The 70,727-nt window shown below is 35.9% G+C and overlaps 8 protein-coding genes across 8 annotated transcripts; 4 read left to right on the top strand and 4 right to left on the bottom strand.

Moving 5' to 3' along the window:
• The first annotated feature begins 5,602 nt into the window (after positions 1-5,602).
• On the top strand, positions 5,603-10,102 carry LOC143559238 (UDP-glucose 4-epimerase GEPI48-like). Its single transcript, XM_077047882.1, has 9 exons — positions 5,603-6,041; positions 6,631-6,680; positions 6,763-6,898; positions 6,969-7,070; positions 7,765-7,992; positions 8,063-8,141; positions 8,230-8,312; positions 8,396-8,487; positions 9,661-10,102. The coding sequence occupies exons 1-9, from the start codon at positions 5,862-5,864 to the stop codon at positions 9,740-9,742; spliced, it is 1,032 nt and encodes a 343-aa protein (XP_076903997.1). The 5' UTR covers positions 5,603-5,861; the 3' UTR covers positions 9,743-10,102.
• Positions 10,103-10,318: 216 nt separating this feature from the next.
• LOC143559239 (uncharacterized) lies at positions 10,319-10,946 on the bottom strand. Its single transcript, XM_077047883.1, has one exon. It carries the CDS (start codon positions 10,921-10,923, stop codon positions 10,372-10,374), a length of 552 nt encoding a protein of 183 aa, XP_076903998.1. The 5' UTR covers positions 10,924-10,946; the 3' UTR covers positions 10,319-10,371.
• An 11,653-nt stretch (positions 10,947-22,599) lies between these two features.
• Positions 22,600-23,169, bottom strand: LOC143559248 (uncharacterized). The gene has a single exon (XM_077047889.1). It carries the CDS (start codon positions 23,167-23,169, stop codon positions 22,600-22,602), a length of 570 nt encoding a protein of 189 aa, XP_076904004.1.
• A 5,876-nt stretch (positions 23,170-29,045) lies between these two features.
• Positions 29,046-32,102, top strand: LOC143559240 (GDSL esterase/lipase At1g29660-like). The gene is made up of 5 exons (XM_077047884.1): positions 29,046-29,394; positions 30,155-30,282; positions 30,369-30,608; positions 30,695-30,950; positions 31,674-32,102. Exons 1-5 carry the CDS (start codon positions 29,067-29,069, stop codon positions 31,937-31,939), a joined length of 1,218 nt encoding a protein of 405 aa, XP_076903999.1. The 5' UTR covers positions 29,046-29,066; the 3' UTR covers positions 31,940-32,102.
• Positions 32,103-33,789: 1,687 nt separating this feature from the next.
• On the bottom strand, positions 33,790-36,817 carry LOC143559241 (uncharacterized). Its single transcript, XM_077047885.1, has 6 exons — positions 36,613-36,817; positions 36,414-36,496; positions 36,233-36,319; positions 35,002-35,150; positions 34,241-34,372; positions 33,790-34,157 (listed from the first exon to the last, which is right to left on the bottom strand). Exons 1-6 carry the CDS (start codon positions 36,776-36,778, stop codon positions 33,968-33,970), a joined length of 807 nt encoding a protein of 268 aa, XP_076904000.1. The 5' UTR covers positions 36,779-36,817; the 3' UTR covers positions 33,790-33,967.
• Positions 36,818-37,994: 1,177 nt separating this feature from the next.
• LOC143559249 (putative inactive ATP-dependent zinc metalloprotease FTSHI 1, chloroplastic) lies at positions 37,995-44,859 on the top strand. Its single transcript, XM_077047890.1, has 10 exons — positions 37,995-38,017; positions 39,681-40,094; positions 40,182-40,266; positions 41,857-42,252; positions 42,329-42,382; positions 42,464-42,529; positions 42,981-43,076; positions 43,161-43,289; positions 43,422-43,474; positions 44,562-44,859. Exons 1-10 carry the CDS (start codon positions 37,995-37,997, stop codon positions 44,761-44,763), a joined length of 1,518 nt encoding a protein of 505 aa, XP_076904005.1. The 3' UTR covers positions 44,764-44,859.
• A 2,956-nt stretch (positions 44,860-47,815) lies between these two features.
• LOC143559246 (DCD domain-containing protein NRP-B-like) lies at positions 47,816-50,316 on the bottom strand. The gene is made up of 4 exons (XM_077047888.1): positions 49,645-50,316; positions 49,033-49,133; positions 48,687-48,881; positions 47,816-48,170 (listed from the first exon to the last, which is right to left on the bottom strand). The coding sequence occupies exons 1-4, from the start codon at positions 50,279-50,281 to the stop codon at positions 48,129-48,131; spliced, it is 975 nt and encodes a 324-aa protein (XP_076904003.1). The 5' UTR covers positions 50,282-50,316; the 3' UTR covers positions 47,816-48,128.
• Positions 50,317-63,326: 13,010 nt separating this feature from the next.
• On the top strand, positions 63,327-67,785 carry LOC143559242 (3-oxoacyl-[acyl-carrier-protein] synthase I, chloroplastic-like). The gene is made up of 8 exons (XM_077047886.1): positions 63,327-63,807; positions 64,323-64,681; positions 65,393-65,824; positions 66,701-66,874; positions 66,968-67,081; positions 67,163-67,264; positions 67,352-67,418; positions 67,574-67,785. The coding sequence occupies exons 1-8, from the start codon at positions 63,474-63,476 to the stop codon at positions 67,639-67,641; spliced, it is 1,650 nt and encodes a 549-aa protein (XP_076904001.1). The 5' UTR covers positions 63,327-63,473; the 3' UTR covers positions 67,642-67,785.
• Positions 67,786-70,727: the final 2,942 nt, after the last annotated feature.

The following is a 70,727-nucleotide window of genomic DNA, read 5'->3' on the forward strand; positions in this document are numbered from 1 at the left end:
AATCCAGGCTCAAAATTTCGGCCGAAAATGAGTAAATTTACACTATGTATAAAAAGTTTAGGCCGAAAAAAGATAAATTTACACTATCGAGCAAAAAACCCAGAGGGTCTAGCTCAAATTTCAGTCGAAAACGGGTAACTTTACACTATGTATAAAGATTTTCGACCGAAAAAAGATAGATTTACACCACCGAGCGAAAAAATAAAGGGGCCAGGGCCACCCCTGGCCCCAACTAAACTACGCCGTTGCAAGCCACCAAAGACAAATCTATTTTTTTATCCAATGTTAGTAGAGTTTCACAAATCATTAGTTATTACGGTATTTGGTTTTAATAATATATTATTCTATGTTTATTGTTATAACATTAAGCGTCATTTAAAAAAATTAGCTTATATAGTTCGTTGTTAAGGTATGGGCCCTTTTATTTCGGCTCGGCCGATGTATATAAATTCTTGGAGACGGCCCTGATCTCCATGACTTGTAACCCACCCCACGCCGTCCTAGAAAATAATAAATATTATGCATACATGTTGTGGAACAACCCCATGAAACCACGTATGTGTTATTATGAAATTATGTAGTTAGATAGTCAATAACTTGAACAAGGAAAAAAGTAGGTTTGACTTTTTTTAATGTATAGAGTTGACTTATATTTAGTCAAATGCCAGGTTACATGAAACTTTAGTCTCAAGTCTTACTTATCACGATTTCAATTCACACGTAAAGAACTTGTCTGAATTTTCTATTTTCACAATTAACCATGCATGTGTATGTGTGTTTTTTTAATCATCTATGACTCTATCTATCTTTTAAAAATAATAATAATAATAATAATAATAATAATAATAATAATAATAATAATAATAGCGATAATAATTAAGAATAAGAATAAAATTTGGTCCTTTAGTTTCATGCATTAACTTTATAACAAAATTTTCCAACGTGAATTATTTTTAAACATAGTATATTGGTTTTAGATATATATGATCATACTTTTAATCTAAACATACTACTACTTATGCTTGGTGCACCATCATCTATTAGTTGGCTTGTACACTTGTACGTTGAGATGGTTTGGTTTTACATAATCAATTACTTCATATATCATCGGCACACTAACAAGTGAGACCGAATAGGGCGACATTACAAAAGGGCGAGGCGCTAGGCCACATAAGCCATGTTGTCCCAACCCTTATACCTAAGGGTGCGAATGAGCCGAGCTGCTCGCGAGCTACTCGAGATTGGCTCATTAAAAAGCTCGTTCGAGCCGAGCTTTATCGAGCCCGAGCCCGAGCCCGAGCTCAAGCCTAAAAATAAGCTCGTTTAATAAACGAGCCCGAGCTCGAGCCGGCTCGTGAGCCTAAACGAGCCTGCCATTTATATAATTTTTTTTAAAAAAAATATTTAATAATTATTAATTATTAATATAATGCAATGAAAAAATAAATAAAAATAATTAAATAATATATATTATTTTATACATAAAATTATAATAGAAAAAATATATAAAATAATTATAATTATATAAAAAAATAATTGATAAATAGTAAACGAGCCGAGCTCGAGCTTCTAAATCCATTCACGAGCTGAGCTCGAGCTTTGAAAATAACGCTCGAAACGAGCCGAGCTCGAGCTCTGTGTAAGTTAAACGAGCCGAGCTCGAGCCTAGTCGAGCTCGGGCTCGGCTCGGCTCGTTTGCACCCCTACTTATACCACTATCTTTAAAGCATGATATGGAAATGAGGGGGGGGGGGTGGATGTGATGAAATTTCTCACCACACACCCCACCCAATCAAATGGTGCCACATCACCAACCCCAAATCCATCACATGTGATGGATTTTTACTAGGGGTGGTGGTGTGGTGTGATGGTGTGTGATGGAATCGATTTTCACCCAATCAAATGGTCATCTTCATCCCCAACGGTTCTCTTCATTGATTTTCACCCTATCACTTGCGTGATGGCCATCACTCAACACACCCATCACTTGCGTGATAAACCACCGGCGGTGGTGTGGGGTGAAGCCATCACGCGTGATAGGCCTTCCTCACGCGGTGCCCGGGTGGCCGAACAATATTATTATAATTATATAACACATAAAAATGTAAAATATAATATTCCATGAGCAAATAGTGTTAGGAAATTAAATTTTTTATATTTAAGAAATGATTAAAATCCTTTAATTCCACCTATTTCCTTGTGACAAAACTGATTGAGAAAAATGATTGGGTGACACATGAGTCTTTTAGAAAATGATTGTTTAATGATTATTTAATGATATGATTGCCACTTAAATAACACATATGCTTTTTGTAATCTAATACTCCGTAATACATATAGTTTCAATAATTGATTGTGTGAGCAAAAGTTAATATGTATGATATAAATTATCCGAGTAAATTATCAAAATTGTTTTTTGACTGCCCTTTCATTCGATATTGAAGGACTACAAATCTTTTGAACAAGAATGACCGTGGGACGAGTTTTGGTAACTGAGAGTAAGCGTAGGTCATTCCGCTTCGAGGTCTCATATCTAACCTTGAATGGGTTCACACTTTCATTATCACCCTTGAACACTTTATACGTAAAGTTGTAAACTACTTAATGAACTATATTTTAAAAATTAGTACCGACAACCTCATTCGACTATTTAGACTCTCAACAATCAACAATCCTACGTAAGTCAAATCGTAAGTTGGGTTTGGGATATGGGATTTACTATTGTCTGTTGCACCATCCCTTAGTGTATTAAGTAATTATCTTTTTATATAATGTATATTTGTAAAAACTTCCATTAAATAAACCATTGATATTATGTTTTCACACCCATTAATATGTAAATAATCAGCTGGATGTCACATGGAAGGGTGCAAACTTGGCCCACAAATAATGTATCGAACTTTTGATTAAAAAAATGTCATTTATATCAATAAACTCAAGGAGTTAAAGACTAAAGAAATGTGTATAATACTTGAAGCAAATAAAGCCTAAACCCATTAACACACTATTCAATTGTCTTTAATTATTTAAGAGAAAAAAAAAGGATAATAAAAAGTTATAAGTTCACGTGGTTATTCGGTTTATTAAATAAAAAAAATGTTGAAGTTCATAAACACACTAATTCATAAAAAAAATAAATTAATGTTTGATCTCGAAACTGTATAAATATTCAACTTGTGTATTGTGACGAGGGAACCATGGGATAAAATGACGTCGAATATGTATAATGTATACAACAAAATGTTCACATTGAAATATTGCTAAAAATAAGCTCATCATAAGTGCAAAAATGGTTTTCTTCCAATCGTCATATTTAAAAGGTTGTAAAAGTAAATAAGTAAGAAAATGTAAAAAATAAAACGTTGAAGCAACCTTGACGACTTGTACGTTTGTGCTTCGATAAAATGAACATTATTATTATGCATTACTTTGTTTTGAACGCAGTCTATACCAATATATAGATAATATAGATAAAATTGATCATGTCGTGTTAGTATATTCAGAATTTTATAAAAATCATTGTTTAAAAGGTTCTAAGAGAAAAACAAGACGAGAGGGAGTAAAAATTCTGGTCGGCCGTCAAAGTTTCGGCCTAGGAAGATAATGCGAGAGGGAGGGAAGGTTTTGTTATTTATTTTCTAAATTCAAGAGCATATCGATTATTTTAGAAAATTTAACTCTAAAACTAGTTAACATACACTACAAGGACCATATATGGCACAATGGTACATTTATAAAAAAAGTCAAAAACAAACATGTAATTTCTCACACATATTTAGGGTTGTGCACAAAAACGAAAAAACCGAACTAAAACTGAAAAAATCAAAAAACTTGAACCGAAAAAACCAAACCGAATTAGAAACCGGCGGTTTGGTTTTAAACTTTAGAAAAAAACCGAAATATTGGTTTTGGTTCAGTTTTGTATTTTGTTAAGAACCGAAAAACCGATCTGAACCGAAAAAATCGAAATAACCATAATATCTTAACCATAACCATTTAAACAAAATATATCAATTAGTATTTGTTTAGTTTTAACATATGGTTAATAACAATTATGTTTGGTTTCTATATACAATTAATAACTAACAATATTAGTACTTTTAGTTTTGATTTTAAATGTATCATTTGTTAACTTTTAATATTTGGAATCCGAAGGTTCATTATTCTATTAGTTTTTGTAATCATTAGTTTATAGCAAAAAATTATTTTGTCCAATTTCAATATATGGGTCAAGTTTTTTTTTCCCCAAAAAAGTTTTTACTTGATTAGCAAAACCGAAAAAACCGCATCAAAAACCAAACTGAACCCAAAAATCAAAAAAACGAAACCGAATAATTAAAAAAAATCATAAAACCGAAAGTTTGGTTTTCGGTTTGGTTTTAGTCAAAAATCGCATCGCGCACACCCATACACATATGGGTGGATTTGCTTCTGATGGAGGTCTTCGAGTAGGAATTTATATACTAGCTTTCTTTTGAGAATGTGTCAGCCTAGCATCCCACGATTTCTTACTTAGGAAATGGAGAAAATCGTTGAGCCAATGACTTGTGAATGATCCAAAATTACCATTAAGGGGGTGTTTGGCCTAGCTATATTTTTAAGCTTATGCTTATATATAAATTTATATATAAGATTAGCTTATAGCTTTTTTTCTATTATTTGATAAGCTTTTTTTAAGTGTTTGGATTAGCTTATATTCTACAAGTTAATTATGTGTCTTAATAAGTTGTTAAATCTAACATTATTTAATTTGTTAGAGTAATAATTACTAATCCACCACTATTTAAGGACAAATGAGTAATTTACACCCTTAAATAAATAAGCTTCTATCAAATAAGCTAAAAATCCATCTTCAAATAAGCTTATATAAGCTAAAAAGCATAAGCTTAAAAAGCTAAGCCAAACACCAAGTTAAGCTTATTTTGTAAAAAAAAAGGCTAAAAAAGCTATAAGCTTAGTTTAAAAAGCTAGGCCAAACACCCCCTAAAATAATAAAATAAAACAGAAGTAAATATCCTTGTAATTCTTTTATTATAAAATTTACCCTTTTTTCACATAAACAATTAAATAAAAAAGTAGTACTTTTAATTTGAACGGTATAATATTCTAAAATTTTTTCCAATCCTCACTTACAAAATTTTAGATGGGACATGGGTAGCTTAATGAGGAAAACTGAGATCTGTGTGATCTTGAGTGCGTTCGAGTTTTATCACCAGTAGGTCTTTGGTCGGGTGAGTTTTCCTTGAAACTGGAGATAACTTGAAGACACTTACGGGCTCCGTACGATTGGGTTGGACAAACTGACGATGATCTTTTGCCATTGGATCACTTCATGTAAAATAATAGGCATTTGATGTTTGTTTGCGGTTAAAAAAGATTCTAAAATTTGATTACTATTTTAAGTATTTATAATCTTTTTTCATCCCATTGTCAGTGGCACAAGAAACTGAAAAGATTTGAACTTGACCAAACCAACATTTTCGGCAAAGCTAGATTTGCTTCGAGTCTTTCAGAGTCCACCACTATCATATTGGGATTGCCAAATTCACACTTTTTTAGTTTTTACCTTCTATTCTTCTTCCGATCTGTCTTGTCTGTCTGTCACCACATCACATGTATGTATATATATATATATAATAACAATATGCTGTAACATTGTCTCATTCAATTCTCCCATCTGTCAATTATTATTCTCTCTTCTCCTTCTTCTTCATTTCACAGATCCCCCTGTTTTATATGCAGCACCAGGCGATTCCTATACATTCATTCAATTCAATCGCCTGCTGCTGCTGCTGCTGCTGCTTCTGCTTCTGGTTGATTGATTTATTCATTGATTATTATTACTACATTACAAATTTACAATGCATTGCGTCTTGGTCACCGGTGGTGCCGGTTACATCGGAAGTCACACCGTGTTGCAGCTGCTGTTAGGCGGTTACAAGACGGTTGTGATTGACAATCTCGATAATTCCTCACAAGTTGCAATCAATCGGGTTAAGGAACTCGCCGGTGATCATGCCGTTAACCTAATTTTCCATAAGGTTAGTTTGTTTTGGATAATTGTTGTGAGGGTTTTTGAGGAATTAGGGTTTAATTACATCATTGTGGGACCTTTATTTTGAATTTTATGCCTAATTTGAGTAATCTAGAATTGAATTGTAAAGTAATCATTATTATTATTATTATTATTGCTTCATTAGTTTTTAAATTAAGCTAATTATTATGTATTTATGTGAATTGTCTAGTGATGTGGACCTTCATGTTTCAATTTAGAAAATTGATCGATGTTACATTTTTTGGTTGGTAGGATTTTCAACTTTGTTTGAAGCATGTCCACATAATAAAATTAGAAATAAAGGAAGACACTTTTAATCTTTTTATTAAAAAAAAGTTAATATTTGATCTCCTTAAGGTTATAAGCTGTTTCAATTATTCTTTTTTCCGGAAAATGTAAAAGTGACACCTTTAATAAATATTGATTTTTGATAAATTGTGGAAATGCAAATGCATTTTGCTTAAGGAATGTATGTTGAATGAGTAGTAAAAATATTTCAGCGTAATCGAATTGGAATAATTTATCTGTTTATAAATAAATAGTAAGGTTTCGTTTATTCAATTATTTTTATGCAGATGGATATCAGGGACAAGCCTGAATTAGAGAAGCTTTTTACCTCCACAAAGTAACCTTATTTACTGTTTTTTGTTGATCTAAAGATGCTTTTTAAGAAGTGAGAATATGGATTAATTAAAGTTGTTATTTAGGTTCGATGCAGTTATACATTTTGCTGGATTAAAGGCCGTTGGTGAAAGTGTGCAGAAGCCGTTAACGTATTACGACAACAATGTAGTTGGTACCTTAACTCTGTTGGAAGTTATGGCAGCTCATGGATGCAAAAAGGTATTAAATTGGTTTTTTATAAATTATGTGAATGAATAATATATAATGTATGATGTTTTAAATATTTCAGATTGTGTTTTCATCGTCGGCTACTGTTTACGGTTGGCCAAAGGAGGTACCATGCACGGAAGATTTCCCGTTATCTGCGGCCAACCCGTATGGACGAACCAAGGTATTTAACACTAGCGGTTGTAAACGAGCCGAACGAACACAAACAGAGAATGTTCGTGTTCGTTCGATTAACTTTAAGTAAACAAACAGTCGAAAATGTATAGTTAAGCAGACTGGGTTTTCTTGTTCGTGTTCATTTGTTACGAAAATGAACGTGTTCATTTGTTAGCAGCATAAACGAACGACTCACGAACGTAAGCGAACAAACATAACTGAGTTAAAATCAATTTAAAGTAAATGCGTACAACAATGAGTTAGGCTTAAAATGTTACTAAAGCTAAGACTAAGCTGTGATGGCTGTGGGCCTTTAAATGTACATAAAAATCAATTATAAGCGTAAATTAACGAACATAAATGAATGTAAATAGACGAACTTCTGGCTGAACGATTAACTGGAATGTTTGGTCTGGTTACATGCCTACCTTTTATCATCGGCCCACAAGAACCGAAACTTTGTTTTTAGTAGGATTGGGTTTGCTATCCAAAAGGGGGTTGCGGCGCAGCTTGTTGCCCGCTTACCTGCCACTTCATTGTAAATCGTTTGGATGTTTTTTTTACCAGAAATGAAAATATAAGATTAAAAAATGAATGAATTCACTGAGGAGTCCCCACTAGCCCTTTTTATTATCTTATTCTAATTTGCAATATATTGTTTTTTCTTTAAATGTTTCTAAAAACGTTACTATCTTATTCAGCTCATGATTGAGGATATTTTTCGTGACATATATGCTTCGGATTCCGAATGGAAAATGATAATGTTACGGTATTTCAACCCAGTGGGGGCCCACCCAAGTGGGTATATTGGTGAAGATCCTCTCGGGACCCCAAATAATCTTATGCCTTTTGTCCAGCAAGTAGCGGTTGGCAGGCTACCTGCGTTAAAAATATTTGGAACCGATTACTCAACCAAAGATGGAACTGGGGTATGTGTTTTGTGGAAATTAATGCAATTTGTATGTTTATAACAACATTGTTTTTATTTATTTATTTTAGGTACGTGATTATATTCATGTTGCGGATTTAGCTAACGGGCATATGGCTGCATTGAGAAAACTTTCAGATTCTGAAATAGGTGAACTTAATAGTTGATACTACTTGTTGAACTAATATTATTATTGGTTATTGAATGGTTTTTAATTAATGATAATGTGATGTTTTAGGTTGTGAGGTTTACAATTTGGGGACTGGTCAAGGAACGTCTGTTTTGGAGATGGTGGCGGCCTTTGAAAAGGCCTCGGGAAAGGTACCGTCATTTTCAAAAAAATTTTTTTATTAGAATCAATCTATTAATAAAACTCAGTTTTTTTTATACGTATATATTTTTAGAAAATTCCTCTAGTGATAGCTGGAAGAAGGCCTGGTGATGCTGAGGTCGTGTATGCTTCAACTGCAAAAGCACAGCGGGAACTAAACTGGAAGTAAGTGTTCTTTTTAGTGTTTCTCAAAATTTTCGGTTACACAAAAAACTATATTATTAATAAAATTATCAAATATATTATTACATACACAAACATAGAAAACTTGTCAACACAAATTAATACTGTCAAATATTTTGTTAGGATAGTTGATTGGGTGGACTGGGTAACTGGTAAGTCAATGTAGGTCAAAACAGGCTGGGTTGGGTAACTATATTATAAAGATATTTATCATATTTCTTTGAATAAGAGTTTAAGAGACTATAAGCATTTAAATTTACTTCAACCCGTTTGACCCGTTTCACTTAATGATTTCTTTAAAGCTTACCACTTTGACCTGTTCATATGGGGTGTAAACGAGCCTAGCTGAGTCGAGGCCGAGCTTGCCAAAGCTCGAATTCGGCTCCTTTCGAGCTTTGTTTACAGTTTTTCCAAGCTCGAGTTGGGCTTGGCTCATCACGTTTACTATTTAATTAGATTTTATATATTTTTTTAATTATAAATTTTATATATAATATATATTATTTAACTATTGTTATAATAATATTATATATAATAATTTTTATTGTATAAAATATAAAAAAGATATTAAATAAAAATTATATAAATAATAGGCTCGCAAACCAGCTCGAACTAAATAAATGAAGCTAAGGCTCGGTTATTCAACAAGCTTAACTTGAGGCTCTAGCTCGTTTAAGGATTTTAAGCTCAGTTCGATTCGAAGTTTAAGTGAGCCGATATCGAGCGGCTCGTTTACACCCTACATATTCGATAGTAAATGCGCAAATGGTTGTTTTGACCTGGAATATATATCTTTTTAGGAGTCTTTGATATAAGAAATTTAAGAGACTAAGCTTAAGCGAGCCGAGCTCACGAGCAGCTTGCCTCGTTCACATGCCCTACCCGCTCGATAGTAAATGCACAAATGGTTGATATAAGAAATTTAAGAGACTAAGCATTTAAATTTAGTTCGACCATTTCACTTTTGATTGTTCATTAAAACTTACCACTTTGACCCGTTTAGTAGTAAAAAATGCAAATGGTTGATTTTGATATGGGATATATTTTCAGAAAAAAAAAAGGAAGCTATTTTGTAGAAAAGAAAGATAAAAAGATGACAACTGGCATAAATGTTTTACAAGCTTTAACTTACATAAGATTTAATTATGTGTGCAGGGCAGAGAATGGGATTGAGGAGATGTGCAGGGACCAGTGGAACTGGGCCAGCAAGAACCCATACGGTTATCAGAGCAAATAAACCGGGGCGGCTGTCAAATGTTACAAAGTCAAAGTCAAAGATTGTTTTTAAGTAGTGAATAGGAGTATACAAGTGATGTTTACTACCTAGTTTCTATAGTTGACATTTTTGTCATCTTGATAGAAGTTTAGGTAGGCTAATGACCATAAATAAACAAGTCATAATAGATAGTCATATTCTTTTTTAACTGTCATTTATCTTTTACATATACTTCACTTTCTTGTACATCACATTTGAGATCTGTTGTTTGTGTAGCTATTGAGACGCATATTAATTATTATTACATATATAACATGATTCTTCATTTGGAACTTTGTTCTATTTATTTCTTTCGTTTTTTGCCCTTGCCTTATGTCTATACCTGGCCGCAAAATACAGGTTGGATCAGGTGAAATGATGGGTCATACCGGTTTCAACATATTACTAGAACATGTGTTACAAACATTGGAGTTAAAGTTCACAGGAAAGAAACCCTATGAAATATCTGTGGTAAATGTATGAATTTTTTTTAACGTGGCTCTTACATACTCACTAGTTACTTATGGTTGGAAAATAGTCAAAGTCAATCTTAATCTTGATTAAAATCAGGTCAACGTACACCAAAACACACACAATTACAAATACAAACACTAACATCTAAAGCCTAAAACAGATCCATCATTAACATCAATAGCAACTCGACACTCAACTCTAACATCCACATGATTTGTAAACAACCGCATAACCTTAACCCGACCCACCATCTCCATTCTCACTTCAACTTCCAAACTGGGTCCCACCACCACCACCGGAAAACCCTCAACGGAAAAAGTAGCCGCCATGTACTCCGTCCGGCGAGCTTCAATCTCGCCGGAGGGAACAAACATGAACCCCATCTGGTTTCCCGCGTAAAGAAGCTGTAATGAGCTTGAGTAGTGAGTGAACTTGCCGTGGTTGGGGTTGGTGACGGTGATGTAGTGGGAGATGGTGAAGGTGACGGTGGTGTTGATGGTGAATGATGGAAGTTGGACGGCGGTGATGGTGATGGTGGGGTTATGGGGGTTGAGTAAGGTGAAGAATATTATGAGGAGGATGATTGTTATGAATGTTAAGAAGGTGGTGGCTACTATGCATGAAGCGAGATTTGTACGACCGGACGATGGCGGCGGTGATAGTGGTGGTGGTTTTTTACGGTTGGCCATTGTGGTGACTGGTGGTTGGTTAGGGTGATGGTGGCCGGAGAGATAGAGGCCGGTTGTTTTTTATAAAGTGGTTAATCATAGTGCTACATAATAATAACACCACATTGTAGTCATGTAGTGTATGTCCTTTATAAATACGTATACAAAAAAAATTGTAAAAGTATACATGTTCATATAATTAAAGTAAAGAGTAAAGACCTTTTATGAATCTAACAGGTTTTAGATTAGACTTTGGTTTCACAACTGGCTGATTGATTGTACTAGGGTGATGTCATGCATGTACTGTGGCTAAGCTGGGCTAAAATCGCACGGGTGATCGAAGTTACTGAGGGATGAACAAGCTCAATAACTATTATAACTTTCGAAATAAATCACGAAAATATACCATATGAAGTGAAAAAAACAAGGATGACCAGGGACGGACACCGCAGCCCCCTCATAAGCTACGGCCTTGGGCATGCACAATACCACCGAGTGACAAAACAAGTATTCTTTTTTTAATTTCACAATCAGTTTCACTGTCCGAATTTGTTTCAGGATTTCACTAACCGAGCCAATGGCACCGGAGTTAACAAACAAATCGATGAAACTGATGTCGTAATCGAGTGGCAAGCGCTGGCCCCGAATATCCTTAGCTATTTAATTTTAGTTACCGAACAAGTCAGTTTTTCCCTACACATAGCTAGGCTATGCTTGAGATGTTGAGGGTTATTAACTTATTATGTATGATTTAAATTTAAAATTTGTACCTGTACTACTTTTAGCTGGTAGGCAAAAACATCCACATCCACCATCACTAATCATGTTTATTTTTGTTCTTACTTGTCACGCCATATCACTTTCTATATATTTTTCATTTCGGGAAACAATCACAATAATTTATTTGTTCTTGTCAGTGGTGGATCCAGGAATTTTTTCTAATGGGTTCACTGTTTTTATATGTTCTAAGTTTATATGACCGGAGAAAAATTTTTAGGCTCGATTCGATAGTTCGGGTCGGTTTGACAGTTCAAATCGGGTAAGGTTAATCACATAATAAAAATACGACGCAACAACAAAAAACAAACTTCCTCATTATCTAATTTTCTAGTCTGGGCTGGCTCAAACCATTTTGAAGGTCTAAAGCATAATAAAAATTTGACTCCTTATCCAAATTTCATTAGCTTGAATCTTCCATTATTCAGCTTATTATAAAACTTAAAAATTCTTACTAAAGCATTCAGTTTAGTTTCATATAGATTAAGACCGGAATTCTAAAAACTTTTTACTAAAAAAAGCAAGTAAAGAAACATCAATAAAGAAATATTAAGCTAAGGGTTAATGATTCTTACCTTAACATCCTATCCAGATTCCAGGGTAAGTGTGACCTTTGTAGCAATTTTAATTCAAACAATATATTTGTGTGTGATTAAAAGCATGCTAATGCATAATGTATATAAATAGTTGAAGCATAGAGAATGAATGCATTCAAGCAAACATGATATTGTATTTAAAATAAAAACCAAAACATTAAAAATTGAAATCCTAGGTTGCAAGGGTTTGTGCAGTTGCTGTGGAAAAAAAAGTTCATGCTGAAAATGGGATTAAAAAAATCAAGCTTAAGATGGGATTTGAACCCAGGTTGGGATTACAGGAAGGAGGATTCTTTATCACTAGACCAAGGTTGAATTTGTGTATGGGTTCACTTAACGTTTTATGTATGGGTTCACTACCATAATTTATATAGACATTTTATAGAAAATCGGAAACTCAATGGGTTTCCGTAAACCCGCACCTTACATGCTAGGTCCGCCCTGGTTCTTGTAATTATTACTAATTTTTTAATTGGTTCTCATTTTTTTGATATTAATACTTAATGCTATAAATTACTTTTTATAGACTATATTATTTAAGTTGTATTTAAAAATGAACATTTTTGGCTCTCCTCATACTCTATAAATTATCCTTTTATCCTTCAATGTCTAATTTTGATTCGTAGGTATTTTTTCTAATTCTTGCTATTTGCTAACCATGGTCCTGTAAAGGAGCTACTTTATTTAAAATTAAAAGCTAATTAGTTATTTATGTTGTTCTCTTCTATTTCAGTCAACAAAGTTTGATTTGTTAATATTGAAAAGCATACAACAAATAATTTATATATAATGAATTAAATGGCTTATATTGGTAGGAGCAAGGGAACATAGCAATTATTACCGACCTCCCGTGCAGCTAATTTGTCATGGTGCATATAAGTGAGGGGGACCTAACTGAGCTCGGCGCACGAGGCAGTGGATGGCGGAGCTTTTGGTTGTTAAGTGGAGGTCACGGTGGTCATACCGGTGGTGGGGATGGAGAATCTTCTTTAAGGCTTATATGCTAGTTAAATTGTTACGTCACTACACATTAACTGTACGGTTTAACTTTTAACTAATTCACCCAACTCGCTTTAACTAGCAAGTTATTATATGGAGAAATAAATAAAAAAGATATTAACTGGTTGACGGATAGTCCATCTTTCTCTCTTTAACTAGCACACACTTTCGTTATTGTGTTACCGCCCCTTCAAAAATGTACACATATTAATGCCCTGTAAGGCGTTAACGTGCTTATGTGGCGTCAAAAACGCCCTAGGCATTACTGGACAAGGCATAGCCTAACCGAATTCAACATTCAAGTTCAAAATACTTGCTAGATAATTTCATTAACCAACAAAAGTTTTTATTAAACTCTATATTGAATAGAATGTTACAGTTTTAGACAAAACCATGTTTATTTATTATTTTTTTATAAGAGGTTAGTTTTCTTTCTCGTTTACAAATATATAAACATTTGTTTTAAAATATTTGAAAGAAGTATAAAGTAAATTTCTAATTTTATGATAAAAAAATTGTTTCAAAATAATTGAAAGAAATATAAAATAAATAAATAAAAATGCATGTGATGCTTTTACTTTGAAATTGATGGTTCTAATCCTTGGCCCACTAGGATTCCTCGAGGCAGACCAAATTTCATTTTGACAAGTCAAAACTCAAAACATACTACTTTTAACTTCCGAGTCGGTACGAAATCGTTTTATGTTTAGTTAAATTGTGTTCCGGAGTTTCATTTAATTGAAGAAAGAGAAAGAAAAGGAGAGATGGAAAAAATATGTTGTGTTCTCGAGTTTTATTTAAAAAATGAAAAGGAAGGAAAATTTAAAAGAGGTGTTCCCGAGTTTCATTTAAAGAAAGAAAAAGAGGGGAGAGAAGAGAAAATGGTGAGTAAAATAAAAGAATTTGTATCTTTTCAAATTGAAAAGATTATGAAGGAAAATAAGTTGAAGCAAAAGAGGAGATACCAAAAGAAAAAATAAGAAAAGAAAATTTTCTTTTCCTTGCCTTTCTTTTCTTAAATGAATTCGGGAACACAACGTAAAAGATTACCGTAGCTAAACTACCATGTTCAAATCACTGTTAACTTTTTTTTTAAATGTTGAAAAGTAAAAAAGATAATGAGAAGTATGGATCGGGAAGTACTGGCTTGTCGTGGTAGAGATTAAAACAGCAAACATATGATTTATTTATTTATCTATCTATCTATAATAATATATATAAACGAAAATATAAAAATCCTACGTGTCGCGATGTGGTCGCTCCTCCTTTTTTTGGAGTCACTATATTTGCTTGATTTTTAAATGGAGACTTCTCATGCATTTGACCCGAATTCATGGGTATGGGTCTTACCAAATTCAAATATTCCTTAAACGGGTTATGACATCTCATTAAATAAAAAATTAGTCTCACCAAATTATTGATGTAAAAATCTTATAAAATAGGATTACTAAAAATTAATATCTTATTTATTTTAAAAGATATATATATATATATATATATATATATATATATATTAGTTAAATTAAAAAACCAATTTTATAGTAAAAATATAAACGAGTCTTGGGTCTCATCAAACCATAAGTATATTATTAATTTTCATAATATTATTTATAATTAAAGAAACCAATTTTATAGTAAAAAATAAAATAAAATAAACGGGTCTTGGGTCTCATCAAAACCATATAGCTTTTAAACCGGGTTATAATATATCATTATTTGCAAAACAATTTATCATCAAACCATAAGTATATTATTAACTTTCTTACAATAAAAAAAATCTAAATTCAAAAAATAAATAAATATTAGAATAAACAATATAAAACAAACGGGGGATAAAAACTAGTTTATTTATATATATGTACAAGTTTTATCTTAATAATTTTGAAGCTCACACATCTACCTATTTTCGTGAATAGTTAAATTCCTACGGAAAAAACAATATTCAGCATTCTAGCTCATATTTTACTTTATTTTTAGTTTTCTAAGTATGTGAAACTTTTATTTAGCATGGCAAAATCTTTCAAAAATCTATAAACTAAATATAAAAAAAACCAACAAAAAAGAAATAGATTTATGTGTTTGATTGCTATAATGTAAAATCTTGTTTGACATACATGTATCTTCAAAAAAGAAATAGACATATTTGTGTTTTTTAGCTTAAAAACATGAAAGCGATGAGCACAATCAAGTTTAGGATCGTGATCAAGTAGTTAAATTATTAAAATTTATTGATGATTTACAGTTTGTAGATGGGTAGAATACATTGCATCTAATACGCTATTTTTGATACTTAGTTACCAATACATAACATGTTGAGACCTCAAGTGAATCGTATTCCCCGTGTGTGGGTGAGAGAGATTTGAGTGGTGGTGTTAATCGTGAAACAACCGTGCTGGCCAATGGAACCCAAACAATAAGTTATGCTTTTTCTATTACTTGTGTGAGTATGCCCTTTACAAAGAGAGTGCAATACATATATAAGGTCCTAGAGGAATCTTTTCCTCCGGACCGTTGCCCTAGACTACACCCTATTATCCAGTGGGTTCTTCTCTTCTCTCTGACTTTAGTAGGAGACTTGCTTTTGTCCACTGGGTATGTCCTTTTGTTCCAGGAATACGTAAGCTACCTTTCTGTCTGGATCTGCTCCATAGCGACTGGTCCTTTGTTGACTTTGGTCTTTGTCTTGGCATGTACTCTGGTGTTTTGGATTGGGCTACACTTCTTGGGCTTGACTATCTTGTTAAAGTTCTTTGGGCCTTGCCATGTTAAATCTGAGGTAGCCCCATCAAGTCCCCCAGTCCATTGTTCTCGCTTATGACGAGGATAATGGACTAAATCGAGACTTGCCTTTCCCATACTTATGGAATCTCATGTTTAAGACCTACCTTAAATGGGGCAGACAAACAATTGAAGCCCATGTCTCTTGGCCCTTTGGCCCAATCCTGGAATCCGGCCCACCTCGATCCAAAGCGAGTGACGCGGTAAAATTTATAGTGTGAATTGAATCTTCCCATCTCCCCACGCTGTAATAATTTCGCTGCTCTCCTGTCTTATCAGCATAACTCCTCCCCTGCTCCTTTTTACTTTCCATCTTCCCTCCGTGGTGATTTACTCTCTCCAACCGTGTCATTTTCCGTCAGGTTAGTGTTTGTTATCTTTTCGTTATTTCTTCTTTTCCTTAGCCATGAGTCGTGAAGGTTTGTTTACGATCACCTCCGTTCTTTCTCAAGAGCAGATGTTAACCATATGCTCTACGTATCGTATCCCTCTGTCGTTGTCTCCGATCCTACCTAAACCTCATGAGACGGCTCTTAGTAATCCTCACCTCATCGCTTTGTATACGAAAAATCTAGAGGGTGTTAACATCCGTTATCCCCTTACCGATTTCCAAATGGCATTATTGAAACATTACAAACTAGGGTTTTCGCAAGTTCACCCTCTAGGTTTCTTACGAGTGATTCACTTTGAACTTGCCTATCGTGTTATGGACGGCGTTGCCACGGTGGCTTTATTTCGGCGATTTTATCGTCTCATAGTCGACGGCGATAGGTTTACCTTCGAGCGTCGTCTGGCCGGTAAACATCCGCCATGTTGTTCAAAGAGTCCACCGGGTTATATCCTAAAGACTGGAAGAATAGCTTTTTCGTTGTATCTTCCGAGTTTGCTCCAGGTTTTCACAGCCGTCACCATACAGATTCCCTTATCCGTGACTCGGCTCCTCGTCCTCCCACCGGTCAAGATAATCTTTATACCTTGCTAATTAACAACCCTACGGAAGCAACAACCTATCCTGAACCCTTTCTATACATGGCAGGCATGAGCCCGATATGGTCAAACCCTTCAACTCGGCCAGCTGTGTTTGAGGGCACTCGAGGTCTTCTTGCCTTTGTTTCATTTTTGTCTTTATTTTTATGTGATCTCTGATGATCTCTAACACTATTTGTCTTTTATGTAGAGATGAATTTGAAAGAGCTTCTCCAGAAAGGGAACATGAAGACTGCTGAATTTTTTGAGCTTTCGGTGACTCCTGTTACAAGTTCAGAGACAGAGTCGGCCTCCTTGGATCTATCGGCCCCTGATCTGCTTCTTAGTGTGGAAGATACGGCCAAACGTAAGGACCCACTATCCGATGTTTTTGATGCCTCGATGAAGAATAGACTACGAAGCTCCAAGCGCCCTTACCTTGGTCAATCTTCTTCTTCCCATCTTGTTATTCCACCTCCCTCGGAGGTTGTCGATCTGGATGAGGAGTTTGCTTTTCCCATTGTGACCAATACCTTTGGGACAAAGCAGGACGCTGGGCCTTCGTCTGTTCAGGTTGACCCTAAAGGCAAGCAACATGAAGAACCTGAATCATCTCCTCCTAAATGGACTTTTTCCTAGGATGCAGATGGGTGCACTCCTGGACTGATCTTCATCCCTAAATGGCAATTGGATGTCAATGCTTCGGTGATGACTGCTCAACAGGCTCATGACTTCCTTTCAGCAGCCATTCCTCCTGTGGATTCCGCTAACATCCGGGCCATGAGGATTAGTGACATGGTGGGTGTGTTTGGGACGCACCTTTACCGTGCTTTATATTTGGGAGTGGCTACCCGTCAGGCTGTCATCGACGCGGATTATTTATTGCCGCAGGTGATGACCGTCGTTTGAGTCAATCAAAAACCTAATTAAACTACCTAGATAGGATAAGTAAGGTATCGTATCCACCAGGAGTATGTGGTCAATGTGATTCGTGTACAGATTTAATATTATGAAGTAACTAGTGTTTATGAGAGTTCGCGAGCCGACTGGTCCTCTTCCAGTCCTGTTGATATCAGGTGATTTCAGTTTCATAATTTATTTTGTGTTTATTACCTTAAATGTTAAAAGTGTAATTGTATAATTGTTAGTTGAACCGCCACATTTGAGCCCCGAATTTTAAAATTGCTTAATAGTCAAAAACTCAATTTCAACCCCGTCCCTCAAATGTTCATTAATAGTTTTATCTGTTTTAACTTTGAGGACAATGTTTAATAACTCTAACATTGAGGAAAATGTAAACCTCAAGTGTGGGGATGGGGGGAAATTTGAAAATTTTAACCCAATAGTAACTCAGAGTGTTCAGAAACCAAAGTTGTTAACTGTTAATTATTGCCATTAATGCCAAGTCATAGGTTTATGGTCATGATTAGATTTTCAGCTTCTCAATAATCTTACTCACAAATGTTTTCATAATGAGAAGTTGAAAATGGGGTCGTTTAGGCGGGGATAACGAGTCATGGGGACAGGTACACATGTTTATATCGTCAACCCTATTCCTCCGCTACATGTATGAGTTGACCCAAATATATATAATACATATATAATATTTAGTACACACGTGTCATTTGAGTGCTCTCATCGATGCTCATGAATTACGGGATCGTAGTTGGCAAAATGCAAAAGTGATAGAGGCAATTAGGTTAAGCCTCGTCTGGATGAGCGAGAGTGTGGGTACTGGGGGGTTGGGGCCTCATAAATTATACATATGAGGATGCGTAATGTGAGGGGCGGGGGGTTGGGTCCCTTAGAAAACCTTTCTTGGACTTATTTTTCATTTGTTTAACCCCGACATTATGTTACGAGACGATCTGGCTTACTAAGTTTATTTGTAATTGTAATTGTATTTGTTTTTGTATTTTTATTCGTTCCATTATTAAGCATCACGTTATTATGCTTAAAAAAATGAGGACGAAGTCAAAAAGATGTCTGTTAATATTCAGTCTTGTAATCTATAGTTTGATTATGTTAAAAAAAAAAGTCAAACGGGGCATCCTTAAGTAATAAATTACATAAGGGTTTGGTAATATCACTAAAACCCTTAATAAACCGTCTATAAAACCCGGCATGCCCCAGAAACGATATGATGCCTTTGACATTGGTGGGATGAGGTAGAGTAGAAATGACTTGGACCTTAGCCCGGTCCACCTCGATCCCACGACTCAACACCACATAGCCCAAAACAATTCCCTCTTGGACCATAAAATGGCTCTTTTCCGAACTAAGAACCAAATTCGTTTCAACACATATTTTCAGAACTCTTTCGAGTTGATTTAAACATGACTCAAAAGATGTGCCAAAAATCAAAAAATCATTCATAAAGATTTCTAAAGACTCCCCCACCATATCTGAAAAGATACTCATCATGCACTTTTGAAATGTGGCGGGGGGCGTTACATAACCCGAATGGCATTCACCTAAACGCGAATGTGCCAAACGGGCACGTAAACGTGGTCTTCTCCTGATCTTCAGGATGAATAGCTATCTGGTTATACCCGGAATAAGCATCTAAAAATCAATAAAATTTATGACCAGATAGCTTTTCAACAATTTGATCGATAAACGGAAGCGGAAAGTGATCTTTTGATGTTGTCGCGTTCAGTTTACGATAATCAATACAAATGCGCCACCCGGTTACCGGCCGAGTGGCGACCTCATTACGTGAGTCGTCCTTGACGACTTGGATGCCCGCCTTTTTCGGTACTGTTTGTGTCGGGCTCACCCACGTACTGTCTGATATGGCAAAAATAATGCCCGCATCTAACTACTTCAGCACTTCTTTCTTCACCACTTCCCTCATATTCGGGTTCAACCTCCGCTGAGCATTGTGCGCGGGTTTGACAGCTGGATCTGTTAAAATTTTGTGCATCACAATTGAGGGATTGATTCCCTTCAAATCCGTTATCGTCCACCCGATTGCTTCTTTGTTTGCAACCAGTACCGCCATCAAAGCATTTTCCTGGTCGAAAGATAAGTTAGAAGCTATAATAACAGGCAATGTATTATTCTTACCAAGAAAAGCATATTTTAAGTGCTTTGGGAGCTCGGCAATTGGAAAGTGCCTTGGAGAAGGAGAAGATCGGCAATTGGAAAGTGCCTTGGAGAAGGATAAGCAAAAATTTCAGAGTTTGCAGCAAAAGGTGGTTGTGGCCGAGGAGAAAGTATTGGCTATGCCTGGCTTAGAAGTTGCTTGGAAAACCTCCCAGGACCGTAACACCCAGTTATCTGCTAACCTACTTGCAGCTCGGGACCAAATCGCTGCATTGGAAACCCAGCTGACCACGATGAGGTTTTCTTTCGTCGGCTCTCTTTTTTATTTTGGCGTTTGATGATGATCCTGATTTTTGTTGCTTTGTTGTTTTGTTGTTAGTTGGAAACTAGTTTGAAACATGAGCGAGAAGCGCATGAAGGTTAAAAGCAAAGAGTTGAAGAGATCCAAGCCTTGAAAGATCGGGAGATCGCATATCTCCGCCTGGAGTGTGAGGAATTTGAGCATGAACGTGACATTCATAGGGCAGATCAAGCTTGGATGGTGGCAGAAGGTTTCAAGTTAGTGTACGATCAAGCCAAATCTTGTCGGGAGACGTGTCAGGTGAGGGATGTCTTGAACCGAGCTTTCTTTGCCTCGGGATTTCAGTATGGCTTGAAGGCAGGCTATGATTACAAGGCCAAAGGGGTCCCCATCCTTGAGGTGCCCTCTTTTTCTTCTACTGCCGAAGCTGAGGCCGAGAAAGCCTTCGTAGCCTACAACTCCTTTGATCCTCCTATATTGCAGCGACGCTCGGTGACTCCTGACATTCCCTTGGATGATATCAAAGCTCTATCATCAGTGGTTGATCCCCGTCCCCGTTTCCGTAGCTTCACTACGGATATATGATTATCTTTTGTTTAACCTTTTCTTTTGAACCTGGAATATGTTGCATGGAAAACTGTAATATTGCACCTTAAGGGATTAGGTTTGTGTGTTGATGTTGCGCCCCTGGAGGGCTTGTTTGGATGTTTTAATAGTAAAACCTTGCGATCATGTGGGATGTTTTTTGCCTTTATTTAATTATGTTTGGTTAACCAGATAGCCTATCGGCGAGGCCTTCTCCACGCCTTCTACGACTGGAGGTATATAGTTATTATCAGCTGATTTAAACATTTTTCTCAGAGAAAATAAGTTTTTTAATTATCTTAGATCGATCGTTATAGCTTTTGCACTATTAATGCCATGATTAAGCCTTATGAAACAAACAAATATCCTCACGGGGAGGTTCATTAGGTTTTGGGGACTTGCCCCATTCGTGCCTTGTTACACAAATCGATTACAAAAAGATTTTCCAATTGCAAATCTATGACATTCCCTAAGGTGTTTCCCTTCCTGGGAGTCTTCTTCCCAAAGGTTATTGTGGACCTCGAGGGTTTGATATTAACCATTCACTATTGATCATAACAAAAAGAATGTGTCCTTTTCCTGACACGTACTTCTTTCTGCCTTGCCTTAGGCGTAATACTTCCTTAGTTGCATGGCGTTCCAGGTGTGGGGCACTTCCTCCCCTATGTGATATGCTAGCTTGTAAGCCCATTTTCCCCGGCCAGATGACTTGGTACGGACCCTCCCACCGTGGTCCCAACTTCCCCTGATTCTCTTGCATGCTCGCCTCGTTCTCTCGCAGAACCAGATCTCCTACTTTGAACTTGACTTCCCTTACCCGGGATTTGTAGTATTTCTCGATCTTTTTCTTGTACCCGACTTCTCTCTGGGCTGCCATCTCTTTTCTTTCTTCGGCCAGGTTAAGGTTTAATCGAAGATCGTTCTTGTTTTCTACCTCGGTCAAGCTTGTCCTTCTAGTTGGTGACCCAATTTCTGTCGGTATCATGGCTTCTGTCCCATAGGTGAGGCTGAAAGGTGTTTCCCCATGACTAACCTTGGGCATGGTTCTAGGAGCCCACAGAACATGGCGTAGGTCATCCACCCAGGAGCCTTGTTATCTCCCTAACCTTCTTGTTATGCCTTCGACGATGCTTCGGTTAGCCCTTTCCACTTGCCCGTTGGTCTGGGGGTGGGCAACCGACGTGAAAATTTGCCTTATATGCAGCTGCTCACACCATTCTCGAAAAATGACTCCGGCGAACTGTTTTCCATTGTTGCTGACTAGGGTGTGGGGGAGCCCAAACCGACAAACAATGTTCTCCCATACAAACCGTTTGACTTGTTGCCCCGTGATAGTGCCGATAGGCTTGGCTTCCACCCATTTGGTGAAATAGTCTATGGCTACCACAGGAACTTAGCTTTCCCGGACCCTTCGGGAAATGGGCCTACGATGTCTATCCCCCATTTTTGAAACGGCCAGGACGAACTCACCGGAATGAGGTTGAGTTTGGGTTTCCGGGTGACTGGCGCATAAATTTGGCAGCTGTCACATTTTCGGATTTCCCTGAGGGCACTCATGAACATAGTCGGCCAGTAGTACCCGGCTCTCATTGCTCGAGCAGCAACCATTTTTGCCCCCATGTGCATCCCACATATCCTCTCGTGAATCTATCGGATGACGTATTCGGCCTCTTCGTAGTCTATACATTTAAAGGAAGGCCCCATGTAAGACCTACGGTATAAACCCCCATCAATGATTTCGTACTGAAGGGCTCGAATTCTCAATCTCCTGGCTTCTTTCTTGTCTTCCGGGACAATCCCCTCTTGTATGTATCGGAGAATGGGAGTCATCCAGTTTAATTGAGGTCTTTCTAAGCTGGCGACCACTTCCTCCAATATGGACGGTCTCTTGATGGTTTCTACCTTTACGTTTTTTGCCAGGTGGTCAAAAGCTACAGATGTTAATTTACTTAGCGCGTCAGCCTTTTTGTTGAGGCCTCGATATATGTGGATGACTTCTGCCTTTTTAAAACTTTGTAATAGCTCTTGTGACTTTTTCAAGTAATCCACCATTTTGGGGTCTTTGGCCTCGTAGTCTCCTTTCACCTGGTTGGCTACTAACAAAGAATCAGCATGGGCTTTGATGCACTTCACCTCGAGTTTTATAGCCATCCTTAACCCAGCCAAAAGGACTTCATATTCGGCTTCGTTGTTGGTGCTGGGGAACTCTAAGCGCATCGCGTAAGTTAGCTCGATGCCTTCTGGGCTGATGAGGATAAGTCCCACGCCACTTCCATCCTCGTTGGAGGCCCCATCCGTCTAGAGGTTCCATGAGGAACTTTCTTGGTTTTCTGGGGCTTCTTATTCGGCCCCCAGTTGTGGACGTTTTTGAAACTCCTTTCTTTTTCCTCCTCGGATGTGGTCTCGGTGATGAAATCGGCTAGGACCTGTCCCTTGAACGCGGCTCGGGGTTTATATTCAATCACGTGATCCCCCAATTCTATGGCCCCCTTGGCCAGCCTTCCTGATATCTCCGGCTTCATGAGGATTTGTTGAAGGGGTTTATCGGTCAGGAATCGTATGACATGGGCTTGGAAGTTCCTCCTCAACTTCCTTGTTGTGTAGATCAGAGATAAAACCAACTTCTCCACTGGAGAATATCTTTCCTCCGGACATTTCAGAGTACGGCTCATGAAGTAAATAGGGATCTGAGCTTCCCCTCTCTCCACCATAAGGACTGAACTAATTGTTTTCTCGGTATGCGAAAGGTATAAGATCAGGACCTCCACCGATAGAGGAGCCGTGATAGTGGGAAGCTCACATAAGTGAGCTTTCAGTTCTTGGAAAGCTTTATCTACCTCCGAGTCCCAACAAAACTTGTTCTTCTTTGTGCTTCTTAAAACTGCCATGAATGGGAGGGTTCTTTCGGCGATTTTGGAAAGGAATCGGTTGAGGGCAACCGGTCTACCATTGAGCCTCTGTATCTCCTTAATATTTCTGGGTCTATCCATTTGAAGCAGGGCTTCGACCTTCTCCGGGTTGGCCTTGAATCCCTCCTTGGTAACTAGAACTCCCAAGAACTTCCCCTCTTCTACCCCAAACGAGCACTTGCCTAGATTGAGCTTCATGTTGGCTCCTCTCAAGGTGTTGAAGGTTTCTTTGATGTCACTGAGCATCTTATCTTCACTGGTGCTCTTGATGACTAGATCATCCACATATATCTCCATGTGTCTTTCTCTTTGCTGACTGAATAACTGATCCATAAAACGTTTATAGGTGGCCCCAACGTTTTTCAACCCGAAGGGCATCTTAGTATAGCAGTAGGTCCCCTCGTTGGTATAAAACGCTGTTTTTTCTTCATCTTTGGGATCCATTTGAATTTGGTGATATCCCTTATAGGCATCTAGAAAACATCTTAGGGGAAATTGGGTCAGGGGCTCTATTTACTTTTCGATCTCGGGGAGTGGGTATGAATCTTTTGGGCAGGCCTTGTTCAGGTCCTTGAAATCAACACACATGTGCCAGCTGTTATCTGACTTTACGATCATAACTGGGTTTGATATCCACCGGGGATACTTGACCTCGCGTACTATTCCGGCCTGTAGCATTTTCGACGTTTCTTCCAACACTGCCTGGCTCTTTTGGCCCCCAGGCTTCTTTTCTTATGTTTAACTGGCTCCATCCAATGGAACTCATCTAGACTATGTTGTACTAGGTTTCGTGGGACCCCGGTCATATCTTCATGAGTCCATGCAAAAATGTCGGTATTGTGGAGGAGCACCTTCTTTAACCCGGCTTCCCCCGGTCAGACAGTTGTGGCCCGATTCTGACAGTCTGGTATGGGTGTTCCCCATTGAGAACCCCTTCCTCTACCCCCTTCCTTGACTTGGTTCCCCTCTCGATGCTGGCTACGATTTCGATAGACGATCAGATAGTTGCGATTCCCTTGGGAGTAGGGAACCTCGTATACCTGTGCACAGTTGATGGGACAGCGCGTAATGCCTTCATCCCCGGTCTGCCGAGTATGACATTATACTTTGACGGAGCGCGTACCACTGAGAAACGAAGGTGTACCGTTCTGACTCTTTCTCCGTCCCTTAAGGTGAACGGTATGGTTAAGGATCCCAGGGGCTCTACCACTTCTCACGAAAATCCCATGAGTGGACACACGTCTTCCTCCAGTCGACTTCTGATCTCTCTGGAGTCTGACGTAGCAATGCTCATACATTACCTCCACCCCACTTCCTCCGTCTACGTGCACACGTGCTACCAGATGCCCGGCTATGCTTGCAGAAATATTTAAAGGCGTCTCTCGTGCCTCCTCCTCCTCCTTTACTCCGAGGAAGGTTACCTCGGTTCTCATCCACGCTGTGCTTGGGATGAGGGATTCCATTCTTCCCACTTTAGCGACCCTTCCCAAGTCTCCTCCTTCTTCGTCCCTCCACCTTATCATGTCTGCAAAGTGTTTGTCCTCATCTTCTTCTTTAACCTTCGACGGTGATCCTCTCGTGGGGAGGGGTAATTGCCCTGATTTCAAAGCTGCCTCCCACAACCTCTTCAACTGGACGCAATTCTCCGTGGTACGTCCCTGACTCTTGTGATAGTTACAATATCCTAGGGGGTTGGGTTTGTACGCCTGTTAAAAAGGCCTGGAGATCTTTGGGGTGTTTTTGCCCTTATCTGTCGCTAGTACGTCTTCTCCTCCTCCTCCTCCCGGTAGTGGCTTTTCACCCTGCGGTGGTCTGTATCGGTTTCCTTCGGGGCTTATGTTGTTGTAGAAACGAACCGGATGATACTTGGTAGACGGCGTGTAACCAGAAGGGGTCTTTCAAGTTGTGCTCTCATCTTCCTTGGGTTGGCCATTCCGACACCATTTCCTCCTACAGGTTTGGGCATTCCCTTCTTTGTTTCCCATTTTCTCAACTTGGATCCAGTGTCTTTCCCCCTGACAAAGGCTCTCACTCTATCCATGAGTTGGTCAAAGGTGGCCGGAAAGTCCTCCCCCAGTTTCTCTGTCAACTGGGAGAATCTCACCCCATTAATGAAACCACTTATTTTCATGACCTCCGGGACCCCTTTGATGTTCATACTCTCAGCTACGTATCGGTACATGAACTGCTCTACCTTTTCTTCATCCCTTCTCTTGATGTGTAAGATTTCGTTGGGATTCTTCATAGTCTTTCTTTGTTGGCTGAAATTTCTTAAAAACTTTCCCCTCAGCTCTTCATAGTTGTTCATGCTCCCTGGTTCCAGGCTGTCGAACCAAACTCGCGCTCCTCCTGTGAGGGTTTGGGGAAACATCAAGCACCAGGCCGGCATGGACCACCCACTGACCATTCCAGCTCCCCGGAAGGCATGGAGGTGACCCTCCGGGTCTTGAGTCCCATCATACTTGTCTACCGTGGATGGGTAGCAGAACTTGGGGGGAAGGGTTGCCTCAGCAATTCGCCGTGTGAACTTTGACACGTCTGATGTGTCCGATGGTCATTACGGGGTGTCTAAAGCGTCGGAAGTTGTCTTCTTCTTTTCCTTCCCCTTGACGGCGGACATGAGTGTAGCTAAAGATTCCAAGAGGATGTTGGAGTCTTTACCTTGCACACCTCGTTGTTCTTCTCCCCCGCCTTCTGACGCCGGTGTGTCAAACGACAAACGCGTCTTAACTGCCATGAGTTTGTCGTTCTTTTCTTGCTCTTCTAAACATGCTTTGAGTTCATCTCTGTGAGTTCGTATGAACTCTGGTGTTATCTCCCATTTTTCTTCTATCATTTCCCCGTTTTCAGCTATTGCCCTTCCGTCCTCTTCCTCCGTCACATCTTCTATCATTACTGGCCCTTCGGAGTCGAGTCTGCTTCCCGACGACGTGTCTGTCTTAGGCAAATATGCAATTCTTCCTTCTGTTGTCACCGCTGGCGCGCTTTCACCGTCAACAAAAGGTGCGAACGTCGACAGCGTATCATCTGGATTTCGGCTGGTTATTTCATCTAAACACCGTGGGTGGGACTGTTATTTACACAGGTCCCACGGATGGCGCCGATGTTGAAACCTCAAGTGAATCGTATTCCCCGTGTGTGAGTGAGAGAGATCTGAGTGGTGGTGTTAATCGTGAAACAACCGTGCTGGCCAATGGAACCCAAACAATAAGTTATGCTTTTTCTATTACTTGTGTGAGTTTGCCCTTTACAAAGAGAGTGCATTACATATATAAGGTCCAGGAGGAATCTTTTCCTCCGGACCATTGCCCTATACTACACCCTATTATCCAGTGGGTTCTTCTCTTCTTTCTGACTTTCGTAGGAGACTTGCTTTTGTCCACTAGGTATGTCCTTTTGTTCCAGGAATACGTAAGCTACCCTTCTGTCTGGATCTGCTCCATAGCGACTGGTCATTTGTTGACTTTGGTCTTTGTCTTGGCATGTACTATGGTGTTTTTGACTGGGCTTCACTTCTTGGGCTTGACTATCTTGTTAAAGTTCTTTGGGCTTGCCATGTTAAATCTGAGGTAGCCTCATCATAACACAAAAATATACAAGTTTTGAAATGTCATGTATAAACCTTAATTTAAATAATCCACATTTGGTTTTATCGGTTTAAATAAACGGGTTATTCAGGTTGGGATGTTTAAACCGTTTGATTAACATAATTGAAACTCATAGCTAAAAGAAAATTGAAATTCACACTCTTTCAGCAAACAAAAAATAACATTAGACTGTACGAATACGAGTTTTTGCCAAGTATCACTTGAATTTGAGAGATTTTACTCTTTTAGAAATATATAGCAATATTCATAAAATATAATTCATTTTTGTCTATTAAAAGGAGAAAGGGAAAGAAAGGAAGATTAGCACAACCCCTAATATAATTCAAGTTGTATTATGCATGAGATTGTTCTTCCCATTCTCGTAATGTTTGTGCCTTTGTGATTCCATGTTTAACCCTCTCATTCAGGACCGAATCATTTTTAAACGTATCAAACCAAAGTGTATGACTAAACCAACTTAAACCTTCTCGCCTCGGCTCGCTTTTTTAAACCAAGGGTAGGACAATGAGATGAATATTTGGATACAGTGAGTATTAGTATTGTATCATGAGGCACCTGACCTGAGTCCCAAACATATATACTCATCTACTCAAACCTTATCTGCAAGTATTTCCTTTTCCTTTTCTATTATCCACTAATTCATTAAGGAACCCATATAACATGATATCCGACTATGTTTAAGTCGAATATGAGAAAAAAAAAATTATCGTCAAATATAAGGTTGCAACGAGCCAAGCCGATCTTGAGCTCGATTAGGGTCAAGCTCGGCTTATTTCAATCTCTATTTCTAAAGCTTAACTCGTGAGTATTTGTTTCAACATTGGACTCAGTCTGTTTATTATTTCCTAATTTATTTTTATATATTTATAATTATTTTTATATAGTGTTTTCAATTATAATTTTATATAAAAGATAATATATATAATATAGTTTTTTTTTCATAATATTAAATAGATTAACTAATAATTAATAAATATACATTATACAAATTATGTTAATGACATTTTTGTTTCGGTTCGCGAATAGCTATAGCTCGATAACTAAAACCCATGCTCGAACTCATTTATTAAACAAACTTATTTTTAAGCTTGAACAGCTTGACCTGCTTCCACCATTAGTCAGATAAATATAAGAATAAAGGTTATTATTACCCATTAGTAGTATTCCCACACACACGTATCTAACAAGTTTAGACCATGTGTAGTCATAAAGTTCCACATCCAGGGGTTATGCGCCACGTGACGCCCAGTCAGAGTTATGATTTTGTACAAAAACAGGCTGTAGTCATAACTCTCCACATCCAGGGGTTATGCGCCACGTGGTGACGTGTGATTGGTTTTGGAATGAGAGGAACGACGACGTTTTAAGAAGGTTAATAATAATAATAATAATAATAATAATAATAATAATATTGATATGCGTGCCCATTCTTGCGTTTTGTAGAAAACGCCGGGGAAGAGGAAAATTACATAACGTAGGGGGGCGGTGTACCCCGCGTTTTCCTCCATTTCGTGGGTGGCAAAGCTGCCACTACTGGTGGTCTTATCGTTGCATAATTCAAGTCTCTCAATATCCCGCCAAATCCTCCACCTCATCAATGGAGTCTTCTTCCTTCTCATTCCCATGCCTGCAAACCCTAGCCCTCTTAATCTTCTGCCACGTCATGTTCTCCAGCGTCAAACCAGTAGCCGTTGTTCACTTCTCCGAAGACCTTTACACTCGATCAAGAAACGCCACCGCCTCTCCTCCGTCGCCGCCGCCGGTGCCGGCGTTGTTCGTGATCGGAGACTCGTCTGTTGACTGCGGGACGAATAACTTTCTTGGGACGCTTGCACGTGCCGATCATCTTCCGTATGGACGTGATTTCGATACGCATAGGCCTACTGGACGGTTCTCTAATGGCAGGATTCCCGTGGATTATCTTGGTAATTGATTACTGGGTTCTTGATATCTGTTGCTGTTGAAGTTAATTTGATCTGGGTTTGTTTGATTATTGTTGGGATTTGAGGGTTTTGTAAGGATGTAAGATTTTGTATTTGGGTTTTAATTAGTTGCAGATAAGGTGTTTGATGAAATGTTTAAGTGTGTAACTGTCTATTGAGTTTAATTTGTTGAATTATTTCTGTGTTGAGTAGTTGCAGATAATGTGTTCGATGAAATGTTTAGGTGGAAAGTGTCAATTGGACTGATTTTGTTAAATTAATTTTGTTTTAAGTAGTTGCAGATGAGGCTTTTGATGAAGGTGTAAATGTATTGGGTTGATTTTGTTGAATTATTTCTGTTTGAGTAGTTGCAGATAACATGTTCGATGAAATGTTTAAGTGTGTAACTGTCTATTGAGTTGATTTTGTTGAATTATTTCTGTTTAGGTAGTTGCAGATAAGGTGTTTGATGAAAGGTCTAAGTATCTATTGGTTTTTTAGGATAACGAATTACATTCCTTTAATTTTATTACAATGATGAAAAAGTAGCGTTTACATCGAATAGTTTTGTTCCAGTAGTTGCAGATGAGGTGTTTGATGAAATGTATAAATGTCTATTGGGTTGTTTCTGTTGAATTTCTTTTATTTGAGTAGTTGCAGATAAGGTGTTTGGTGAAATGTGTCTTTAACTGTGTTTTGCTCTTCTTTCAAGTTATATGCATTTTGAAACAAATTTAAAACCATATTTTTTTTAATCAATCAGCATTGCATCTTGGGCTTCCGTTTGTCCCAAGCTACCTTGGTCAAAGTGGCTCGGTTGAAGATAAGATGCACGGGCTGAATTATGCATCTGCTGGTGCTGGAATTATTTTCTCCAGTGGGTCAGAATTGGTACACTCAAAACCCTAGATTTTGTTTTTAAATGCTAGTTTTGTTTGGCTATTATATGTTTTCTGATGTGCGTGATTATTATGCAGGGTCAACACATATCCTTCAGTCAGCAAGTTCAACAAGTCATGGATACATTTCAACAATTCATACTAACAATGGGCGAAAACGCGGCTGCTGAACACATTTCAAACTCAGTATTCTATATTTCAATCGGGACTAATGATTTCATACATTACTATCTCCCTGATGTGTCGGGTGTACAATCTAAGTTTTTTGCATGGAGATTTACACAGTTTTTAGCTCAGACGATGAAACAGGAGATTAAGGTGTATATTATTGTCAATCTTCCTTTTCTTTCTATAAATCATAAATGCTCGTTATGGTTTAACCTTATTCGTTTATTTATTTTCAGAATTTGTATAATGCAAATGTTAGGCGAGTGGTGGTGATGGGGCTGGCACCTATTGGCTGTGCACCTTACTACTTGTGGCAGTATAACAGCCAGAATGGCGAATGTGTGAAACCGATAAATAATATGATAATGGAATTCAACTTTGTTATGAGATACACGGTTGGAGAGCTTAATAAAGAACTTGTTGATGCCAATATTATCTTTTGTGATGCTTATGTTGATTCCATGGATATCCTCAAAAATAAGGAACAATATGGTAAGATTATCCAATCAATAAAAGGTGGAATAATTTAAACGGGCTGAAAGTTTCCCAGAATTCTTTTTAATGCCTAAAGCCTCGTAAATAGTTTTATTTTTAGACTCAAAAGTTATGGTGATAATGTTGTTTTTGTATTCATAATATGCATTGATCTTATTTTTAAGAATGATAATAACTGAAGAAAAAAAAAACATGTTTGAGTGTCAGCCCCTTTTGATTTGTACTAAACGTGGACAATTATGGCCCATTTTTCAAGATATGGATTGATTTGGGTAAAAGAAGCTGCTTTTTCGATGGGTCAAATGGGTAACTCCGTAACTATCCAGTTTGACCTGAATCTTTCTTGGCCCATTTGACCCGTGTTGTGACATCCCACATTGGTCGGGAAGGAGAACTAAGCCTTCTTTATAAGGAGGTGGATACCTTCCCCATCATAACGCGTTTTGGGCGCTTAATGGTAGTGGATGAGTGGAGAATTCCACAGTTAAGCGTGCTCAGGTGGGAGAAGTATGAGGATGGGTGACCATCTGGGCAACCAAAAGCAAATCCGTGAGGCGATGGTGGTACGTCCCGGCCAAAGCGGACAATATTATGGTGCGGTGGTAGCTGGGTTGTTACACGTGTGGACTTATGAGCCAACCCTTCCATCTTCCACCTCATTTTGAAATCATATTGAAATGAAAGAAACATTAGCTGACATTTTTATTTGATAATTTGCAGGATTTTGTTTTACAGATACAGCATGTTGCGGTTTAGGAAGGTACAACGGTTGGATCATGTGTATATCACCTGGAATGGCATGCAGGAATGCTACAAATCATCTATGGTGGGACCAGGTTCATCCAACATCTGCTGTGAATGAGATTTTAGCAGAGAATGTGTGGTCTGGATTGCATACCAAAATGTGTTATCCTATGAACATGCAGGACATGGTAGCTCAACGGGTCAGAGCGACAGATGATGCCAAGTATTCCAGCCAACCTTAATGAACATGATCAGGATAAGCATATTCTTTCTGTATATTGAGAAATATTTCTTGTGGTAATCTGTATAGATTAGGTATGGTATATGCATAACACATGTTTTAGTTTTAGTTTTAGCTATATGAAATTGAAATGTAAACTGGTTAGAGATGATGCAAGCCTTTGTATAGAGGATTAAAGATGGATCATGGTCCAAAAGTTTGAAGTTGGTCCATATTATGGTATAAATGGCATATTGAAAGTGCACAGTTTTGGATTTATTATTCTTATTAAAACTACTCATGTATTGAACTATGAGTCTATGATACACACCACTCCAACTTGTGTATTTTGTGATTTGTACCAATTTCAAGTATAAGATCCGGATTAATGAGTCCATAACTTATATTATGATTAGCTATCATTAGGTGATTTATGTTTATTAATGCTGTCTTATACCCGATTGTAAAGATGTATTTATTAGTTTGCTTAAAATTACTCAGTTAGGTTTCAATATACATTTTTTTAATATTCTAATTTTATGTATTTTTATAATTCAAAAAAAAAAATAGAATTACAAAAGTTAAAAGAACATAGTGAATTGCCCTAATAAAAAGAGTATAATGTTTTAAGGTATGATCTAGCTAAATAAGTATGTATGTTTCACAGTTCACCTAATATCCTATTTTTATCCAAACAATAAAAGAAGTTAGCAACACCATACCTATCACAGATCTTCTGATTTTTCTCATAAAATTCGGTTATTTCTTTTTTGGGAAAGGGGTGAGCCTCGGCAAACTTTAATTGCAAAAGTTAATTTGAGTTTGTGTCCCAAAGGTTTAACCAATACCAAACCCGTTTTAATCAACTTTAGGCCTAAGGTTTCCATATTTTTTTATAACATATAAAATATAGAAACGTTAGGCCTTACATTGATGGAAAAACGGGTTTGATACTCAACTAGTTTTTCTGGTTAAATCTCGTAGACTCTAATATAAGATAACTCCAAAAGGATAAGAACTAAGTGCACTACACACAATGACAAAAGGCCTAAACCAACCTTGGTTACTAACCAATGATAAATTAGCTAAAATAAAACAACATCAATACTCATCTTGTATCACTTTCCACTAACCATGATCAACTTGTACCAATGCAAACTCCAAATAAACACACGATCCATTAGAACCTCCCGCGGAGTATTTAACTGGACAAAAACAACCCGAACTCTTTCCTCAAAAGTCAAACCAACTTACAATACAATTTTGACTTCCCAATGACTTTTGATCAACTTTGACCAAAAAATCAACCATACCAAATTTCATACATTTGACAAGAAAGTTTACACATAAAAGCGAACTCACAAATTTTAGCCCAAGCTTTGATTTTCGGCTATTTCAGCACTGACTCACTATATATTTCTTGTTGGAAGTAAATTCCGTCCAAAAGTTTTCTTTTAGTTCAAAACGATCAATATGTAAAATCGAAACAAGTCATTGCTCAATTTCTACCAATATTAACCAATTGACTGTTAAATTTTGTCCCAACTACAACTTCTACCTAAGTCAACTCCCCACTCTGGTGCCTAGGTTATAAGGAGGTGTTTCAAAACTTAATTGTGGTAATTTCATTGTTGCACATGCTTTTCTATATAAATTTATATCATCATCATCGTACTCAGTATATCCCACCAATAAAGCTATGGTAGGGTCTGAGAATGGTAAGATGCAGACAGCCTTACCTCTACCCCATAGGGATAGAGAGGCTGTTTCCGGTGAGACCCAGTGGCCAAATGATGTTAAATTTCTACCAATATTAACCAATTTATTCGAATATTATCCAGTAACAGAACAAGTTCGCAGATAATAAAAACATTCTAGAAACACTTATGTTATTAAGAAATCGAAAAAGAACCACTTAAGTGTTCAAATATATTTCTAAGCAATACTTTTCATTTCCATGAAAATAAACTCCAAAAACTAAAATAAAAGGAAAATATAAAAATATCTCAACTTTCAACAAGAAAACCCGAATGAAATTACCAGACAAATATCATGGCTTAACACGCTCCCTGATGAATTGCTCCAAGGGTAATATCTCACCCGTTAACGCAGACGCCTCCGCAACGGTCACTTTATTAGCACACTGAGAAAACGAAAAGGGTTCTCCGGTTACTCCCAGTGTGAACTCATTCGATATATCAGCATCTGATACAGCTTTTCTTGATGTCCTAAGCTTATCACTATACCAAAAAAAACATCAACACATAAGTTTGAATTTCAATAAAGAAAAAATATTATAAATAAATAAGTAGTGAAAACGTACATTTCCTTCTCAAGTTGTTTCCTGATGAACTCTTTAGTATGTGCAGTAACTTTATCCACCTTGTTGCAAAGAATAAGAAGTGGAATCTTGTTCTTCACAACGCTCGCCTTTGTCAAAATGTCATAAAGATACCTTTTACAGGCAAACATGAAAAAATGTTAGATTCACAGTACACTTAGTGTATTCCATAAAGAATATACATAAGTAGACTTGTAAACAAACCAAAGTCAGTTTATTTAACAAATGAACGAACATGAACAAAAAAAGTTGTTCGTTTAGTTACACGAACGAACATGAACACGTGTCTCGTTCGTTTACTTATGTTCGTGAACGCTCGTTGATTTAAATTCATTTATGCTCGTTCATTAACATTCATTTCTTTTTGTTAGTTTACTTTTGTTTAAGTTTGTTCATTTACATTTTGTTGGCCCATTACAACTTCCTATAGTTTAAAAATCTTTTTAGACCCGACATATTATTCTTCACATTATTTTTCTAACTGATTTTAGGTCAGTTATAATTGTTCATCTATGTTCGTTCGTTTACGGTCATGAACCATTCATTTATACTGTCAACAAACGAACATGTTCATTTTTAAGAAACAGACACGAACAACAAAACTTTGTTTGATCATTTGTTCAGTTAAAGTTAAACGAACAAACACGAACACGCTTCATTCGTGTTCGTTCGGGTCAATTTACAAGCCTACACATAAGTGCATGCAAGATTGCATTGTAAATAATAACTATAATAGAAATTACTCTGAAGCAGCACGACAGTTGGGTAAAAATTCAACAGCATCCACAACAAAGACAATGCCAGCTGCTCGAGGCAAATACTCATCTAGTTTAGGGCGAAGACGTGAATGACCGGGAACATCAACAAGGTGGACCGCTTTGATTTTGCCTTTCTGGAAAAATAAACTACGATATTAATGCAATAATAATCTAAAACATTAATAATTTAAGAACATTCACAATAGCTTCTCTATCTTCATCTCCAGAATTTAACTTAAAAACACCCTTCTCTAAACTTATCTCTATATTTTGTTGATTTTCAAAAAACACCATTTCTAATTCTCTATTCTATTATATAATATTGCGTCTTCTTTTTTTTTTTTTCCTTTTATTTCTCTCTTTCTTCAATTCACAAGTTTACTAACTATTTTGTCTATTATCTCCCTTTTTTTCATATCAATTCATAATAAAAGTAAGACTTTAAAAATGAAGCATTCAAAATATTGTTTTTAAGCCTGTATCTATGATCTAATCAGGTTTCTGGTTATTCAGGTAAAGCTAAAAATATCAGTCATAGCAGCATATAACACAAACACTTGTCATTAGAACTACCCAAAAAACATGCAAGATAAACCTCAAAATAACGCATGAACACAACAAAAGACTACATTTAACTATTGGTCAGAAGCAAAAAGGTACAGAATAAACACAGTAGCAAATAGTAAAGCTTCAAACAATGCAACCAGATAATATGGGAAATGTGCAGCAAATGTTCAACAAAAACAAGAGCATCAAGACTAAATGACTTAAATCACTTGCCACATCATCATGATCATCACCCAAACAACACTAGAAACTAAATTAGGTTACGTTCAAAACTCAAAAGTCAAGAATTAAAGCCTCATATGTAAGGATGCTATTGTCATCGGTGAGCAAGTAAGCAGCTGCATACACAACAGAAATCCAAAATAAAACATCTTCACAAAACTAATCACATTAATCATTAAGTTTTTCCTAAACTCATCCAGCCTTGAGCTGTTATCAACTCCAAAACTCAGTCATTAATTCAACCACGTAGCAAATTAACCTATCTGGAAGTGCGTATGTCCAAAATGCCACCTCTAAAAAGTTAATGAATATCATAGACTCATACTTATATAGATGCATAATTCAGATGAAACTAAAAGGCTGATACTTAAGAATCTTGCATTCAGAATTAAAACCTTGGCAACCGTATCAGACGACAGTAATTTACCTTGGAAGTCTCAGAGTTGAGCACAAACAGGCCCTCATTGGGTTCCATTGAAGTAACAGTACCTTGATGAGAGGATCCATCACGAAGCTGGCAATACAACATCGCAACAAACTATATCAAACGTTGGCACACGGTACCTTAATAAGTAAAAGGTCTGAGATCAGAGCATAAAACAAAATACCTGGTAAAAAAGAACAGTTTTGCCACCTCCACTAAGCCCGGTGAGCACAATGGTGTTAGAAATCGTATGCTTGAAAACACGAACTGCGAAACAATTCAAAAAATTTAATCATATTCAAGTTCTTTTTTTTTTTTTTTATAAATTCACATTGTATGACATGAAATATGAAGACAAATGAAATGAATTTAGAAATTATTACTTAATAAGAGGAGAATTGAGGTGAATAACACAGCTCCAATAGCAAAATAGATCTGATTTGGCGGGATCTGACGAACATAATCTTCAGCACGACGAATGAATTGCTCCGATTGCCGTAAGAACGGTTCCAATTGAGCTTTTACAACCTCTATCTTATCAGAATCCATCACTCTATTACACACTGTAATATACGTAAAATCAAAATTAAAGTAGAGATTAGTCATAAGAGTTCATTTGTGTAACGAAATTGAAGAGGAATTGAGAAGAATCGAACCTTTGATTGAGTGCTTCGTTGTGACAACCAAACCAAACCAAACCCTAGGATTTTGACTGGAGTGTTGTTTCTCGCTTTTTTAACGGATTCAGTAATTATTATTGTATCTTTGTTATCGTCATATTGTGACGTGTACTTTCGATTATGTTACTTGCAGCCCCTAACCTAAGGTTAAGCGTTTGTTTCGTCACTGGAATTTATATTCCGCGGCATAGCGTGTTTAGAATTGGAATTTTTTAATGTATTTGGCTGTTATCACAAATAAGCTGTAATGTTGAGTTTTATTGAGTCCAGCTCAAGTTTATTAATTTGGTTGAGTTAGTTTTGGCTAAAATAAATTTAGCTTGTTAACAACCTTTAAGTGTTGTTCCTTGTTGGATCATGTGGGCACTTCATAGTATAAATAATAGGTATAAAAGAATTATAATTGCATGTGGTTTTAACTATCGGATCCCCTAATAATGGAGCGGAACACGACAACTCGTTCCATTCATAGCTTAATCAGTGACATAGCTTAAGGAATGAGAAGACAGTCGTGGAGGGAGTCATATATACCACGTGGTGGGTTATTTGGAATCACCAGAATAAAATCGGAGCTAATTTTTTAATATGTAGTTCACCTTTCATTCTTGTGGATAGTTACTAGAAATAAAAAATAGAAAAAAAAACTCAAACTTTTTTTGTACATTAAGAACCCACTTCTCATTATGTAATTTATTTATAATGGAGAAAATAGAAACATACTTGAAAATACCAACTTATATTTTTTTAATAAATTAGCAGGTTTGCTTGATATCTAATAGTATGCCTATATCCTACAGTAATGAGTCGGGTATAGGACACGGTTTTACAAAAGGGTATGAGATTGGAATTACAAATACCTTGCTTAAACTCGTCCCATTACCATCCATTCTTACATTGTTTAAACTCATTTAGGTTCGATTCAATACAAGGTTTAACAAACTTGTCAATCTCAAATAGCTATACACTTTTCTAATCACTCAAACTGGAAATACAAAACACCTATAAACATAAGGTTGGGCAAAAAACTGAATCGATTTAGAAACCTAATTAACCGTACCAAACTAAAACCATACTTAAGCCTATAGATGAGTGTTTTCGATACCGATTGGTACCAATACTGAATTTGTTACTGATTTGGTACAGTTTGTACCGAATTGGTACCAAGTTTTGAGTTATCGGTACTGGTATTTCCCGAGTTTTGCATGAAATACCAGTACCGTACACGTACCAAACCGATACCAGTAACCAAACATTTCGACCCGGCACCGATACCGATAACGATACTAATACCAAATATTTCAAATTTTCAGGACCGATACTGGTCGGTACTGGTACCATCTTCGGATCATCACTAGTTAAACCAACTTTTATATTCGTTTTAAGTTTGGGTTGCAGGCTGACCCGTTTAAACATTCGGATCCGGATAAACCTTCCAATTGTTGCAGAACATAACACAGAACTTTAATTCATATCTTCACAATCACTTCAATGGCCTGCTGCATCTAACCCACAATTTCTATAAACCCTAATCTTCCATAATCCCTAAATATGCTTCCCACACAAATAAAAACAACACCTGATACTTTCACATCACCTAGGGTTCTCTCTTCCCAATCCACCATCACACTTCACACCTCACTCTCCATCAAAAACCCATTTCGGAACAATACAAAATTCGTCAAATTGAAACCAAAAACACTTCATTTCACTCGGGCAGTTGCTCGAAAGTCGGATTCGGGTCAAAATAGTAATGGGTCAAGCTCAAATTCAACCCAAGATGATTTTGTGACCAGGGTTTTGAAGGATAACCCTAGCTGAAGGGGTATGCACCCGCCTTAACATCGAGCGGGGCGGGTCAACCCACAAGATATAGACAAGAGGCTTGAAATCAGGATGTCATGAAGACACAAAGCCAAAACCTATGCGCGTGACGCATATCACATATGCTCACGCATCACACATGCTCACTCACGCATCACACATGCTCGCGCATCACATATGCTCACGCATATCACATCTGCGCATGGCGCATATCAAATTTGCTCACGCATATTACATATGCTTACGCATACCACATGCTCATGCATATCACATCTACGCATGAAACATCTGCGCGTGAGAATAAAGAGAAGACCTTGCGCATCCCCGGGATAGGCGCATAAAGGACAACACAACAAATGAGACAATAGTCTAATCCAAATCAGGATAAGGACAACCATGATTGTACTCATCAGACAACCTTCCAGAAGGTATCTTTTAAGGAATAAAGAATGTGCTGATGTTGACAGCTGCCAATGAAGGGTGGACAACTCAGCAAAACCCATGTGCCACCACGTGATGGCACATGGGTCAGGTAAAATACCTTGGTCAGAGATTAATCAATGAAAAAGCACCAGGTGTCCTAAGTACACGTGGCGCGAAGCAATAGGAGGAGGCCAAAAAGGCCCTAATTGGGTCTAAGCCCAATCATTGGAAACCCTAATACTATAAATACTACACCACCTCCACAGTTGAGGTCAAGCAAGAAAATACATTCTAAGTCCTTATTCATTTTCACATTCTTATCATCTTCTCCTGCAATATCTTATTCTCACACCGGAGGGTTACCCCAAAGAGGACCCCTCTGTCCCTTTCTGAGGGGTAAGTTCACGGTGCTGTTCGTTTTGTAGGTGGAAGAACTCGTATCTCGAAAAACCATCGGTGATATAGCACACTCATACCGGAGGAACGTAGATCGAATACAAGTAAGTCGATTCACGCTTCTTCACTAGCCAAATTGAACCCAGGTATAAAATTGGGGATCATTTGTATACATTGAAGGAAAAAGAGAATTTGGGTAAAACTAGTTATGATGGTATTAAAAAGTTGAACAATAATAATAGAAGTGGAAATGAAGTTGATTATTCGAAGGATGTGCATTTGAATGATATTTTGAGGAAATTCAAGGGGAAACTTTATGTTCCGGAACAGATATTTGTCGAGGAGTTGTCGGAAGAAAACGAGTTCGATCGGGAGTTTGAACTGTTACCGAGAATGAGCTTTGATGATCTGCAGAAAGCGATAAAGAGTGATAAGATAAAGTTTTTAACTTTTAAGGATGACGATCGGGTTGCGAATGGGCGTAAAGATTTCATTGTGGAGTTGAAGGAGATTCTGGGAGACAAGAATTTGCAGAGAACTAAGTTGTGAGTATTCTTGTTGATGTTTTTTGTGATATAGTTTTAAATGTTTGAATAGTTTTTTGATGGTTTTAACTTTATGATTGTGGTTAGGTCGGTAAAGCTAGATGGTATTCAAGTGCAAGATGTTTTAAACGAGTATAACGGACCACGATACGAGATCGAGGCACAAACTATGGTATTTTGATCGTCTCCGGTATATTTTATTGTAATTTCATAGAATGCATTTTGGGGGTGTTGGGATGTGTGTTTTGAAAGTAATTCTTGCAACATGGAAGAATATGCAATAATATATTAGTTGCTAAGTATATGATTCTCTAAGCTACATTTTATGTTATCTGGAATACTACACTGTAGGCGAAAAAAATTGATTATCAAGGATTTAGTAAATTACTGGAATGAATCACACGGATGATCTCTATGGATTGGCCATACGGTAACTTTAATCCCCAAGTTTCAAAATTACAACTTTAAACCAACTGTTTGCACGAACTTAACATCATTAGTCCCTGAGATAGATGGATGTTAACCTTTTCTATTAAACATTGAAAAGGTACCAAAATACCCACCAATTTCATATTTTTATTTGGTTACTTAAAATTATAAAAGGGCGTGGGGCCATTATGTATTTAACGTTCAATCATTTTAGAGACCATTGGTGTTACATTAATGCAAACTGTTGGTCTAGAGTTGTAATATTTGAAATTGCCTTGGTGACTAAAGTTGGAATATGGCCAAACCACATGAACTATGCGTGTAATAAGGTTAAGGATTAATTTCATATATACCCTTGCAAACTTGAAAGCTTTCATATATATACCCATACAAACTTTAAAACTTTCATATATACCCAACCAAAACTCAAAATATCATTATCATATATACTTAGGGCTGCAAACGAACTGATCCGAACAAGGCTTTCTTCATGCTCGTCATTTAAGTTTTTATCGGACAAGCGGACGGTTCACGAACACCTGACCGAATGAAATTTCTTGTTTGTGTTCGTTCGTTAAGGAAATGAACTTATTCGTGAACTGTTCACGAACCAATGTTTTATTTAATTTAAGCTAACCAAAAATGGATAGTGTCTAAGGTTTGGTCTGTCTACAAAGTTTGTGTTGGTGGTTTTTTTAACATTCATATTTATATGTTTATTTACATATTAATTAATTACATAACACACTCACACACATATATTTTATAGTTAATTATTTTGCTTAAGTCTAAATAATATGATTATAACAGTCATTAAAAATATAGAAAGAAAACCTTTAAATGGACAAACATAAACAAAAGAACCAACACAAATGCACGTAAACAGACACCTTATTGAACGCTCACGGACACAATTGAATGAACATGTCTGCGATTCGTGCTCGTTCATTAGTTTATTCGAACGAAATTTCTTGTTCATGTTTGTTCATTTATAAACCAACTTCCCGCCGAACAATTCACGAATAGTACGCTGAACGTTCGGTTCGTTTACAGCCCCTAATATACTCAACTTCAGTGAACTTTCACTTAATGACCATTCTATCCCTTTCCATTATATTTGTTTAAACCCTATTTTTTTATTTTGTTTATGATCGACATCGATGATAAGCAAGTGAACCGAACTGAACCATCGTCTCTACTCTTCTGTTCTTTTGACAACATATAATCTAACAATCGAATGGGTAAAAAAACTACGGGTAATATATGATATTTTTAGTTTTGCAGGGATATATATGAAATTGTTCCTTAATTAATTATATACCCTTTTATGCAGGCTTGGGTGGGAAAAGTGCCACAATATCCAAATCCAGTGGCATCATCAATATCAAGCAGGGTGATGGTGGAACTCGGTGCGGTGACGGCGGCTATTGCAGCAGCCGACGTTGTCGTTGGTGGATTTTTAGCCTCAGCTGCATTTGCTGTAACAAGCTTTGTTTATGTCTGTACCACGTATGCCATCTGGCCAGTCGCCAAGCCATTTCTAACCGTTCCTTTAGAAGTTGTTGGCGGTGTTTTGGAACGAATGGGTGATGCCATATTAGACATGTTTTTTTATGGCGGGGTTTCCTCAAAGTTTAAAATAGCTAGACCGATGTTGCTGGTTGGTGTATCTATGGTTATTCTTCTTCGGTTCACTCTTTCCAGAAGACCCAAGAATTTTAGGAAATGGGTAAATATGTTTTCAAGAATTATAATTTATTTTTTGGAAAATGTAATTAAGGTTTTGTTTGCTGTTGATTTTGCAGGATATATGGCAAGGAATTGAGTTTTCTCAGTCTAAACCGCAAGCTCGAGTTGATGTTAGTTTTTTAAAAAGCAGTTTTTCTTAGATCTTTAATTACATCATTCTAAAGATATTTAAAAAAAAAATCTTTTTCCAGGGTTCAACTGGAGTTACATTTAATGACGTGGCAGGGATTGAGGTAGCGGTTGAAGAGCTCCAAGAGGTAAATTTAGGGGGTTGAAATGTTCAACATGAACAAGACCCATATTCTTATTCGTGTTAAAAACATCAACCCTAACCCAAACACGACCCCTTTAACCCATTTATCTTAACGTGTCAAACGGGCTGGTCATTGTTGGGTAGATGTGTAAATGGTAATAATCAACTTGTAATTGTGTTAAATTGGTTGGTGGGTTGCAGAAGTTTTTGTTAAACAGGTTAATAGGTCGACTTGTTTAACTAAACGTGTTAAACAAGTCAACCCGAAGACGACCCGTTTCTTAAACGGGCCAGATATGCCAACCCAAAACCTGATTATGATCGTGTCCCATCGGAAATTTGTTTTTTTTTTCTGGTTTGTAAATTCTAAATGATTTGAACCCTAAGATATGATTATTATTAGCTAGCTATTTGATACATTTTGTAAGTTGATTATGATTTTTTGTGTTAATTAGTTGGTGAAGTACTTGAAGAATCCTGAATTATTTGACAAGATGGGGATAAAGCCTCCTCATGGGGTACTTTTAGAAGGGCCTCCAGGATGTGGCAAGGTTATTGTTATTATTATTATTATTTGTTTGCAAATATCATCACGGTATATGTGAAAATTATTAACTTAATTAAATGTTGTTTAGACCCTTGTTGCCAAGGCTATAGCTGGTGAAGCCGGGGTCCCGTTTTACCAAATGGCAGGGTCGGAATTTGTTGAAGTGTTAGTTGGTGTCGGATCTGCTCGTATTAGGGATCTATTCAAGAGAGCCAAGGTGATTACATTCTATCATTTTTAATTTAGTCTCAGTAAATGGAATTTTTATATAGATAGAAACGGGTATGACTTGTTACCGTGAAATGGTTTGGCTAGTACTGATTAAGAATTGGCCATTTGGTTTCTGCAGGTGAACAAACCATCTGTAATTTTCATTGATGAAATTGATGCACTAGCTACAAGGTATTGTGTTATTATTAAGAGGCTTTTAAAGAGCGAAAAACTCACGTGATAACCTAGATAGCTAATTACTTGTTTTGATACTTTTATCAACAATAAAACATCACACATAGGAACTGGATTCTTGTTTAGTTCTTTTTCCCCATGCCAAAATAGGCGCAATAATTAATTTTTTAGAGATTTTCCAAAATAGATGCAACATTTTCTTTTGGCTAGTTTTTATGTGGAATTACATTATGCTGCAGTTGATGGGTATTTTCAATATGACATAGGGCTGTAAATGAGCTGAGCTGACTCGGGCTAGGTTGGGCTCGGGCCATACATAAATGAGCTGAAATGTTGGCGTGCAACAAGCTTGAATCATCTTGGGCGTGGCTTGTTCACAAACTGATACGATGCGAGCTGAGCCGGTTCGTTTGTTTTAACGAGCTGAAATGTAGAGCTCGATTTGTTTACAAAGCAAGCCGAGCTGGCTGGTTTATCTTAACGAGCTGAAATGTTGAGCTCGGCCTTGGCTCGACTCGTAACAGCTTGAATCAACTTGTGGTTTGTTGAGACACGTTACAAACCAAGCCAAGCCAGTGCATTCATCTTAACGAGCTGAAATGTTGAGCTTCGGCTTGGCTCGTAAAAAACTCGAGCCAACTCGTTTGTTTTAAAGAAAAAATATTTTTATATTTATACACAGCGACACACACACATATATATGTTAAGAAAAAAGTAATTGTTTTAATATACATATAGCGCATAACTGATAACTTCAAAATTTTATTTATTTAATATTATAATTTGGGTTATTGGTCTTTAATTTAAACGAGCCTAATGAGTCGAGCTTACCTTAGCTCGGGCAAAACTCGTTTACATACAAGTCGATTTTGAGCGAGCCATGAGCTGCCAGTTTTTAGAACAACCCTAGTCATTTTACAGTTGACACTTAATTTAAATTGGTTTGCAGGGAGTGCCTCTTTCTTTTACATGATTCTTTACTCAATACACATATTATATGAACATTTCAATATTCTTACAAACACATACTCATATTTTGAAATTTGAATAACCCTAACACATATAATATTATTCTGATAACCAGACGTCAAGGAATATATGATGACAAGACAGATGATCTATACAACGCGGCTACACAAGAAAGAGAAACTACATTGAACCAGCTGTTGATAGAGCTTGATGGATTTGATACAGGAAAAGGTGTCATCTTTTTAGGTGCTACAAATCGTAAGGATTTGTTAGATCCTGCACTTCTTCGGCCCGGTCGCTTTGACAGAAAGGTTTGATCTTTTTTGTTCAATAATCACAAGTTCTGAGTAAAGTCGTTTAAAAGGTTGTCCGCGTTAAAAGTACACTTTGGATGACTTTGCATTTGTTTGCCACACCATTTTCAGCTATTTTGTTTTTAAACTAGTTTTTCTACCCGGCGCAACAGCTGGCAAAAACTCAGCGTTGAAACACAAGCGTTGGTAAAACTCGAGCGTTACGAAGATGATTCGACAAGAATTCGGTCAGTATCGGCTGTGTTCGTTACGATATAGATACCATTGGTAAAATTTGAGCGTTAAAACCCAAAAAATTAACCAAATTAACATGTAAAAACATTAACATATAAGAAAACAAAATATTTAACACGATGTTTATTTGGTTGGTAAACCCGGGCGGTGGTAGAGCCCAAGTGTTGTGGTCCTGAGCATTGAGGTGGTAACTTGACACAAATTCAGTTGGTTTTGATTATGTATGTTAAGGTACCGGAACTAAAAACGAAAAGAAATATAAACATTGAGGTGGACCAACGACCAATTTTGTTAAGGAGAGGGGGGGGGGGTCGGTAAACTTGCGCATTGGTAAAACCCGAGTGTTGTCGGCCATGGGCTTTAAATAAGGCCGCGAGTCTGCCCGTACTCGAATGTTTTCTTTGTGTGGACGTCGGTAGCTTCTAGAAGCTCGATTGAGGTTCCTATTCCGGTGAGGATTTGAATTTGTGTGGACGTTGGATACCTTGTATGATGTCCAGATTTATTATACGAACGGTTGATTCATGCTATATGCTTGGAAAATTGTTCATGACTTGGGGCCAGGGTTTTGAAATTGAGAGAATCATAAGTTCCTCATATACGAACTCATAGTGATGTGTTGGTGGGTTTTACATGGTGAAAGAGAAACAATGGTGTTTTGATGAAAGATACTGAGGAATAGGGATGGTGGTGGTGTAAGCCAAATGGTTGTAATGGTGGTCACTCATAAATGATAGGTTTGATGAAGATAATGATCTGATGGGCCCATAACTGATAACTCCTAAAATATATTATTTTTTATTATTATTATTATTATTATTATTATTATGTAGATTGAAATTACCTTTCTATCCTCACATGTTTGGCACATCAACACTTAACTGAGTTTTTGGATGATCGTTAGTTCAAAGGACAAAAGCCGAGCAAGTTATGCAAATAAAGAATAAAAAATGAAACTCATTTCAAAAAGAACCCAATCCATAATTTTACATATTCAAAAGGATAAAATTTGTAATTTTTTCTTTTGTTTATACGCTTTTTAAAGGTAATTTTAATTTTACTTTAAGTTTGTTTTTAGGTTGCTTACTACGGTAGAACTCTTTAAAGAATGTATTATTCATACATGTTTAACTACTTATTGACTTCTAACTTAACACAACTAGTTGCTAGCTTAGAGGGTTGTATACCGAATTGAGTTCCAACTTTTTATTTTTAACATATTTCCCATACATCATAATTACTTAGATACACACTAATTACCCAAGCAAATTGTCAATATGGCAGTTTCAGTCCCTTAAATTTAATACAAATAACTAATATCCCATAATTTTTAAGTTAATCTTTATTATCCCTTTACATTTGAAGACAATCATATTTCAACCACAATCCAACATTACTCAACATAGTTAAAATATCACAATCACTAATAACTATTAAGTAAAACTGTGATACTAATATTATGAATATAAAATGGGATGTTATTACTATCCCTATCGTGTAAGTCAACTTTTTTGTTTTTCGATTATTGAAATTAATTGTAAAAACAACTATAACAAAACTTTTAGCTCTCATCATGTAAGCATCCTGGTTGATAGGCGTTTGAATGTACATCCATAGCAGTTATTTTACTCCTATTGGTTGAGTTAAACTCGTTTTTTATTTAATTTTTTTACTATTCTTTTGGCCTAAGTAATTAGATTTTTTAGAAATAAATAAAAACTAGCCACTTTTTTAATTTGTCATACCTTCCTAGCAATCTTAGAACAAATAATCCTCCATAGTCGTAACATATGCAACATCCAATCTCTTAATCACACTATACTTATGTATCAGACTATTATTATCCATCACTACCCCCAAAGGACACGTGATACGTCACAATCACGTATCGAGTTTCACTCGTATATCATCATAAAACCAACATAATAAAAGAATTGCTTAGTGAAAACCTATTATTATGCATAATATCTATAAAGTAATGTTTAAACCAAATCTTTATACATGCAAGTTACTTCCGTTTTCTTATTTTTGCAATGGTTGAACATGCTACTTTCTTTTCTATCTCAAAAAATGTTTCAACTAAGGAACACATCTAGTCATGATAACAACAATCAATTTGAGACGTGATTGAAAGTCCTAAACGCGATTATGGCTCACATATCACATTCTTCGTGTGATACTATTATTTTATTATCGGATTAGAAAGTTGATACCATAACTGATTTGAGATTTTAGGCAGGTGGCTTGTAAATAAAATTCAATGGTCCACCACAAGAAAGGAAAACAATCACATCACAAGTAAATTACAAAAAAACAAAAACAGGAAAATGATTTGGTGTGTGTCAAAACACCATGAGAAAGACTTGTTCAAAGTGTCACACCACCTCAACCACTTTGTCCATTTCAACAATATTGAATATCATGGTGGATGAACCATTCAACTACTCATATTTATCTATCTACTATTATTTTACAAATTCAACCTAATAATTTTTGACATTAAGAGAAGCTTCAATTTGAAGATATTTTATTAGGAGCACCAATTAACACGGTACGGAATTATTTATTTATTTATTTATTTTTTGAACGACCAACAAATAATAAAGGCAAACCATACACACTGATACAACCACTGAAAACACCACACGACCTCCGAAAAAAAAACAGACCTGCTAATCTAAACAAAAACAACTCATTTTAAACATGACCCTTTAATTCGTTTTAAGTTTGAACTTAAAAAAATGTCACACAATAGCCATTTACTTTTATAGATAATATAATATAAGCAGTAAGACACCATAAACTAGAACAAAGCTTAACATCACATAAATAAACGTTCGTATTATAAGTTTCTTTATTCATACTGAGTTTGTATTTTCGTATATATACGACCGAGCCAAAGAACAAAAGGGACCATCAACTTCATGGTTACACATCCCGTATCCAAACATTTACAAACTTTCCATGGTACGTATCTCTTTCAGCTCGATAAAAACATATACTAATTACGTATATATGATTAAACACATCTCCATTCGCTAAAACGCCTTTTAACTTCGTAGCACATATCGATTATATATTATGATGCCTTCTTCCTCACAAGCATCATGCTTGCTTTCATCCGCCTATGCGATTTAGTTCTTGTTCTCTTCAAATATGTCCAAGAGTGAGAGTGCCTGCAACAAAGACACCGGTTCAATTTAGTTTACAGGAAATTTGAATGTCTAAGGGTGTATACGAGCCGAACCCACGTCTTGAAATAAAGCTTGGCTAGTTAACAACTTCTTAAGCACGAGACAGGGTTAAGCACGAGACAGGGTTTGGCGCTTTTATTATTTTTTATCAAATGCTCAAATATTTTATTAACATAACTACATAGTTATTTTTATATATTTGTAAATATTAACTCTTTTTATGTATAGCAGAATATAAAATAAAAATTTTATATTTAGATATCTTCTCAAAATTTTACATAATATGATATTTATATATAAAATAAAAATTTTATATAAATAAAACATGTGAGGCTAGACAAAGCTCGGCCTCTGAAGCTTGCTCTCAAGCTTGTTTAAACTCAGTTCAATTGTAGCTTTTAACAAGTCAGTCACGAATAACTGACAAGCGCTTCAACTTGTTTAGTACACATACTAGTAATGATATCTTTAGACCGAAAGGTTAAAAATGTAATTTACCTCGGGGATGTTGAGTTCGAGGCGGAACTTAGGGCCATCATAGTGGTGAAGAATTGGCCTAAACGAGTCCTCTTCTAATGGCTCAGCTAGTTTCCTTGTCATAACTCGCACCTGAGCAGGGAACCGTGATTCCCCAGGGTTCTTCTTGTCTTCCCAAGCAGACGGGTCGATGTTTGTCCCACCGAAACTTGCAGCCTAAATCATCAAAACCAAAATTCATCTTAATATTCTTTTCTTTCAAAACTTCAAAAGCAAAAGTTAAAGAACCCGTAACCAGAAAATTCATAGGACCCACCAATACACTGCTAACTAAACTATATACTTATGAATGGATGAAAATAAATACCTCAAAAACACCATGAAGTTGGTGAGTGGAGTAGTTGTAAAGGAACAAAGGCAAACCAGGTGTGATTTGCCTAACCGAGTCCCGGTAGCGTGGGGGCAAACCTGAAATTCAGTTTAACAAAATCACACAAATTTTTAACAGAATTATAATTGAATCTTTACATATTCATGTGTGAAAGTCTATTATCTAAAGTAATCTAGCATGATAATAAACTAGTTTAAAGGCACTAGCAACTGCAATCAAACCAATATATGTCATGGAAAAAAAATATTAAAATTACCAAAAACTATATCTTGATATTGTTTAAGGAATTATAAAAATCACCAATTTTTCAAACCATACATCAAAAAACTAAATCTTGATCTTGTAACACGAACTACTAAAAAAACCCCCCAAAATTTTCAAACCCTAAATCTTGAAAAATCAAAAATCCACCAAAAAACTAAAATTTGATCATGTGGAACAAGTTATAACTAAAAAAACCCAATTTTTCAAACCCTAATTCTTGAAAAATCAACAACCCATTAAACAAAACAATCATATAGCATGTCTACTATTAAAAAAACACAAAAAAGATGCAAAATTTAACAAAAATATATAAAAAAAACATACCAAAAAGCTGTCTTTTGAGATTCTCTTGCATGGTATCATTGTTGCAGACAAATATATAGCCACCAACAGTCTCATTCCTCGGCAAAGATTCCGACGGTGGCAGAGTCTTGAACCTCTTATCAACACTGTTATTATTATTCTTATTACCATCCTTCTCATTATTATCCACACTGTTATTGTTCCTAGTATTATTCTTCTTGTTCTTCCCATGCTTACCCCCAAAACCATGATGCAGATCATCTCCACCATTCTTACCATATTTCCCATTAATATTATTAATATTATTATTTACACCAAAATTGAAACTGGGTTTAGAATAAACCCCTTTATTAAACCCACCATTAATCCCAAAATCCCCAATCTGGGTCTGATTCTGGTTACCAGTGGGCCCCACTTTCCAATCAAAATTAAACCCATTAAAATCCGAGTTAGACGAACCGGAATTGGCGGTGTTACCGGCGCCGGAGTTAATAAACTCGCCGCCGACACGGATGTCAAAATTCCGGCGGTCTTTCTTGGAAGCGTAAGAGGTGCTCCAGATGGAGTCGTTTAATGAAAGATTCGAAAGGTTGTTGTTTTGGCCACGAAGTTGGTCGCTAAACTGCCAAAAAGATGATTGATTGTTGGTATTATCCATGGTTCAAGCTTGATACCCAGATGGAAAAATTGAAACTTTATTATTATTGAATAAAGAGAGATGTGAAGTGGTTTGTGAAGTGGGTTTGGGTTTCGGTTTGTTTATATTAAGGATGAAGAATGAGGACTAGGAAGGTTCGAGGAAGTTAAGGTGATTGAATTGAATGGATTGCGTGTGAACTTGTCAAAGGAGGGTGTTTTGGGAATTAATGAAATATTGAATTGGATTAATTTTAATTTTTGTTGAGCTAATCCATGATGAGTTGGTGACGGCAAAAACGCGTTAACATGTAATGTACAATTATGACCCCTGAAAAACTATGTGTAGGTAGTTTTAAGTGTTAATTGTTAAGTATGGGTGTTCGTCGTTCAATCAAGAAAGATATAAACCGAAGCAAGTTGGTTGGTTTTGAGGCTCAAAAGGTTTGGTTTACCGTTTGGTTATGGTTTGACGGTTTAGAGGTTTGGTCTGTTTTGAAACTTGAAACAGGTGGTTTAACCTTTATCATTTATAAACTTACTTTTTTTTTTATTCCAGATATAAAAAATATCGTTTCAGATCATTGAAGTCAGATTGTTAGATTGGGAAAAGAGGTCGGTAAAAATAGAGGTTTGGTCATGATTTTTAAAACCGGTATAACTGAAACATGAACACTCCTATTATTATACTAAAAAGGATTTAACTAATTATTTATTTGAGTTGATTTATTTGTTAATATTATAAAATAATAAAGGATTTTATTTAGTAATTGTAGTGTTATATGCGAGGAGCTTTGGTGATGGTGATAATCGTGATATATTTTTCAAAGAATTGGTTAATTTATGTACAAATGATTGTATTTAAGTTATTTAGTTCCAATCAAAAATTATATGCTATTCAATTATTACATACTTAACTTACAAAAAGGTTAAAAAAAACGGCTCGTTATTATAAAATTTGCTTTGTCTATAATAGGATCATGAGTTAGCACCATATACCATCAGTCAACGACGTTATTGACGTCAACGTTACCACCACCGTCACCGCATTACCCGTTTCTGCTAGAAAATGAAGAGCAAAATAAATGCTTATTTCGAGACAATAACTATGGACTTCCACATTTTCACTCCTAAACCAACTTTTATGATGAATACAAAATTTTGAAGCAAGCATCCTCTATTGTTAAGCTAATGAAACTTGAAGGTGCTAGAGTTAACTTTTATGATGAATACAAAAGGCTAACGATGGGCCATCTAGAAGATCTCGTCTGAAATTTTTGTTCACACCAATTTTAGAAGAATATCGTATGAAATCTTTGGCAAAATTAACACTCGTTTTCTCACCAACACCTATGTGTACAGTGTATCTAAAAAAACATGTGTTGCTAGCACTTAAGTCGCTAAATTAAGATGTTAAACAAGGACTAGATGCGCATTACCATTTATAAAGGTACAATGAAATTATTTGTTAAAACTTTATAGCTTCCATTTTACAAGTAATAAAAGATGTCATAGGGAGATAATACAACTCTTATGTCAAAGAGGGTAAGACGACTCAAGTTATTTTTAAAACGAGTGTTTGTAAACCTCGTCATTATGTGAAATATCACGAATGATTGCAGCTGCAACACATCAGCTGTGCTCTTAACTTGTAATAACTGATAAGTTGAGAACATTGTGTAGGAACCGAATTCATGAATTGAGTAAATAAACAGAAAATTAACCAATAGTTTTATTACTTATACAATACAAGAATCTGAAATACAATACATAATCAAAGAAATAAACCAAATACAATACAAAAAAAAATGTAAACGGTTTGGCTGAGGATCGTGTTGAACACGGGGCCCTTAAAACAATATTTCGAGTCTCCCAAGAGAACTCGTTGTTTCCCAGGGTACAACAGGCAGAGCAGTACTACTGCCGGAGTTAACTATAAACCTGAAAAATGTTCGAATAAAAGAAGCCAGAAATGTAGAAGAAGAAGAAGAAGTTGGAAAAACCTTGCAACAATGCTTGTGTTGTGTGTAAGGTTTGGTGTGTGTTGCAACTTAGTTTACCTCTCTATTTATAGAGGAAAAACAAGGCACAAGTTTTTCATCCCACCAATGTGGGATACACCAATATAGTATTTTCTTTCAAATACACACAATCACACATCGATATCTCATTCATCAATGTCTATTAGTGTGCATTTGTTGTGTCATAACAACCTACTAATGCACACGTAACAAATTTTCCAACAATCCCTCACATGAATGGAAATCGATTATTCGAAGTAAGTTTCAGCAGTTGAGTATTGCCGGATAGGTAGGTGTTACCCTTTGAATCTTCCGTTGTGAAGCATACTTAGCCTCCTAGCGGTTTGTAGTCGCGATGACTTTGAACATACCCCCATTTGTGTAGACGACAATATGCCTTCACACAATACTCTCCCTGGTTTGGTCAACCCCTCATTCTTGTGTCCGTTATGGTCATGGATCACGGTCCTGGTTCTGCGAGAGCTCTAGGAAATTGCGCCTCCCCACAATTCCATTTGAAGCGACCACACTTTTCTCTAACATAGGTGATTCCCATAAATCATTAAAAGCATCATGGTTATTTCACTTAACCTTAATATGCTTAACCTCTCCCAAATGTCACTGGTTTTAGGGTACTCCCCTAGGAGAAAGGACTAGGAAGTTCAAGACTCCCTTTGGTTTTGGGGTACTCCCCCACAGTGACTGCCTCTGGTCATATGATTAAGTTTGCCTATTGAACTTAGCTCTTGGGATCTCCAGTCTGCTAAGTTAGGTTTCCCTCATACTTCCTTTATCGCGGGCTTTAGTCCTATTCCTCTCGAAAACTTATAAAATTTATCCGTGCTTAAGCCTTTTGTTAACGGGTCTACAATGTTATCTTCTGACCTCACATGGTCAATCGTGATAACACCCGTTGACAGTAGTTGTCGTATCGTGTTATGTCTACGTCTCATATGCCTTGATTTGCCATTATACATTGAACGTTGAGATCTACCAATTGCAGACTCACTGTCACAGTGTATGCAAATTGCCGACAACGGCTTTGGCCATTGTGGAATGTCTTCCACGAATTGACGTAACCATTCTGCCTCTTCCTCATATTTGTCTAAGGCAATGAATTCAGACTCCATTGTGGATCTAGCAATTACAGTTTGTTTGGATGATTTCCAAGATATTGTTGCCCCACCAAGTAGGAACACGTACCCACTTGTTGATTTGGAATCTTTCATATCCGAAATCCAGTTCGCATCAGTATACCCTTCGATCATAGCTGGATGGTTGGTATAATGTAAACCATAGTCTCTTGTGTATCTTATGTACCTAAGCACCCTTATAATAGCTTTCCAATGTTAAACACTTGGATTGCTAGTATATCTACTTAGCCTACTCACCACGTATGCTAAATCGGGTCTCGTACATGTCATGAGATACATTAGACTTCCAATGATTCTTGAATACTCTAATTGAGCAACCGGCTCAGCTCTATTTTTACATAGATGTAGAGTAGTGTCAACAGGAGAACGAGCCACTCGCTTGTCTTCCTTGTTGAATTTTTCAAGAATCTTGTCGACATAGTGTGCTTGACTCAAAGTAAGACCTTCTTTGGTTTTAATGATTTTTATTCCAAGAAAAGTATCAACTAAACCCATGTCTTTCATGTCAAATCGTGCCTTTAACATGTCTTTTATAGATTGAACCATTTTATCATTACTCCCAATGATAAGCATGTCATCCACATAAAGGCACAAAATAACATAACCTCCATTTGTGTTTTTAACATAAACACATTTATCATACTCATTAATTTTGAAACCATTGCTAATCATGACTTGGTCAAACTTTTGGTGCCATTGTTTTGGAGCTTGCTTCAAGCCATATAAAGACTTGATGAGTTTGCATACTTTTCCCTTTTGACCAGGGGCGGGAAACCCTCAGGTTGCTCCATGTATATCTCTTCTTCCAAATCACCATTTAGAAAAGCCGTTTTTACATCCATTTGGTGCACTTCCAAGCTTCGTAAAGACGCGATTGCAAGCACCAACCTTATAGAGGTTATACGTGTTACAGGTGAGTAAGTATCAAAATAGTCTAGACCTTCCTTTTGTCTAAAACCTTTGATCACTAGACTCGCCTTGTATTTATCAATACTTCCATCGGCTTTCATCTTCTTTTTGAATATCCAACGATATCCAAGTGGTTTGCAACCAACTGGAAGATCTACCAATTCCCAAGTATGATTTTGTAAGATCGAATCAATTTCATTCTTGATTGCTTCTTTCCATTGAGGTCCTTCAGGTGAGGTTACCGCTTCATGGTAGGTATTAGGTTTACCTTCAACCATAAAGCTTACGAAGTCAGGACCAAAGGATTTTGCAACCTTTTGTCTTTTGCTTCGTCTTAAATCACCATCCTCAGTCTCGGGCTGTTCATGTGTTTCTTCATGAACCAAGTCGTCATTTTGTGTTGACGAGCTTGAACCTACATCATTCGCTCGTGATGATGAGGCCTCATGTGTGTGTCCTAACTTAGGAAACACGTGTTCAAAATACGAGACATTATTGGGGCTCGCCTCCATGAAAGTGTTTACGTGTACATTTGGATTTTTGGATTAATGTACCAAAAACCGATGTGCACTACTATTGTGAGCATATCCAATGAAAATGCAATCAACAGTTTTGGGACCAATCCTAAGAGCTTTAGGAGGTGGTACGGTGACTTTAGCTAGGCACCCCCACACTTTCATGTATTTGTACGAAGGTTCTCTTCCCTTCCATAACTTATAAGGAGTCTCGTTCCTATTCTTGAGAGGTATCTTATTTAAAAGATAATTTGCCGTTAAAATGGCATCCCCCACATGTCATGGCTCACCCTAGAACTAACCAACATGGTATTCATCATCTCTTTCAATGTACGGTTCTTTCGTTCCGCCATGCCATTTGATTGTGGAGAATAAGGAGGGGTTAATTCATGTATTATGCCACTTTGTGCGCATAAATCCGCAAATGAGATCATATATAAGATCTCGTCTAAAGGCAGGGGTGAGCTTTCTCACTATACAATGTAAAAAAAGGACCAAAGACGATGAAGGAGGAGTAGGAGCTAGCTTTCATTGAAGTAGGGGCGGAATCGAAGCGAATCAATTCTGAGTTCATGCCACGACGATCTATATGGAAGGGAAGTTTGATGCATTCCTGTTGAGAATGAAGAAGAAGAGATATCTTCTTTTGAACAGGAAAATTGGGTCACATCTTCTTCTATTTTGCTTTGCCGGAATTCTTTGATTGCTCCGTACGAATTTACAATGGAATCCCTGTTCGTTGTAAGATCACTGAAGGAGGTCATCAATTTGGAGGTTTGTATTCACCTCCTCGATCGCTTCTCACACGTTTGATTTTCTTGTTAAGTTGTAACTCAACTTCATTTTTAAACAAGATAAAATTTTCTATTGCTTCATCTTTACTTTTAAGTAAATATACATAGCAATATTTTGAGCAATCATCAATAAACGTGATGAAATATTTGTTTCCCCCTCTTGTTGGGCACATTTTTAAATTGCACACATCGGTGTGAATTAAATCAAGTGTTTCGGTTATTCTTTCAACCGATTTGAAGGATAATCTTGTAAGTTTGGATTCAACACATGATTCGCATTTTGAGTTTGTATCAATGTGGAATGTTGGTATGCTTTTTAATTTAATTAAACGACGAAGTGAATTGAAATTTATATGTCCTAATCTACCATGCCAAACATTTGAATTTAAAGACTCAATAATATAAGCAGAAGTAGATTCCTTATTCATTTCATTTCCAATCACGGTTACATCAAGTTTAAACATACCATTGAGGGCATAGCCCTTACCAACATACATTCCACGCTTAGTCAAGACAAACTTGTCCGACTCAAACACTAAACGAAAACCAAACTTATTAAGCAACCAACCCGAAACCAAATTCTTACGAATTTCGGGCACATACAAAGTGTTGCTCAAAGTAAGCTCTTTTCCCGAAGTCATCTTCAAGATCACATTCCCTTCACCCTTGATGTCGGCCGTTGCTTGATTCCCCATAAACAACTTAACATCACTAGCAGCCTCCTTAAAGGTGCTAAAGAGGGTCTTGTCACCACACACATGACGGGTCGCACCCGTATCAATGAACCATCCTTGCGGTTTGTCCCCCACAAGATTGATTTCTTCAATCATTGCCGAGAGCTCGGTGATCATTGCCACCAACGGTTCACCATTTTCATCCACCATATGCGCACGCTCACGCTTAGGCTTCTTGCATTGGTTCGCACGATGGTCATTCTCATTACAATTGTAACAAACACCTTGGAAGTTTGAAGATTGAGGTTTCTTTTTCACAACCTCCTTCTTCGGTCCAAGGTTCACCTTTCCCTTTCCCTTATTCATTTTACCCTTACCCTTATGCCCCACCCCCTTAGAAGATTGTCCAAGTTCAACCATGTTGGCCTTAGCCATTGGCTCCACACGAGCTGATTTTTGAGCCGTTTTATTATCTTCCTCAATTCGAAGACGAACAATTAATTCATCAATAGTCATCTTCTTTCATTTGTGCTTAAGATAATTTTTAAACTCAACCCAACTAGGAGGCAACTTTTCAATTATGGCTGCAACTTGGAACGTTTCACTAAGTGTCATACCCTCGGCATGAATTTCATGAAGTATAACTTGTAGTTCTTGGACTTGGGGGATCACAGTCTTGGAGTCAACCATTTTAAAGTCCAAAAAACGGGCCACAACAAATTTCTTTGTTCCCGCATCTTCGGTTTTATACTTCTTGTCTAAAGACTCCCATAGTTCTTTGGTAGTCTTTATCCCACAATAGACGTTATACAATGGATCCGCCAAACCATTGAGCACCGTAATTGCGACATAGAAATTCAGAATGTTTCCAAGCGTCCAAAGCACTCACACTTTGGGTATCATCTTGGGCAGTGGGTATGGGGGCTGTTTTCTCCAAGAACTGTGCTAAGTTCAAGGTTGTCAAGTAGAAAAACATTTTCTGCTGCCACCTCTTAAAGTGGACACCCGTGAACTTTTCAGGTTTTTCAACATGGTTAGCCATTGTGGTCGCTCCCACATTGGCTGGGGTAGTCAAATGGACAGCAGGGGTAGCAATAGAAGTGTATGGGGTTGGTCCTGTCATTCTTGCACACAGAAAACAGACTAAGTTAGTAACTTAGAAAAAAAATTCAGAAAATTCTGAAATTTGCCAAATAAATTTATCCCGTGCGAGATAACTTTATCTCGTGCGAGTTAACAAAACCAGCCCAAAAAAGGAGCCTTTTCTGATTTCAGAATGCTAAACCAAGAACGAATATGTCTAAGTCCAACTTTGAAGATCCAATTCTTGATTCTGAGACCAAAACAGAAAAGAAAAAACTGTTTTTAAAACATATACTATTTTGAAACAAAACTGGTTTGGATCAAAATAGAATAGTTTCTGAAAATTTAAACAAAGTTTTCACGATAAGCTATCTCGTGCGAGTTAACAAAACCAACCCAAAAAAGGAGCCTTTTCTGATTTCAGAATGCTAAACCAAGAACGAATCTGTCTAAGTCCAACTTTGAAGATTCAATTCTTGATTCTGAGACCAAAACAGAAAAGAAAAAACTGTTTTTAAAACATATACTATTTTGAAACAAAACTGGTTTGGATCAAAATAGAATAGTTTCTGAAAATTTAAACAAAGTTTTCACGATAAGCTATCTCGTGCTAGATAGCCAAAAACAGCCCAAAAATGAGCCTTTTCTGATTTCAGAATGTTAAACCAAGAACGAATCTGTCTAAGTCCAACTTTGAAGATCCAATTCTTGATTCTGAGACCAAAACAGAAAAGAAAAAACTGTTTTTAAAACATATACTATTTTGAAACAAAACTGGTTTGGATCAAAACAGAATAGTTTCTGAAAATTTAAACAAAGTTTTCACGATAAGTTATCTCGTGCTAGATAGCCAAAAACAACCCGAAAATGAGCCTTTTCTGATTTCAGAATGTTAAACCAAGAACGAATCTGTCTAAGTCCAACTTTGAAGATCCAATTCTTGATTCTGAGACCAAAACAGAAAAGAAAAAACTGTTTTTAAAACATATACTATTTTGAAACAAAACTGGTTTGGATCAAAACAGAATAGTTTCTGAAAATTTAAACAAGGTTTTCACGAAACGGTTTTAAAAATATTGTTTTAAGGTTGTAGGAACCGAATTCGTGAATTGAGTAAATTAACAGAAAATTAACCAATAGTTTTATTACTTATACAATACAATACAAGAATCTGAAATACAATATAGAATCAAAGAAATAAACCAAATACAATACAAAAAAAAAATGTAAACGGTTTAGCTAAGGATCGTGTTGAACACGGGGCCCTTAAAACAATATTTCGAGTCTCCCAAGAGAACTCGTTGTTTCCCAGGGTACAACAGCCGGAGCAGTAGTACTGCCGGAGTTAACCGTAAACCTGAAAAAGGTTCGAATAAAAGAAACCAGAAATGTAGAAAAAGAAGAAGTTGGAAAAACCTTGCAACAATGCTTGTGTTGTGTGTAAGGTTTGGTGTGTGTTGCCACTTAGTTTACCTCTCTATTTATAGAGGAAAAACAAGGCACACGTTTTTCATCCCACCAACGTGGGATACACCACTATAGTATTTTATTTCAAATACACACAATCACACATCGATATCTCATTTATCAATGTCTATTAGTGTGCATTTACTGTGTCCTAACAACCTACTGATGCACACGTAACAAATTTTCCAACACATTTTACACCACCACTCGTATGATTGATGTTACAAACTAACTACGAACATCAACTAATAGCATGATCTAAAGACCAGCTTTGTTGGGATTGTTTAAACTACACACCGTAAATAACGAACACAAGTATTAAGTTGTCTTTTTGTGTCTCTTGCAAGTAAAAAAGTGCATACCATGTGAGTCCACGTGGATGAAGTTTGTTACGATTTGGACATGACACATGATTGCTCCTTCATGAACGACATGTGTTGTAGCTTGTATTGATGGTTTGAAAGCATGACATATGAGCCAAAAGTATACACGCAACTAAGAATTTGGCTATCTGATAGATCTAGACGAAATTGCTATTTGTCATAACTATAGCAATGTAACACATTAAAAAAAGTTAGACTAATATCATGATTTTCTCTTATTTTATAGGTATTAAAGGATTTGATCAAATGATCTCAAAAAAACCCTTTGCAAATTGAGAATTTTAAGAACTATTTTAGACCATAAAAACACATTTAAAAAACATAAAATAAAAAATAACAAAAATTTTTAAAAAGTAAAAAAATCAAATTCTTATATTTAATTCTGGTTTCATTAAAAAAACGTCTTATTATATACATATATGTATAATTTTATTTAATCTTTAGTTACGTGATATACACATATGTACAATATCATTTATCTTAAATTATACGTATGTGTATAAAAAACATGTAAATGTACATATATGTATATATTATACATATGTGTATATAATTAGCTAAACCAAGTTTTTTTTAATGAAATCGGGATGTTAAAATAAGAATTTTGTTTTTTTTTACTTTTTTTCATTTTTGTGTTTTTTTATATTTTCTAATTTTTTTATTTTTGGTTTTTTGTAATCCAAAATAGTTCTCATAATTCTCAATTTCAAAAAAATTCTCTCATAATTTTGATCCTATACAAATACATATATGTCTTATTGCTTACATAGTTTGATTCAATATATTAACAAATAAGTTTTAAGAAACTAAATATAAAAACAAACAATTCAAAAGTTGAATAACTTCTAATAAACAATAAATTTGTAGCTCAATAGTAGAGCACTCACTTTACTAGTGAGAGGTAGGAGGTTCAAACTTCACTACCATCAATTTATATGGGAGATATGAGGGATGACCCTGGCTTGCCAGGATTCGAGTCCTGATCTCATCCGGTTTTACCGGCTCCTCGCTGTCGTGCCGTTTAGCGGGCGTGGGGGTCGGGTTTTATCCAGTGAATCCCTCAATAGGTGGACCGCTAGGGGCTCCGTCCGTCCGAACTAGTTGGTTGGCTCGGTTTACCTTTAGCCAATGAGGGTCGCGTACGGAATACCCGGCGTTACTTAGTTGGCCGTTAACTTCTAATAAACAAGAAACGTTAAATTCTTATAATAAGGTCAACATACTAGGTTAAGAATTTAATATTATCTATGTGTCTTATATGTAACCATATATTATTTGTGTAGTTATTTAAATCCTCACAAGTCACAATCATAATATGTATATTTTCTATTGGTTAAATATTAAAATATATATAAAAAAGATGATAAAGAGAGGAAAACTTTACTTGGGTGCTAAGGTTGAGTGCTTGAAGCGGTCGATGCTATTGGCTCTGAATACGTGTCCCAACAACTCTGTCACGTTCTCACGTGTTAGAGAGTTGGTGGTTTAAGGCTTAAGCCTTAAGGCTTTAAGCATCTGGTGGGCCTTATGTCAATTACTAGTGGGCCAGCCCAGCTATTCATAACCCAATACGTGGCCTGATTAACTAATAGTTATTGATGACAGCGTCAATAAAATATAAATCACGTTAAGACAATTACTGAAAACTCCATAAAAGCAATACGCGTTAAGAATTCAATTTTACACTTACATGATTTATCCTTATCACTTGATTTTCCAAAATAACGATTAAATCATTTTCTTTCAAATAATGTTTTCAAGTAAACTTAATGTGAATTAGAAAACAATCTTATTTGAGTCCTCATGGACAGTGTCGGATGTTTCTTTGGGTCAAGATGGGTCGCGGCCCATCACGTTTTTCGCTCGATAGTGTATTGTTTTTCGGAAAAATAAAAAAACGTATAAATGTATTGAGTTCGGCCAACCAAGTTATTTGAATCCGCCCAACCATATTATTTGAGTCCAGGCCAGCCTTGAATTTTTCAAAAAAATAAGTTTGTTTAAAGCCAAAAAACAAGAAATCGCTTACGAAATAAACATATAGATAAAGAAAGACTAAGAAATAAAACACGCAAGACCAAGGCCAAGCCCAAATATTTTAAACAAACAAATAAAAAACATTAAACCCAAAATCCAACCCTACCATATGGTCGATGTTCGAACACAACAACAAATGGAGTTTTCATTGTGCGCTGGCTGTTGTGTGACTTACTGACTTGTGAGGTTCAGCACAAAAGGCAAAACAGAAGGTCAGGTGAATTGGTGAAATCGTTTGGTTGTGAAAGCGATTAATCGATTGATTGGGCATTGTTGCTGTCTGTTGAGGCCTGAGGTTCAGAACGGACTCGTGTTGGAGTAAAACTGATTAATCTAAATAGTCAACAGAAGCAAGTAAAGACCAGTTTCGGCAATTCGCATCTCACAATTTTGTATTTCTTTCAATTGGGTAGGTTAGGGCTTGGAATTATTGTTTGACCCGACCCGAACCGGATTGCCGAACTAAAACTTACAAGCACAAAAAATTTTGGGTCTTGTGACTTTCGGCCCATGCATACTTGATGCTCAAGATCCGCCACTATTTATGGATATCTCGTTGGCATGCAGAAGAATTCATTGCTTATTGCTACTTTGGTTGTCGCCCCGTGGGGTTAGGCCTTAGAGTCTTATTGGTGGGATCTAGCCTTTCTTAAACATGAGATGGGCTATAACATGAAAATAACTGTTAGAGGTGTCTAAGCTGCATATGAGGATTGTATAACGTGGGTTTAGTAAAAATGTTGAAAATGTGTTTTCACTAGGATACAAAATAGTATTTAACTGTGATTAGCATAATTGATTATTATTTAATTGGTTTTTGTTCATGAGAGCTTTGCGACAAATAAAACCTTGTTGATAAATGAAGCTAAGATAAATGAGATATGACGATGGACATTTTGTGTTTGAAACTTACAAGGCCCTATGAAAAATGGAATAGAACTAAATGGAATGAATGTGTACATGCTACACATATAGGAGGAGAGTATAACCTTCTAATGGTTTATAACTTTATGTGAACAAGCATTCCTTAGAATTCCTTGAACAAAGAATCAAGCGAGGACCTTAAAGGGTGCTTTTGCACCCCAACTTTGAGTGATGGGTGTAGTACTTGTTGTCTTGGATGTGCTACTAGGCTGAGAGGGGAAGTCGGAATAGGAGAACACTCATCGTGGTTTACTACATGGATGATTTCAATTGTTGGTGTGCTGGTTACCACATTCAATTTCTCGAGACTACAAGTTGAAACTGAAATCTGGCTATATATCTAAGGTATTAAATACATGTAACACATGAGTTTAAACATTAAAATTAAACAAATTAAATTGGATTGAAGATGTTTAATATAATTTAAACCATGTATTTAATTGAGAAGAGTTTCGAGCTGGTTGTCAACTTAGTAGTATTAAGTTGGTTGATCTTAGAACTTGAATGACTCTGTATGTTCTCAAGAAAACTCAATCACGCAACCTTTATTATTTATCAACATAACGGTTTTTCAGACTTGGCAGTTAACTTTGACAGAACAAGTTACTTTATGTTTTTAACCTGGGAGATATGCACGTCCTTAAAGGTGATATGGAGTCTGTTTCAAGAGAATTATGTCAAATACAAGTCTTAAAACATTCACAATGGAATCCTCTTCCCCATTCATATAATTTAACCAAAATACATAATATACTTAGAAATTGTCCGCTTTAATAATTTTTCGCATATGTGTCCCCATATATTTTAAGTAATACATATTTCCGCTCGCCACAATGTTTAAATATAAGATAGGGGTAAATAGTGAGCACCCAGATACAATCCAGGTATGGGGATCGGGACTCCAATATATGAGTAAAAATGAAAATTTAATATTTTTCACATAATTTGAATATAGTTGAGGATGGGGACTCCATTTGAATGCCTTTCAACTGTTCTCAACATTTTCTTTACTTAATAATTGTAATTGTATTGTAAGTTCATTCATCTATATATTTTTTTTCTTCTTTTTTTTTATTGAAAGGCTATACAAATAAAACAAAACATTTTAAGTTAGTATTGAAATAGACAAAGACCAAAATGGTTGGGACATCCCAATATAGCAAGTGTCAACTTTTAAACATGAAAACCAAAGCAAGAACCTTTTTATCCTATTATTAATCTTTACTAAAATGTGAATACCAAGACCAAATACCATGAAAACCAAGCCACATTCTTTCAATATTATCGTCCTTTGTTGTCACTTGTTGGGCGAGTTTCACAACACTTGCCAACTTAGTTTTTCTCTCAATGTTTTCATCACCTGTCAACCCTCATCTCTCCTATATCTATCCACCATAATCACTAATAATTTACATAATTTAAACGGCAAAAAGGTGTTAGAAGAAGATTTGGCAAGAATAATGACAAGCATTACTACCACTTGTTCTTCTGGTTTGGTTTTAAAGAAAAAAGAAAAATTGTTATCTACCAACAATGCAGGTTCTATGCTACAATTCAATAGGCTAAATTGGTCCGCTCGTACTTCAGGTACAATCATACTTAAAATAATATACGTTTTTAACTCATTTAGTTTTTACTTGATAACCTATGTTCGTTAACTTAGAAAATAAAAACAAATGAATACGCAGTTGTGTTTAATTTTTTTTCACTCGGGTATGTTTTGTTGTAAACAGAGCGGTACTAAATATAGAGTTCTAACCGAACAACTAAGATACCTGTATCAGTATTATTGAAACTGTACCTGCATTTGTTTTTATGGTTTTCGATCAATGTTAAACACATGTTGATAAGTTGATATTCTTTTGGGCGTATCGCGTTTTTCATTTGCTATAGCAAGTGCCGGTACCTTAACAAACCGAACTGATAGAACTATCAATTTTATAACAAAATCACATTCAAACTAATAATATTCCTAATTATTTATTTTCATATGTTGACACATTTTAATATTTTATTCCATAAATAATTAAACTAAAAATAAACTATATATATAATCAACTTCACACATAATACTAGTTTTTATAAATTTTGAGTATTTGCAGGCTCGAAATGTAGAACAATCAAGGTCATGGCTGCAGCAACTGGCTCAGCTCCAAAACGAGAAACTGACCCGAAGAAAAGGGTTGTCATTACAGGAATGGGGCTTGTTTCTGTTTTTGGCAATGATGTGGACACATTCTATGACAAACTTCTTGAAGGTCAGAGTGGGATCACTCTGATAGACAGATTTGATGCTTCTACCTTTTCAGTTCGGTTTGCGGGTCAGATTCGTGATTTTTCGTCAGTTGGATACATTGATGGTAAAAATGATCGCCGTCTTGATGACTGTTGGCGGTATTGTTTGGTTGCCGGTAAAAAAGCCCTAGAAGATGCCCATCTTAGCCCAGATGTTCTTGAAACCGTGAGTCGTTTTAACCCCATTATTAAAAAAAACACAACTTTGTTAACGGGTTGAGCCCGAAAATTTGACACTGACCTGGAAATCGTGCACATTACCACGAACACAACACTGAGTTTCGGGGGTTGATATGAGCACGGCCCATTTAACTAGATTCTTTGTTTTATCAGTATTTTAAAATTACAAATTTATAGCAAAAGATACAATGTATTGAAAGAAATTAATTTTAAACTACAAAACTTGGTTTTAGTTTTTCTATATTTTTTACCTTTCAAGATATGGCATTTGAATGAGTTTATTTTGTTACATAATATACATTTCAAAAATAAAGAGGGTATAAAGTTGAACGGGCCAACCTGCTAACTCATTAGGTCAAGCTGAACAAGACCTGTTTAGCTAAACGTGTTTGCAGTTTGAGCTGGACCCGTTTAGACTAAACCCAAACTCGTGAATTTCGTGTAAGAAACTCACAGGTTTGAATAATGGATGACAATGAGAATTGGGTCAAAACATGTGATCTTTATTTTTTAGTCCTAGCTGAAACGGGCCAGGTCGGCTTGGCCCAAAAACGCGTTTAGTCCAATAACACAATTTATATAGTTCAATAATAATATAAGCTCTTGAATAAACTGGACAAACTTTTATATACTAAAAACACACTCTGGTTAACTTTTCCCGTTTGACTTGTTAAATGTTAACTACGTATAACAATAGATGGATAGAACCCGAATCGGAGTTTTAGTGGGGTCCGGTATGGGAGGCTTAACGGCTTTTAGCGCCGGAGTGGAAGCACTTATTCAAAAGGGATACAAGAAGATCACTCCATTTTTCATTCCTTACTCTATCACCAACATGGGGTCCGCATTGTTGGCTATAGATACGGGCCTAATGGGCCCGAATTACTCGATATCAACCGCGTGTGCAACCGCAAACTATTGCTTTTTTCAAGCTGCAAATCACATTAGAAGAGGAGATGCTGATATTATGGTAGCTGGTGGGACCGAAGCTGCGGTTAATGCAACCGGGGTTGGTGGGTTCATTGCGTGTAGAGCTCTCTCACAAAGAAATGACGAGCCACATCGGGCTTCAAGGCCTTGGGACCAAGACCGTGATGGGTTTGTCATCGGTGAAGGCTCGGGTGTTTTGGTAAGATTATATTTTTTTGTTTATAATAAGTCAAAACAACTTATATAAGAAAAATTAGGTAAGTAGAAAGTTTAGGACTGACCCAAATCATATCAAGTGTTTACTTCATTCAAATGGGAATATTGGATTCTTGGCCTCTTGGGTAATTGCGAACGTTAGTTAGGCCTGTGGTTGTATAGGTCAAACCCCAAGTTCTTGGCTTAATCCCTCTATTTTATTGATTTGGGCCCAGATGACCTTAAGTTGGGCCCAATATCTCGTATTGCTAGAGTTTGGTTATATATTTTTTTTGTAATGATGACAACCCGTTATCGAAAACTCACCGGACCTGTCAATACCCTACTAAGGGTGTGCATGAAACTCAAAAAACCTGTCCGTAACTGAAATAATCGAAGCCAAACAAAAACCGACTGTTAGGTTTTATATTTTCGTAAAAACCAAATTGAATGTCATGTTAAGTAGTTAATTAGAAACTAATAAATAGTGTAATCCAAATAATTTAGCCTACATGCATAATAATCAACTAATTTTTGTTTAACAAAAAGATATAGGCCCAAATTCATTAGTTTGGGCCAATTATTGTCAACTGGAAAATTTCAAGTCCAAATGGTAAAATCAAAATCAGCTTACACCAAACAGTTTTCAACAACTCAAAAGGCGAATTTTCGGTTTTCGTTTGGGTTTAAACTCAAAATCGACTAATGCACAAACCAACATCATTAAGTATATCATAGTTTGTGCTAGGCATGTGACATTCAAGAGGTTTTGATAAAAAACCAGTTGAAGCAAGATTCAAACATGTGAACCCTGCTGGGGGGAATCAATGCACTGCTCCTAAAGGGTTATCTATAATAATAACATATCAAACGTTTTTAGATTATGGAAAGCTTGGAGCACGCAACGAAACGCGGGGCTAACATAATCGCCGAGTATTTAGGTGGTGGCATAACTTGTGATGCACATCACATGACGGATCCTCGTAAAGACGGGCTTGGGGTTTCAACTTGCATAACCAATTGTTTAGAAGATTCGGGTATTTCACCCGAAGAGGTAAATTAATAAAACATTAATCCACAACTCATCACACATAACATGAAACCGATTGACCCTCACACACACACACACACACACACACACTTGTAGGTGAATTATGTGAATTGCCATGCAACATCAACCCTAGCCGGGGATCTAGCAGAAGTTAATGCCATCAAAAAAGTCTTTAGGGATACATCTGGGATAAAGATGAATGGAACCAAGGCAAGAACAGTATACGTGTTTCAGTTATTGGTTATTTGAATCGTTTAACATTAATAGTGAAAAATATTTTTTTTGTTTTAGTCGATGATTGGTCATGGTCTTGGAGCTGCTGGTGGACTGGAAGCCATTGCGTGCATAAAAGCAATCACCACCGGCTGGTTGCACCCCACGATTAACCAAGATGTACTCGCTAAGACCCTAGCCCATTTAGCTATATTATTAATTTTTTTCTATGCAACCGAGTTTTGATAGTTGTCTTTGTGTGTGTAGAACTTGGAGCCTTCAGTTGACATCGATACCATCCCAAATGTGAAGAAACAACATGAAGTCAATGTTGGTAAGTGTCAAATGTAATGAAAGTAGCTTTGTAAAACTCTAGGGGCAAAACTGTAATTTTGCGTTGGTTGGGTTGGGTTGGGCTAACTCAGAGTTTCTTTTTCTATATATTTTTAGTTAGAATATGATGTAAGGAGGTTTTATGTTTTATTGCAGCTATTTCTAACTCGTTCGGGTTTGGTGGGCATAATTCGGTGGTTGCATTTGCTCCTTTCAAGCCATGAGCAAGTTTTCACCACACGCAACGGTTTCTACACATAAAAATTTGAGCTTTTCGAATCAGATAAACAGTTGAGGACATCAGAGCAAATATGATATGACATAACATGATCATTCTAAAACGAGTTTTTGGTGTAAAATTGTTTTCCCAATTCATGTGTCGGATGTAGCTAAAGATCAATCGGTTAATAAAACATCCATGATGTTTGATAATAATTATATTTCCATATTTGTGCTTTTTTTTTTCGGGTTCTATTAATCAAACAGGTTTTAGCCTATCCAAGACCGATATACTGTCATTTTTATTTGGTGACGCACTATCATAATAAAAGATATTAGGATAGTACCTGTGTTACACACGGGTTGACATTAGATATGTAACAAAGTGTATATAAACTACCATACAATATCATAAATATAGAACCATATATAAACATTCAAAAACATAAAAAAAAGCAGGAAATAAGAATAAAACCCTAGGAATTAAATTCCAAAGAGTTTGGAAGATCATTAGAATTTGACTCATAATTCTCACACTCTAACAACCATTTTACCTTCTCATTAACTTCATTTTCCAAATCCAAATGCATCCTTTCTTTTATAACATTAGCAAGCTTCAAGTAATCCAAATCTCTTAAAAGAAATAGATTTTTGGATTCCAATATTGGTTTAAGATAGTACCCGTGTTACATACGGTGGAACATATTAAAAAACATAATATATATGTAACATTATATAAATTTAATGAAATGCAAATATTGTATTTATAAATAAACGATACTTTTACATGAATTATAAGACATCATAACTTATTTGAATCAAATACAAAAACATTCAAAGACTAACAAAGATAATTGAAAATTTAAAATATTTTATAACTTATATCATTAGTACAATAATAAGCAAACAAAGGAAATTAGTCTCCAAATCAATAAAACAATTATATAATGTCGATTCAACAAAACTTTTATCTCAATGTTGATTCAATAACTGTAATATTTATTACTCTAAGATAGTACCCGTGTTTATTTGCACATCAATTTAAAACATTTATTACAAAACATGTTTGAATTAAATATTACCATATTAAAAAACATTTATCACTAACTTCATTTTTCAAATCCAAATGTGCCCTTTCTTTTATAAATTTAGCAAGCTTCAAGTGATCCAAATCTCTTAAAAGAAACAGATAATTGGATTCCAATATTGATTTAGGATAGTACCCGTGTTACACACGGTGGAACATATTTAAAAACATAACATATATGTAACATCATATAAATTTAATGAAATGCAAATGTTGTACTTATAAATAAATGATATTTTTACATTAATTATAAGACATTATAACTTATTTGAATCAAATACAAAAACATACAAAGACTAACAAAGACTATCTAAGACATTTATTACGCATCAATAACTATAATATTTATTACTTTAAGATAGTACCCGTGTTTATTTGCACATCAATTTAAAAACATTTATTACAAACCATCTTTGAATTAAATATTACCATCTTGAAAAATTTATAGTTAGTAACCTACCATCTTGAAAAAAAATTAACAAACCATGTTTGAATTAAAAGGTCTAACTTTTAATTTTAAAATGTCATATTTTGACTTCAAAATGTCAACATAATATATATGCATTTTTTTAAAAATCCAAAATGTGTCCACTGTCTTTTCTTTTGCTTGAAGCAAAGTTAATGGAATTAATACAAATTAATTATTTGATTTCGGTGAAAACATAATTGAATTTCAATTTATTATTATTGATAAATACACAATTATATATATAAACATGCATAAATTATGCTTTACTTAAAGACCTTTAAAAAAGTTACGGTTACTATTTTAAAATTATTAGTAACTCTTAATAACATAATAATGGATTGTAAGAGAATATTTAATTAAAAACGTTACAATAGTCAAAACAAATGTATGTTAATTTTTATATGGACATAATTTGTGAGTGTAAATATTTAATATGTATGGTCAAAAAGATTTAATATGAATGGTCAAATAGTTAAATCGGTCGGAAATTTATTTAAGTTATAACTTATTCATTTGTTTTTTAACAAATAAGGAAAGTTAATGATATAAATTGTAATAATGGGATAATTAGGTTATTATTTCGGTCAAACCACAAATTAAGGAATGAGTTTATAAAAATGGAAAAAATTAAAAACATAAAAAAGGGTTGTTCATTCGGTTTTTAAAAAAATAAGGAATGTTAAACTTTATAAATTTCCATAAGATTCTTAAACGTGTATAAATCTAAAAATGTAAACTAATATGAATGGTTTAAATAAAAATACGGCTTAAATATGAGACCTGTTGATATATATTCCATGTAAATGTTGGTCAAACCATTATTATGGACATTAATTAGAAATTCAAATTTAAATCATATACAAAAAATGTAGAGAAATAACATAGACAAATTCGAGACTTCCATTTACTTATTTATATAAATTAGTTAACTTATTAGTAAACTTATTATTATCTATCGATTATGGACCATTAAGTTTAGCGAACTTATTATTATGTAAATTATGCATAATCAATTTCAAATTAAGTTGTTATGATATACCAAAACTATATACAATTACCGTGAAATGAAGTTAATTTTTAAAATCGGTTTCTTTAAAAATGAAGGAAAGTAAATATATATAAAATGTGATAATGGGATAATTAAATTATATAAATTAATATATTGTAGTCAAATCATAGTTATTATTATGGACAATTATTTATAAGGAAAATCAATATTCAATATTGATGTTAATTAAAGTGTGATAATGGAATAATTAAAGTATATTAAATATTGATGTCAATATTCGGTTATTTAAACAATTAAGGAAAGTTAAACTAAACAAATTGTATTAATGGGATAATTAAATATGTATTTTATTAACGCACGCCGAAAAATAAATAAATCCGGAAGATCATCCGTAAATTATAATATATTGTAAAATTGTAATATAAATACAAATCATATAGTTTCCTATTATGTAAAATATGGATACTTATTTCCAAATTAACTTGTACCAAAAATATAAAAAATTAACTTATTTAATTGATGGTCA

The sequence above is a fragment of the Bidens hawaiensis genome, unplaced genomic scaffold (genome assembly GCF_021521415.1).
Source record: "Bidens hawaiensis isolate Kalapana, Puna unplaced genomic scaffold, B.hawaiensis_p1.1 tig00019794_1, whole genome shotgun sequence".
In the NCBI taxonomy this organism is placed as follows: Eukaryota; Viridiplantae; Streptophyta; class Magnoliopsida; order Asterales; family Asteraceae; genus Bidens; species Bidens hawaiensis.

What these genes read in the sequence shown, in the direction of transcription:
- LOC143559238 (XM_077047882.1), top strand. Translation starts at nt 5,862, where the DNA reads ATGCATTGCGTCTTGGTCACCGGTGGTGCCGGTTACATCGGAAGTCAC. An exon ending in TTAACCTAATTTTCCATAAG is followed by an intron (nt 6,042 to 6,630) that starts GTTAGTTTGTTT and finishes ATTTTTATGCAG; the next exon opens with ATGGATATCAGGGACAAGCC. An exon ending in CAGCGGGAACTAAACTGGAA is followed by an intron (nt 8,488 to 9,660) that starts GTAAGTGTTCTT and finishes TTATGTGTGCAG; the next exon opens with GGCAGAGAATGGGATTGAGG.
- LOC143559239 (XM_077047883.1), bottom strand. Translation starts at nt 10,923, where the DNA reads ATGGCCAACCGTAAAAAACCACCACCACTATCACCGCCGCCATCGTCC.
- LOC143559248 (XM_077047889.1), bottom strand. Translation starts at nt 23,169, where the DNA reads ATGCGCTTAGAGTTCCCCAGCACCAACAACGAAGCCGAATATGAAGTC.
- LOC143559240 (XM_077047884.1), top strand. Translation starts at nt 29,067, where the DNA reads ATGGAGTCTTCTTCCTTCTCATTCCCATGCCTGCAAACCCTAGCCCTC. An exon ending in GATTCCCGTGGATTATCTTG is followed by an intron (nt 29,395 to 30,154) that starts GTAATTGATTAC and finishes TTAATCAATCAG; the next exon opens with CATTGCATCTTGGGCTTCCG. An exon ending in TCTCCAGTGGGTCAGAATTG is followed by an intron (nt 30,283 to 30,368) that starts GTACACTCAAAA and finishes ATTATTATGCAG; the next exon opens with GGTCAACACATATCCTTCAG.
- LOC143559241 (XM_077047885.1), bottom strand. Translation starts at nt 36,778, where the DNA reads ATGGATTCTGATAAGATAGAGGTTGTAAAAGCTCAATTGGAACCGTTC. An exon ending in CTCAATTCTCCTCTTATTAA is followed by an intron (nt 36,497 to 36,612) that starts GTAATAATTTCT and finishes ATTGTTTCGCAG; the next exon opens with TTCGTGTTTTCAAGCATACG. An exon ending in AAACTGTTCTTTTTTACCAG is followed by an intron (nt 36,320 to 36,413) that starts GTATTTTGTTTT and finishes TTGTATTGCCAG; the next exon opens with CTTCGTGATGGATCCTCTCA.
- LOC143559249 (XM_077047890.1), top strand. Translation starts at nt 37,995, where the DNA reads ATGAGTGTTTTCGATACCGATTG. An exon ending in AACCGCAAGCTCGAGTTGAT is followed by an intron (nt 42,383 to 42,463) that starts GTTAGTTTTTTA and finishes ATCTTTTTCCAG; the next exon opens with GGTTCAACTGGAGTTACATT. An exon ending in CGGTTGAAGAGCTCCAAGAG is followed by an intron (nt 42,530 to 42,980) that starts GTAAATTTAGGG and finishes TGTGTTAATTAG; the next exon opens with TTGGTGAAGTACTTGAAGAA.
- LOC143559246 (XM_077047888.1), bottom strand. Translation starts at nt 50,281, where the DNA reads ATGGATAATACCAACAATCAATCATCTTTTTGGCAGTTTAGCGACCAA. An exon ending in TCTCAAAAGACAGCTTTTTG is followed by an intron (nt 49,134 to 49,644) that starts GTATGTTTTTTT and finishes ACTGAATTTCAG; the next exon opens with GTTTGCCCCCACGCTACCGG. An exon ending in TCGAACTCAACATCCCCGAG is followed by an intron (nt 48,171 to 48,686) that starts GTAAATTACATT and finishes TCTTTGTTGCAG; the next exon opens with GCACTCTCACTCTTGGACAT.
- LOC143559242 (XM_077047886.1), top strand. Translation starts at nt 63,474, where the DNA reads ATGAAAACCAAGCCACATTCTTTCAATATTATCGTCCTTTGTTGTCAC. An exon ending in TAAAGATGAATGGAACCAAG is followed by an intron (nt 67,082 to 67,162) that starts GCAAGAACAGTA and finishes TTTTTGTTTTAG; the next exon opens with TCGATGATTGGTCATGGTCT. An exon ending in ACAACATGAAGTCAATGTTG is followed by an intron (nt 67,419 to 67,573) that starts GTAAGTGTCAAA and finishes GTTTTATTGCAG; the next exon opens with CTATTTCTAACTCGTTCGGG.